Below are 70,768 nucleotides of genomic sequence, written 5' to 3'. Positions count from 1 at the left end.
GCTGATGTCCCAAAATGACTGTTATTTTATAATCCAAAGGAAACTATAAAGCCTTTAAATAAATTCGTGTGACCATGAACTTTGACCTTGAAACATTACATAGTAAAATGGTTTATTTTATCATCTTTACCTATATAATCAGAGCAAAACTGGCTAAAATCTTTGGCTTCTATAAGCTGCAAAAAGTTTAAGATAAATTTAAAGATATATTCATGCACACGTGTAATTTTACAAAACTTCATGGGGTCATTGTGACATTATAGGGCGTCGTATTGAAAAAACAAAAAGTGTTGTACAGCTCACTCTATACCCTTTCATATGATATATCACTTGATAACTTAAATTTTTTTCAACATTGACTTTGCTAACAATGAAGGTCAAGGCCAAATGCATAGCAAACCTAGGTAGTCAAGGCCTAGTATATTTTTGGGAAGTTTGAAGACGATCCATAAAAAGTCGTTACTGATTTTCAGTTTGGTGTGACCTTGACTTGGACGCAGTTTTCACACAAATGAAATAAGCTTGAGCTGTTTCTAGTATCTACCGTCACACAAAGGTTGAACATGATATCTTAAAAACTGTGGACGCTAGACTGCTAACAAACAGACAAAAATTACAAAAGAAACAAAACCAACTTAAAAGCAACTTGAATCTTTCAATCTGTCCCCCCCCTAGTGGCGGCATAAAAAAAACAACAAAAAACAAACAAACACCCAAATCACAAGACGATCACTGATGGCTTCACGAAGGATCTGAATTTACCATCAGATGTGAGGGGAAGCGTTTCCTTGGTCTGCCAGCTGTCCAGCATGTCCCACAGCCGAACGGTTCGGTCCCACGAGCAGCTGGCCAGGACGGACTGAACCGGACTGAAACAGAGGCAGCTCACCGGACCCTCGTGACCCGCCAGGACCTGTCCGGTCGCAGGAAGGAAATGTTAATCTGAGGGATCCTGGCAGCTTCAATCAAGTTAGTCTGTCTCATAAGGAAGGATGAAAAAGCGTAATTAAAAAGAAGCATGATGCCTACCTCTAGCAGCCTGCCTGTCTGCATGGACCAGAGGAAGATCTCAAAGGAATCCTGAGCTCCTGCGCTCACCAGCTCCCCACTGGCATCTACTGCGAGGGAGGAGAACTGCGCAGGCCGAGGCGACGTAAAAGTCCTGAAGTTTCGGTATCTGCCAAAAAAAAAAAACGCCCAAAACAACATTACAGGAATACATTCTCAACCATCTTTTAAAAGAATACACCCCCGTCCTTGCCGCCAGCGCCCACCTGTGCAGGTCGAAGGCTCGGACCGTCCCGTCCAGAGAAGCGCTGACGATGACGAAGCCGCTGGAGGTGAAGGTGACGTTAGTGACGCTGCTGGTGTGTTCGGTAAATGTGACAAAGCAGAGGCCGGTGTTGGTGTTCCACACTTTCACCTGCAGGAATTTATTAACACAGTGTGGAGTCAGAGACGAGACCTTGAGTCTTCATTTATCTGGTATTGAACTAATGATTGGATTCAGGTGTGTTGATTCAGGGTGATCTATAAAACCTGCAGGACACCGGCCCTTGAGGCCTGGAGTTTCCCACCCCTGTTCTCCTGTCTCAGCATGGACACATGAAGTTAAAGGCTTCACTCTGAGACTCACTTTGCTGTCGTCCCCTCCCGTCACGATGTACTGTCCGTCTGGAGAGTAAGCCAGCGACGCCATGTTGTTGAAGTGTCCCTGCTGCTTGAACACGTACGACTCACTCTGCCACTCCCACACCAGCAGCTGGCCCATCCCTGAAATAGTCGATGTGTTTACCTTTTGAGTTTTACTCTGCAACACCAGTAAGCTAACGCACGCGCGCGCACACACACACACACACACACACACACACACACACACACACACACACACACGTAAAAAGAAACAACTTCTTACGCGAGCATCCAAAGCCGATCCAGTCTCCGGAGCTGTTTATAGCCACCGAGGCAATCCTCTGGTCTGAAATACTGCAGGGAGACACATCCACACGGTTAGATGAGAAAACACATCTGTCCTGTAACTTTTTAAACCAAACCACAGCTTTTCTCTCACCTCAGGGAGTGAATGAGGTTAAACTCTGGAAGTTCGTGCAGGTGGAATATCCCAGAGGCGAAGCCTGTGACCAGGATGTGGTTCGGTTTGTGGTACGCAGCAGCAGTCAAGTTGTTAAAATCCCCTTCTTTGTTGAAAAAGTGTCTGAACGTGGAAACAAAAGGCTGTTTTTAGATCTCACTAAAATCCTAATGCCAGCATTGTCTTCTATTAATGTTACAGAGCTGGATATTCATAATAAATAAAGCCAGAGCTTAAAATAGTGAGGTAAGCATGAAAAAATAACCCCTCTGAGCAAAAAGCTCAAGAATCAGCAAGTTCTTACAAACCAAACAAAGCTAGAATGTGTTTCCCAGCCCTGAAAATTTAACATGGATTCTTCCTGTAACTATGTAGTTATGAAAGCTTATAAATGTTTCAAACAAATCAGACAAAAACAGAAAACTCTGATCCATCCCTGTGAAAATGAAGGGCCGGTAACAGAAAATATTCACAATATGAAGGTAAAAGTTTATATGACATCATTAAATATACTGAAGTTGTTAGCACCCAAAAAAAAAAAAAATCATTTGATTTAACTGATTAAACTAATAAATAAAAATAAATATGTAAACTTTAGCAGTTAAAAAATCAGAATTGCAATTAGAGAAAAATCAGGAAAAGAATCGGGAAATTGGAGGCGTCTTACTTGCTCATCATCTTGTATCGAACATTCTTCTTCTTCTCTCTCTCTTTGGCGGTTTCAACTTTCCCTCTGATCACCTCTCCCTCCTCTCCCTCCACCTTGTCCCTCTCCTCGCTCTCCTCTTCTTCCTCTTCCTCCCCTTGTCTCGGGAGCTTGGGTTTGTCCTGGCTCTTCTTCAGAATGAGGCCGTCCAGCTCGGTGTCGCTCTCCCACACACACAGCGTCCCGTCCTGGCTCACTGTGTACAGCTGAGTAAACATGCACACGAGGGATGAACACACAGAACCACACCTACAAACACACATATGTATATATGTAGATTAGCAGAAGTAAACCTACATCTAAGCTGTCCTTTTCGAAGAAACAGCCTACGATGATGTCCTTGTGTCCACCCAGGGAGTAGTAGATCAGGTTGGCCCAGCGCTCTGCACCGAACACCCACGTTGACATGTCTTTGCTGCCCACCACAAAACACCTGGAAAAAAAACGCCACAATCACAATGTATTCCTGTCCAATTACAGGCTTCTTCCGCACTCTCATGTTTGACAAACTCACTTGGAGTCGTCTGTCCAGTCGATGCAGGTGGTTTCATCGTAGGGACCGTAGTAGCTCTTGTCTAAGACGAAGGCATTAAACTCTCGCTTCTTCCCAGGAGCGTGGTACATCAGAGCCACGTTTTCCTTTGTTACAATGAACTTCCTACAAATTAAAAATGCAGCAAACAGTCGTCAGAATAATTTTTGTTCTCTCCAGATAATGATTACCTGTCTTACCATAAAAAGTTTTGACTTGTCCATGTGAGCATCTGCAAATTTCAGTCGCGCTTAAATGTGTCAATTTTGGAGTATAGGCTTCTCTCTTGGCCGGCACCGTCTCAGTCAATGGTGATGTAAATCTGACTTCACCTTGGAAAGACTTGAGCCTTGGTGGTTCCTGAACATCCTAACCAATTTCCTCTCATCTGAGGGTCACAGTTTGGGTCTGCTTCCTATTAAAAGGCCTTGTCAAGTTAAAAGATATTGCTGAACCTTCAGCACCACTTATTAAAAGATTCAAGTGGGTGAATGTATATATTACAGCCTGTATCTATATGCTTGAACCTGTGGGAATTACATCCATCTCTTCCGCTTATCCTTTTGAGGCAGGGTGCACCCTGGACAGGTCGCCAGTCTGTTGCAGGGCTAACACATAGAGACAGACAACCACTCACACTTGCATTCACACCTATTGGCAATTTAGACCTACCAATTAACCTAACCACACTAACTGCATGTCTTTGGACTGTGGGAAGAAGCTGGAGTACCCAGAAAGAACCCACGCAAACATGGGGAGAACATACAAACTCCACACAGAAACACCCCGGCCTGATGGTGGAATTGAACTCAGGATTTCTTGCTGTGAGGCAACAGTGCTAACCACCGTGCATGTGAATTACAGAAAATCCAAAATAAATTTAAACTTGTGCACCCAGTTCTTGCTTTTTTTGAAGTCATTAAAGACGTGTGCTGTACAATCATTCCACTCTGGACGAAGATCAGTTTAAAGAAATCATTAAAATCCTGAAATTACCATCACATTCACGCCTATGATGAGTGGATGTAAACGTCCGACTACAACTGCCATATAAACTCTGCTGAGCTGTGTCTTACTAACACCAAGAAGAAGTAGTGCAAAATGCGTCGCACAGTTTGAACGTCCTTACCTTCCATCAGGTGAGAAGCGGATGCTGCTCACAGGTTTGTGAAAGTGGAAATGATGAAGGATGGCTCTGGTGATGAGACTGACCAGCACCGCTGCACCATCTGTTTGACACAAACATGATCAGACACGCTTGGATTTTGTTCTCGTCCGAGTCCTGAAGAAGACCTTAACTGTAAATATTTTGTACCTTCATCCACAACGATCGCCAGGCTCCCATCAGGAGAGAGACCCACACAGGTTATATTCTTTGTCGTGGAGAACGGCAACGTCTCAGACGTGTTGCTGCAGGGCAGAGATTAAAAACACATCAGTCTTATTTTCATTATTTTTAAGATAAGGTGACTTTAAAGGTTACTTACTATGCTTTTTCTTACTTTATGACATATATGAAATGTTTATGTGTGCAAATGTAGACAAAGTTTTAAATAAGAAGGCAAATGTGAAAATAATCCTACCAATAGCACAAACTTTACCTGGAGCCCCTCTGCAGGCTTCCAGAAGTTGGCAAATTAGAGGAAAAATGTGCTTTTAGGCAGGAAGGGATAAAGATGTCAAGAGACAGAACCCAGAAGGGCAAAGGGTTCAGAAGAGAATCATGCAAAGCTACTTCAGTGTAGATTTATCACGACAAATACAACTTTTAGATGAAACTGAATGGAAAATATAATTTATTTTTCATTATCCTACCCCACCTGCACACTGAAACCTATACTGCAGCACAATCAGTTGTATTTTAATGTGGACACCATGAAAAAAATGTCCGAATACTTTTAAGTGACCACAAAAACAGTGCATGCAACTCTTCTCTTTGCAGATCCAATAACATCTAGACGCTGGACACTGCATCCAGATGTTGTAGGACAGGACTTTACAGATAACCCTTTCCTGTATGTGTCCTATACCACTGTTTGTCTTACTTCTTCAGATCGAAGACAGAGATTCTGTTCCCAACTGGACTGATAACAACGTTGCCATCTCTGGAGAAGTTCAAATTTCCCTGGCGATAGACTGCGCCGAGCAAATTGGAAAACTACAAAATAAAAGAAAAGTGATTTTACTTTTGATCATCAGCCAAGTGTATGCAGTTCCTGTCAAAACGTGGGAATTCAACACATTCAGAGGCAGATTCATTAAACTGTATTAAAACACAGACACACACGCACAACTAAAACGACATTTTGTTATTATATACACAAGCCGAAATAATTATGAATTATATACCATTGAAAGCAAAAACACTTGAATGTTTACAGCACTTCCAACATCGAAAAACCTATTAAATCTAACACTTTTTAAATGGAGTTTGGTCTGACACGCATTCCCGCTACCAAAGCAGCGCGACTATAGCAAAGTCGCTAGCAGCAGCGCACTTACCCTATAAGCAAACTTCATTTTACTAAATATTCATTAACTTCAGCACATTAATCTTCTCTTTTTAACTCTTTATAAATCCCAGGACTATGAACGCGAGACCAACATGCTTCTTCTTCCTCCACACGTGTGATGCGTTTTGTTGACAGTCGACACATCCGGTTTGAGTTGACTTGGAAAACTGCACGGCGCCCTCTGGTGACAAGGAGGGTAAAGTACAAGGTTGTAACATAAAAAAGGGGTTTGACTACATGCATAGCTCCCCCCTTCATAACATGTGTATCCACCTGTATAGGCCAGACCTTTTTTTAGAACTCATAAATCTGGATGGTGACAAATAATGTAGGACTGTTGATGTAGATGTTGGAGATGACTGTGTTATCTGTATTATTTTAATAATATTAATGTTTTTTAATCAGTCATGTTTATGCAACTAAAGATCATTTTGGAAGTAGAGCAAGATAGTATATGTGCTAGATGTCATTATAGAACATATATAGTGTTAATTAGTCTTTATCCTTCAGATGGCAATCACTCCACAGTGTTGTTAGAGGAGGCGAGAGTAATTATTATCTTCTCTGACACTGGTAATAAACTGCTTTTATTACCAGTTTATTTCTCAGTTGGGGACTCACACCCTCAATTTATCTAAGTTAAAGTCAGACACATGGCCATTACCCGCATGGTTGCACACCGACGTGTTATTCTCAAGATGGGATTTCTGAAGGGAGACTTATGTAAGTATTGGTCACTGGCAGAGACAGTATTTGACCAAGTATCCCAGAGGACGATGTTCAGCTTAAAATAAATATGCAATACTTCTTAAGAATAAAGTAAACAAATTCTAAAGCTATCTTAAAGGTACTTTTTATGATTAACACTGGCAGAATTTGACTACATCTTTTACCACCGGGGGCAGTGTTTCACCAGTGGTTTTCATTACCTGTGCTGATGCGTAACTTATGACAACCTGTTTCTTTTTTGCTCTCCCCATTTCCCCAAGGTGGCTTTATCTTTCCCCAGGTCTTTGTGGTTAATCTGCTTTTTAAATAACACCGGGTACAATATTGGTAATATGTGTGTTGTTTTCTTTATCTTTTTTTTTTCACTGGAAAGCACTTTCGTCAACCATGTTGCTTTTAAAGTGCTCTATAAATAAAGTTGGATTGGATTTTAAAATAAAAGTTGAGCTGATTTTAATGTATTACAAGGAGTGTTTTTCATTATTATTTTTTAAATAAACATACAGTGTTTATATTAAATGCTGTACTAGAAATAAGCTCAAGGATGATAAAAGGTCATGTGATTTTGTTGCATTCAATTTGTATGCAGCAAAATGAAAAACAAGTTACCACATGTTGTTTTTTAATTTGGTAAATAATTGATAAAATGTTAAAGTGGATCTGACAGCGGTGGACGGCGAGCCATGCACACCGGCGCCATCTTGACTCACAAACCACAGCTGACATGAGTTGGATATAAACAAAGTATATCATGTAAATAAAGTATATCAGCCAACATACTGGACACTGTTCTGCTGAACAAACACATATTATCCAATATTGTAGCTGGTGTTATTTAACCCTCTGAGGTCCAGGGTATAATTGGCCGTTTTTGACTACTTTTGATTTTACCTCAACATTTCACCTTTAAAAACTGTTTATCTTGCCTTGTCATCATTATTTGTTTATCATTATTTTCAGCACAACCTCAAATATCTGAAATTTGAGTTATTTTTTCATTTTGGCATACCATATTAGCACAATTGATCTAATTTCAGACAGAAAATTCAAAATCAGAGTAGAAAAAAGTTATATTTCTTACTGTAAAACCCACAAACATGTTTAACAAATAATTTTCATAAGTTGAAATGCAAATAGAAATCGTACATTTCTAAAAAATTATGCACAAGTTTTGTAAACAACAAAGTTATATGGTACTATTTACCTAAAAATGCAGCCAAGGCCTCAGTCGTTTTTTATATAACCATTTAAATCTATTTACAGAACAATCAGGTGTGCTGCATCAAATAAGATTATTTGTGCCAGTCCAAAAAAAAAAAAAAAAGTTTGTGTCCAGTATAAGACAGAGGAGAACAGCTCAGGCCTAAACCCTGCAGGTCTGACAGCAGGAGGTGCATCAGTCCTGTTTTCCGTGTGGGAACAGCGTTTACACTGGAATCTGCCTTTGGTGGCTTTTTTGGAACAAATGTGACATTCACTAGTATATCTGACACACAATACCAAACAATAACTACACAACACACTAACTACAGCCTCCAAACACGCTAAACGTCACTAATGTCGCTCTGAAAACTCTCTCTCTCTTTCTTTCGCTTGCCCGCTTTCCGTCGCGGGTGTCACTCCTAAAACGTCCCCCTTTCCCGAAACAACCAAGTGTCACATGTTGCCATATAATTTTTTTGATTGGCTGACATGGTAAATTTTAACACCAATAGGGAAGGGGTGTTTTTTTTCTTTTTTCACTCGCAAGCGGAGAGTGTTTGCTGTCCATAGAAAACGCAGTTTTTTCCGTTCTTCCCGCTGTAAACACCCCGGTTTTGTTCAGAAAAAAACATGGCGTGAATTTTTTTTTATCATAACTGGTTTTACGTGGGCCATCGATACAATTCAAAAACTGTCGACCCAAGTTGAAATGGAGACTGAGTTGCTGCATCTTGTAGCTGTGTCGTCTTAAATTGGTCATGTGATTTTGACACGCTGGTGCATCAGTCAACCCCAGAGGGTTAAAGGTGCAGTGTGCACAATCTCACCACTAGATGTCAGTAGATGTGCCACAATTCAATTTTGAGGCAGTGATTCTGCTCACAACTTTGCCACTCACTCTCACTTTGGGTTGTGTCTAACCCTCATCTCCTTGCCTTTTTTGAAGAATAATTTTCTTCTTTTTTTTGTACAATTTTTTTTCAATAACACGAGAGTCATCAATATGCTGATCAGGTGTGTTCAAGCCTTAACAAAATGAATCTACTTTTCATTGGCATATGGAGAGAAAAATAAGATAAAGATCAAGCTTTCTGCAATACCTGAAACACCAGCGGAGCTACTGAAAATCAGTATCTCCGGTCAATATTAAACTATATACTATTGTGTGTATTTTGTGAGTGTAAAAAAAGAGAAATTACACTTTATTAATTTTCTTCTTGTCTGCAGGCCATTAATAATACATTTTAAGGTAGAAACGACGGGCCACCTACAGCCATGATTGGCCACAGGGGCCAGACTTTGGACATGCCTGGGTTACACTGACTCATTGCACCATCTTGTGGTACAAATTGTTATTACACAAAAAGTGCAGCATGGCTCTCTTTAAATGTACATACATAGACTTTAAGCCATACAAAATATTTGAAAGTAGAACTTACTTTTTTACATATTTTTCATTCTTACATCTTTCAGATCATCAGACAGATTTTAATATCAGACAAAGGTAACCTGAGTAAATTAAAAATTCAGTTTTTAAACAACGATTTCATTTATTAAAGCAAATTAACTCTATTAAGGGAAAAATTCTATCCAAACCTACCTGGCACAGCATTTTACATTTTCAAGTACCTTTAATGATGTGTTCAACCAGGTGTTCACTTAAATAATCAGTTAAAATAAGAACAGAAAGATAGAAATATGTTACCCCTAAAACATCATTTTTTCCTAGTAAGAAGACATACAGCCTTGATAATAGTAGATTAGGACATAACTATTGCTGACTTTATGGCTCTTGTGTAGTTGTGTTTCTTAGCATGTTAGAAGTGCATGTCTTTAAATAAAACAATCCCAAAGGAACAAAAAAAAAAATTTTAAACAGAAACTCAACATCAGTGACACACTTGGAACTTGTTCCTCACTGGCCTTCACACGATCCCTCCTCCTATCTATTTTTAATACCCTCAGTTAATAATAAATCAGCTGGCAGCTACAGTACACACACAGCACACGTGTAGAAATGCGCCGGTGCCAGTGGGAAACTGAAAATGATACACCACAAAGGTACGGGTAGCACCAGGTTTATGTTTACATCTTTTACTGGATCACTTGGCTGCAGCTGAAGACATGGTGTGTTGAGGCTGTCGGCAGGAGTGATAAACAGTCACACTTGTATCACTTGTGAGAAAAAAAGGCCTTTTTCACCTCAAGGTTTTATGCCAGAGATCAAAACAGGGTACCACATGCAGCCGGACATATTTCTGGCCCCCAGTCGAGCACTCCAGGCAGCCGTACACGGTTTCCCGCCGTTGGTTGCCCATCCCGCAGAGTGCGCAGGGGCCCTTGGGGATGTTGTGTTTGAGGAGGTTGACCCTTGTATGTGAGCTTTCCCTCAAGTAAGCGGTGGAAATGTCCGTCATGCTGGCAGCCTTCTCGTAGTAGTCGGTCACCATGTCGTCCATGTAGGTGTCAGAGTGGGTGAGCTCTTCGAATGTTCGGTCATCTACACAGGGGTTGGATTAAAGTGGACTCAGTGTATCAGAAGGATGGGTCAGTTTATTTAATGAAAAATACTGTAATCATACCTGCTCTAAAGGGGTTTCCGTAGATGATCCCAGAGAGGAAGCGGCGTAGTCGCCCCATGGAGAAGCGACCAATGAAACCACCAAGCTGCTCCCTGATCTGCTCACGCTCAAAGCCTCCCTGTGACTCCGGAGCCACACAAATATCTGAAACACAGGAAGAAGAAAACCAGGCGATGTGTGTTGTTTATTATTATTTTTGTAACAAATCAAACATTTCATTATTGACTTTGTAAATCTGTAATAACAACTTAGTCTATGGAATGCTGGAGTAAGATTTGTTATGGTTTTGCTATGTTGAAAGTTTATTCTTGCTGCAGTATCAAACACTTCAAGAACTTTAGTAGTTGTAGTAAGGGGTGGCCAGTGTGGAGACTGAACCTGGTCTAAAGGTTCCTTCAATGCCTGGACATTAGCTTGGATGTTGTGTTCAATCACTCAAAAACATTAAATTCTTGTTTAAAACACTTTATGACTTCATTCCAAGACTTCAAATGTGTGTTCACTAGCTGGTACTGAAGTGTCCCTCTGTGATTTTCACTACAGGAACTCAAGGAGTCACGCGGCCTAACAGGTAAAGTATCTGCCATCCGACACTTTATCCATTACATAAAGTCCCAGAAATCCAGATGAGGTTACAGGCGTTGCCCAGCTGAAATTCAGAATAATTTGTTTCTAGATGATTTCAGGAAAAGTGTTATCAAACCAATTCAGTAATTAACTGCTGGTAGGATGTTTTTACAACCACCATCGTCCCAAATTGATGACAAGCTTCAAACACTCAAATAAATGTCACGCAGGCTCACGATTATGGTTTCAAATCATTTTGAGTATTTCATTTTTGACCGTTTCTGACCATTTAGACTTATTTCATCACTTACACTTCACATAGTTCTTCATACAGATTTTGTCACCTTACCTGTTGACTATAAGTTCACCTGCTTTCATAGTGACAGTTAGCCTGCAAGGCTTTAAAGACTAAAGCTAAAACTTCAAAGGGTCAGACACTTCAAAGCCATTTGAAGTGCTTCATCTCATAAACATGAATTAATTGGCTAATTAAAGATTGGCATGGTTTGCCCACCTACCAAGTCGTCCATCCAGTCGAACAAAGAGCTCACAGATGCTGAAGGCAATGGTGGTGTGAGCTGGGATGACAATGGCCTTGTCTCGACCTTTGGGGTTTCTGCCGTCGTCAATCTGAAACTGGAGCAAAGCAGGAAGCTGATAGTTACACATGGAAAAGGCGGTTAAACAGAGAATTTGGGATTAGGTGAGGGGAAAATGATTGAGTTAGGACTCGTTATTTTGAGTAAATGATTGGGAGATGGATTGTTCACTGCCCTTGACACATTTGTTTTAAATATAAGTGTTAAGAATTTAAGCATGGCCACATTACATACATAGAGACTTAAAGTTTATTTCTATAGCAGATTTTCAGAACAACCTCAGATGATCAAAGTGCTGTACACATTATGCCAAATACACATTAACGATTTACAATCACTAATTAAACTATAAATACACATACATAAACAATAAAAGTCAATAAAACTTATTTAAATAAACAATAATTCTAGTAAATAAGACTATTTGTGCAGTAAAAGCCAGGATACTGAGCTCAACAAGAACTGGCAGTGAGTGAAAGTAAGGAGTTTTTTTTAAGAATATTTAAAAATATCTGTGAAGGTTCTCAGTCATCCAGGTCATCGTAGTCTAAGGAGCTTGGAAAGAAAAGCATCTGGACTTCTCTAAGTTTCCTTAAAGATGTTTCAACTCTCATCTGAGAAGCTTTTTCAGTTCTAAGCAACTGGTGGAGAGTCCCAGATTTTCAGCCATATGGGAATGTCCCCAAGAGGGTCATGGACCCCCTAATGATCCTCTATCTAATCACATGAGCCGAGGTGGGTCACAATCAGCCAAGGTTTCGGGTGAACCCATTGTGAAGCCTAGCCCCACCCTATTATGTGACTTACTGAGGTCAAATGGCCCAGGATGTCAGTGGGCGTTAAGACACATTAAAAATGGTTGAGTAATTGGGCAGCTCTTGTGTGAAAGAGTAAATTGTTCCACAGAATGGAGACAGCCACTGAAAAATCTAGTTTTTGAGGCTGGATCTAGGAACATTCAAGAGCAGTTGGTTTCCAAACATCAAGAGTGTAGGGCTTTAAAGGTTAAGTAGAGTAGGGTGGCACCAAATCACTGAGGCTCTTAAAGACAAGTTTAGGTATCCCAGTAAAGGTGTAAAAGCATGAACTACTCTTTCTTCATCTTCATCAAGGAAGCTTAATTTAAAAAACTCATCAAACAGCTAAAAAAACGTATGAAAAGCCAGTAAACATTAATCTAATTCTAACCCTGGATGGGTCTTGGTCCTGGAGGGTGTTAAGATGAAAAAACTACAGGTATTTTTACCCTCATGGTGGTCCCTCTCATGCCAGCATGCACGGTCAGAGAGCATTGACGCGTGGTGCGAATACTCTCCACGACAACACAGAGGACACTGCGTCCGCTCTCCTTTGACTGACGAATCAGGCAGTGATCCAGGTCCACCTTCCTGGAAGATCAAAAAATGAGAGCTTGAATTAAACATGAACTCATTAGCACCTGTTAAAGTCAAGCAAGGCAACATCTCTGGCTTGTATTGTCCAATTGCATGTAGCCCCTGTATGTATGTATGAAGGTGTAGAATAACATGATTGTTTATTCATCTTTACAGGGAAACCCTCTTCTTGCATTCTCCGTGTAACAAAGAGGTCGAAGGTCAGACAACTTATTGTGGACATAAGGAGAATACTTCAATGCAGATATCTGAAATATCCGATTTACAAAGTGCCATAATTTAAGAACTTTTCCTACGGTATTTTATGCTTACTTTTCAAATTGATAAATAATTGATTAAAGAAATATATCCTTCTACTTGATTATTAATAAAGCACTACCTCAAAGTAACTTCATCTAATCTGTATTGAGAAACTATCATGATATTGATGCTTTAACATCCAACACATGTAGATAAAAGCCCCTGCTGAGCTGCTGTTATACCCTGTCTGTCAATGCATATACCTGGAGTTGAGTTCACGCAATAACGTCGGCACCTCCAGCTCGTGTTTGGTCACAATGCCAAATGAGGCTTTTACAGCCACTGAGTCTGACCCGCTGATGTTGAACCCCACATCATTGATGATGTGGTTCCCTAACCGACCATTGAGAGCTACATCAGATTTATCTTCGTAGTTGAGGAGTTGGTAAGAGGAAACCCCTGCAAAAGAAAACAATAGTTAACATTATGGTTAACTTATGCTTTTGTAAGCATTAACTGTAAGTAGGTCCGACTCCAGTCCCAACAGTAAAATGGTATCTGTTCATGCATAGGTTAAATAATACTTATTTAACATATAACATATACTTTAACAATTAAAGTACATTTTAGAATATTTGTGGCAGCAGTGAAACATTTTTTATAGTGTTAAAATGTTTATTTAAGAAATTAACTGGGGTTTTTTTCTTAGAATGAAGAAAATTAATCATGTCTCAAAAACTTGAAAACTATAAAAATGTTTTATGTCTCACTCTAAGAAACTACACGAAGCCAAAGAACTCAAAGAACTATTTGTTATGACAAAAAATTTCAGAAGAGCGTCTCTGAATATACAACATTCAACCTTGAAGCAGATGGGCAGCACCACATCGGTGGAGGAATTGCTTTATCAGTCAGATTAAGCTGGTGAAGATATGCAGCTTTGATGTCCTGTTCACCACTGAAATAATCAAAGTTATGATTCTCTGCACATTACTTTAAAATTATTGTCTAACTACAGTGAAAGTATTAACAACATGGCTGCTACGTGCTGAAAAATGCTTTCAGAATGACTGGCAATAGGCTTAGATTAGCTTGTTAGCTTTTTTTTTTTGTCTGTTTTATTATTGCGTTAGATTGATAATACTCTGAAGAACTGTATAGTGATAAATAATAACAAGAAAACAGCTGGTTATCTATGTATGGATTAAAAACTAGGAGCAAGGGGAGACAACTAGCCTAGCTAATAGTAAAGCTCCCAAATGAGCCATATTAGATGTTTTTCTGCTTGCTAACTAGCTAGCTTGTTAAGCTCCTGGGGTCCGTTCTTCGTACCTCGCTTACTACATCCAAGGCTCAAAATGTGGTCATAAATATTTTGTACTTGTAAATCAGTTTTGTACTTGTAAATCAGGATTTGTATGTGTAAAAAGAATTTGTGTGTGTAAAAAAGATTTGTGCGTGCGTAAAAAAGATTTGTGTGTGTGTAAAAAAGATTTGTGCGTGCGTAAAAAAGATTTGTGTGTGTGTAAAAAAGATTTGTATGTGTAAAAAAGATTTGTGTGTGGACTTAGCCAAAAAAACCCTGCAAGTTACAACTACGAATTTTGACCCTATTTTTCTTCCTTTCATCTGATTGGTGAATGTCATGTCAATCACAAATGTAACAATCCAATCAGAGAACAGATGGGTTTGGCTGTCGGAGGGGCGCTTTTTTTGAACTGCAGGTCTTTGAAGGGAATAAATGCCCTTTTACATGCCAACCCAGCGTTTTCCTTCATCACCACGAAGGAAAACAGTCTGTGGTCGTCCGAGTTTGGTGATTTTTGTGTCACAGGACTACGTGTTTAATACAGGGACTTCCACAGCCTTTTCAACAGCGCTGCGGACGCAGGGGGGGCAGTGTTTTGGAAATGACAGTCTTCATTACAAAGCTTTCTTCGTTATGAATTAGCATACATGTTTTTATTGAACATTTGAAGAACTAGCAAAAAAACCAGAAACTCTTGTAGTTCACATAAAGTCAGAGATAAAAACGACAAGGAGCAGGTGCATCTAGTACAGGTAGAACTGCTGCAAAAACCCACAGAGCTCAGCAGCCAGCAACAAATTCTGGATCCTTTGTTTTTAGTTAGCAATTAGCATTAGCAGCACATCCTGCGTCCGATGTGAAAGGACTTTTATGCTGCGCACTGTGACTCACAGCAATGGTCCCGGGTCAGCCCTGACGTTGTGTTAAACTAATCCTAAAGTAATAATGGTATTTCTAACCACTGACATACCACAACTTTATCCTTTCAACAGCTGCTGAAAGTAAGGGGACCTAACTGCTATCGGATATTTATATAGAGATAACCATTTATAGCCGTGGTCTCTCATCTTGATTACATGAAGTAATTTACTATTACTACTCTGAACTGTGAATTACATCTGAAATAATCAAATACATGAAATAGAATGATTAATAGTATATTTCCCTTTTTTTAGGAAATGACCTGTATGTATCTGTATGAAATCAATGAAAGGATCAAGTACTGCATTATCTTTAGTTACATTGATAATATTTATTTATGGTAAAACAGTGGTAAAATATCGCTGTTGCTTTCGTATAAATGAAGCGGACATACCTGAGTGGCCGCGATCTAATCTTGTTTACATAAAGTAAGCCTGCTCCTGAGCAGGTTTACGCTTATGGATCTGTTACTATGACAGCAAGTCCCGGATGAGCTTCGGAGAACCGAACAATCCAAGATCACGCGAAATCGTCAACAATCAAATCCAGCTAACTTACTTAGCGAGGTACGAAGAACGGGCCCCTGGGCTCCTACTCCACAAACATAAACAGTGGTCACCTCAGAAACATAACAAGCTACCAGATTTGCTCATGTGGGTTGTAAATGATTAGAGAAAACAAAGTTTGCCTAAGTTAAGATTTGTTGTGAAACCTAAAGATGACCATATTCCAAACATTACTTAGTATAATTAAATAATATTAAGGCTAAAGATTATTAGAACCTACAGAAGTTCATTTGAAACTTTAGTGGAGACAACAACGTTTTCAGATAGTAAATCAGATATGTTGGGTTTTATATTTATTTTTGTCCATGTATCCATATAACATTTTAATTGAGGATTTACTGACATATAACCACTACAGACTACAGACATACTATGATCATTTTGCATTGCACTTTTTCACTTGCAGCCAATTGCAGACAAGCATGAGAAAACTACCGGTGACCATGGCAATCTGCTAGCAACAAAGCAATGACTGCAAAGTTTTTGGTGGGTTGCGTGACTATAAAGGCTTTATGCTTGTTTTATGGTTGCGTGGTTACATCTGTTTGCGGTGTTTGCCTACACAAAGCTTATAGATAAGCGTTTTCAGATTAGATTAGATAAAACGTTATTAATCCCTCGGGTGGGTTCCTCTGGGAAATTCGGTCTATGCAAATGTGTTCCTGTTCAGTCCTTAAGGCGTGTAGCTCATTGGTGCATAGGTTGCTTGGAATCAGCGAAAAAACATCAAAGATTAAAAAAATACTGTATGTAAATTAGAGACAGTGGCTGCAGTGGACAGCAGTCTTTATATATTCAACAAAATGCAGGAGCATGATACAATACTTAGAGTGGAATAAACTTATTTTTCCCCAATCTTAAACCTTTTAAAGGGAAAAGGCTCATGTTTCAACATAAAATTTAGCTATATTTACTCAGATATGAATTTTCTGACATTAATGTACCTGCTGTGATCTCTTTCTCGCCCACCAGGATGTCTTTCAGTGAGAAAGGTGTTGAGGCATACTTGTCCTTCTTCCAAAAATGCTTCTTCCTCTTTCTGGTAACCAGGCTGAGGGGCTGGTAGCGGTCAGCCTCACTCAGGCTCGGGACAGGGATCAACCTCCCTGTGTCTCCCACCTGCTTCACAAAGTTTTTGGTGGCTGCAGCAAACATTTCTAAAGATGCATAAATATCGAACCAGGTAAAAAAAAAAACAGCTTGTACTCGACTGCTGGGCACCCTTTGCTTGTATTGGTTATGGTGAGGAGTGCTCTCTCTCAATGGGGAAGCTGATTCGGGAGTGTTCTTACAAACTCGTGAAATGTTAAATAATGCAGGGAATTTGTAAGGGAATATGGGACAGTGAGGTGTGTGTTAACCTGATAGGTTGCTGTAGGCCTGCACCTTCCTGTCACCTGACAAATAAGGTGGAAGAAGTAATTATAAGTGCCTGTTTTGTACTTTTTGCCATCTGTATTTGGAAAATTTGATTTTCAAGGCATACTTAAAGTATGGAAGTCTATTGCTATTAAGTATTAAAGGAATTACACAGATGATATTGTTGCTACATGTTCCTCTTTGAGTCTAATACACAAAACATCTGCTATGGCCATTAGTCTATCTTTATTCAGCCTGAAAACGGTCTGGACTTTTTCTCTTTGTCAGGGATGCCTCTGTGGTTTTTGTAGGATTAAATGTTTTTGCATCTGAGCTTTTTTTAGTTTGGATAATGTCAACCTTTCTGACTGGTGGCTTCCACACACAGTGTGTCCTGCATGCATGATGGTGGGTTGATCTCTCCTGTGGTTGCACTGCTTTCTAGTCTATACAACCAGAAATAGTATGTTTGAAGGTTTAAAGCTTTCTTGCCACGGAAGCTAAAGAAGGCGTTAGCGTTCTATGCATTACACTCCCTTTAATTTTTTAACTTTTAGGTCAAAAAAAGTCATGGATTTGCTTGTAAGTATTATTTTTGTGTTTAAAAAAAATCTTGCTGTAATTCACAGTTATATTGTTCTGAGTTGTAAACTCACCTTCTGTCACCAGTTTAGGCCATTTCATCAAGAAAACAAGACTCATTTTTGTACATAAAAATGTAGGTTTATGAGGTTAGGGTCGTATACCAGCTTTAACCATTGTGACAAATCACATTAATGAGAGTAAAACATGTACTGTTGACATGCTCAGTCTTCCCAGAGAAAATCAACAGGCAACAAGGTTGTTTGACACTCTAACCCCCATGACCTGAAGTGAAAAGGATATCTTCTCTAACCATTAGTCCATCAAAGCAGGGAAAAAAGTGCATGGATATACAGAACCTGAGCTCTCATTTGACAGAGGAACTGACTTCCCATCTGCCTGAGTTTTTGTCCCTGGTGGCTTCATGATGAGAAATCAGCGTGTTCTTCAAGCACCTGAAACACTTCCTGTCTTGTTCAGCAAAGGAAACAAGTGAAATCCACCTCACCCACTGAGAGAAATGTTACTTTAGGAAGACCCTGACAACTCAGCTGAAGCTAATATTACTCATGAAAACAAACATATTCTAGTGGAGACAATGACAGAGGAGTCATGGTGTTTGTTTTGCCATCCACCTCTAGGACATCACCTTGGGGACTGAGGATCAGTTTGACACAGTGACTTGGCAGACAGCTTTTATCTGGAAAACAGATTGAATGGATGTAACATGCGCACCGTATACCGCTCCAGCTGGAGTGCACAGATGTTGGACAGATATATCAGGTTGATAGCAAAGTGTCCAACAAATTCCTTCTGGTACTAAACAAAGAGATAAAGATTTGTATAAACCGCTGTAAATGTAGTTTCATTTGGACACTAAATGTTCCCAAATTACACTGAAATCATCAGAAATCATCAGCTAGAGCAGCAGTCCCCAACCTTTTTTGCGCCACGGACCAATTTAATATCAGGCTTTATTTTCAGGGACCAGTCTTTAAGGTGTCGCAGATAAATACAACAAAATAAAATGATACAAGCGAGACAAAAACTATGGTATTTTGTAAATATAACAATAAACACAAATTCACTGTGTAGTTGTGTTTAACTTTAACTTTATTAGCCTCCTGAAATGCGCCAACAACATTGAGAGCAACTTCTTCCTCTCTGCCCCTTAATGCTCTCTGGTCGCTATGGTAACACATAAATATTTCTTTCAAAATAAGACACACAAGTACAACTCGGGAAAAGACCCAGGAAACCGAGTTAACGATAAAACCCCTGAAAACCATAAATTTCACACCCGAGCCTCAACTCTCGTGGCCCGGTACCAAATGACTCGTTGGGGACTGCTGAGCCGGATTATCCCTAATGGCGGATTATTATAATCTAGAAAAAATGCCAAAGATAACATAGTTTGACAGACATAAAATAGATTTTTTTTCACCAATACATTGATTCTCAAAGCGCTATTAGCTGAAAACTTAGCGTAGCACGGTGGAGGCTGTGTCATGGTTTGCGTCTGCAATTCAGCCAGTGGTGTTCTGTTCAGTGGAGATCTGTTAAAACTGATAATTTATAAACTCAGAAAAGTACATTGAGATTTTGATACAGCATCTGGAAAGTATCTAACTGGTAACAGCTTCATTTTTTAGCATGACAATGATCCCAAACCTATGGAAGCCCGTTTCCGCCACTAAAAAAAAAAAAAAAAGGATCCATAACTCAAAATTTCGAGTTATTTTCTCGAAATTTCGAGTTATTATCTCGAAATTTCGAGTTATTTTCTCGAAATTTCGAGTTATTTTCTCGAAATTTCGACATATTAACTCAAAATTTTGAGAAAAGCAACTCGAAATTTCGAGTTAGCGCTGCCAATCAGTAATCTACGTGAATGACGTCATTTCCATGTTACCCGGAAGCTGAAGCCCTCAGCTACAAATGCTACAGCTAAGCTACCGGTATTACATCCAGTCGTGAATGCACAGATTGCTGAGTGTTTTCAGCCTGGCTTCACAAATGATGAAATCCCTGTGTTATTAGCTGAATCACATGGTGTTACTATCAGCAAACATACTTTAATTTGTTGGGATCCGTTTTTGAGTGCGCGGTCCTGCGCCATATGCTTCCGGGTAACAAGAAAGCGACCTCATTCACGTATATTTTTGATTGGCAGAGCTAACTCGAAATTTTGAGAAAAGTAACTCGAAATTTCGAGTTATATTTCTCGAAATTTCGAGATAATAACTCGAAATTTCGAGAAAATAACTCGAAATTTCGAGTTATGGATACTAGCTTTTTTTTTTTTTTTTTAGTGGCGGAAACGGGCTTCCATACAAACCCACTGTCAATGCAGTAAAATCATACCTGAATAGAAAAACACAGTAGAACACTATCGGTCATGGATTGGCCTCCCCAGAGCCCAGACCTCAAGATTATTGAAGCAAAAGGCAGTTAACTAGACTAGTTCACTAAATGTAATTCAATTCAATTCAATTCAATTTTATTTATATAGCGCCAAATCACAATAAAAGTCACCTCAAGGCGCTTTATATTGTACAGTAGATACAGAGAAAAGCCCAACAATCATATGACCCCCTATGAGCAAGCACTTTGGCGACAGTGGGAAGGAAAAACTTCCTTTTAACAGGAAGAAACCTCCGGCAGAACCAGGCTCAGGGAGGGGCGACCATCTGCTGCAACCGGTTGGGGTGAGAGAAGGAAGACAGGATAAAGACATGTTGTGGAAGAGAGACAGAGATTAATAGCAGATATGGTTCAATGCAGAGAGGTCTATTAACACATAGTGAGTGAGAAAGGTGACTGGAAAGGAAAAACTCAATGCGTCATGGGAATCCCCCCGGCAGCCTATGTCTATTGCAGCATAACTAAGGGAGGATTCAGGGTCACCTGGTCCAGCCCTAACTATATGCTTTAGGAAAAAGGAAAGTTTTAAGCCTAATCTTGAAAGTAGAGATAGTGTCTGTCTCCCGAATCCAAACTGGAAGCTGGTTCCACAGAAGAGGGGCCTGAAAACTGAAGGCTCTGCCTCCCATTCTACTTTTAAATACTCTAGGAACAACAAGTAAGCCTGCAGTGCGAGAGCGAAGTGCTCTGATAGGGTGATATGGTACTACAAGGTCATTAAGATAAGATGGGGCCTGATTATTTAAGACCTTGTATGTGAGGAGCAGGATTTTGAATTCAATTCTGGATTTAACAGGAAGCCAATGAAGGGAAGCCAAAACAGGAGAAATATGCTCTCTCTTTCTACTCCCTGTCAGTACTCTTGCTGCAGCATTTTGGATTAACTGAAGGCTTTTCAGAGAGTTTTTTGGACATCCTGATAATAACGAATTGCAGTAGTCCAGCCTGGAAGTAATAAATGCATGAACTAGTTTTTTTAGCGTCACTAAGAGACAGGATATTTCTAACTTTAGAGATGTTGCGCAAATGGAAGAAAGCAGTCTTACATATTTGTTTAATATGTGCGTTGAAGGACATGTCCTGGTCAAAAATGACTCCAAGGTTCCTCACAGCGTTACTGGAGGCCAAGGTAATGCCTTATCTGAATTAAGAAGCAGAAAGTTAGCGGCCATCCAGGTCTTTATGTCTTTAAGACATTCCTGCAGTTTAACTAATTGGTGTGTGTTATCTGGCTTCATGGACAGATAGAGCTGGGTGTCATCTGCATAGCGGTGAAAATGTATGGTATGTCTTCTAATGATGCTGCCTAGGGGAAGCATGTATAATGTAAACAGAATTGGTCCTAGCACTGAACCCTGTGGAACTCCATAATTAACCTCAGTGTGTGAAGAGGACTCTCCATTCACATGTACAAATTGGAGTCTATTAGACAGATATGATACAAACCACTGCAGTGCAGTACCTGTAATACCTACAGCATGTTCTAATCGCTCTAATAGGATATTATGGTCGACAGTATCGAACACTGCACTAAGGTCTAGCAGGACAAGCACAGAGATGAGTCCACTGTCAGAGGCCATAAGAAGATCATTTGTAACCTTCACTAAAGCTGTTTCTGTGCTGTGATGAGCTCTGAAACCTGACTGAAACTCTTCAAATAAGCCATTCCTCTGCAGATGATCTGTTAGCTGTTTGACAACTACTCTTTCAAGGATTTTTGATATGAAAGGAAGGTTGGAGATTGGCCTATAATTAGCTACGACTGCTGGGTCTAGAGATGGCTTTTTGAGTAAAGGTTTAACTACAGCCATCTTGAAGGCCTGTGGTACATAGCCGATTATTAGAGATAGGTTGATCATATTTAAGATCGAAGAATTAATTAATGGCAGGACTTCTTTGAGCAGTTTTGTAGGAATGGGGTCTAAAAGACACGTTGATGGTTTGGAGGAAGTAATTATTGAAGTTAACTCAGAAAGATCAATTGGAGAAAAAGAGTCTAACTTAACATCAATGGTACTAAGAGTAGCTGTAGATAATATTACATCTGTGGGACTATTATTGGTAATTTTTTCTCTAATGATTAAAGTTTTATTTGTGAAGAAGTTCATGAAGTCATTCCTAGTTAACGTTAAAGGGATGGTTGGCTCAAAAGAGCTCTGACTTTTTGTCAGGCTGGCTACAGTGCTGAAGACAAACCTGGGGTTGTTCTTATTTTCTTCAATCAGTGACGAATAGTAAGATGTTCTGGCTTTGCGGAGGGCTTTCTTATAAAGCAACAAACTATTTCTCCAGGCTAAATGATGATCCTCTAAATTTGTGACACGCCATTTCCTCTCCAGATTACGAGTCATCTGCTTTAGGCTACGTGTTTGAGAATTATACCACGGAGTCAGGTACTTCTGATTTGAGACCTTAGTTTTCACAGGAGCTACAGTATCCAGAGTCGTACGTAGTGAGGAGGTAAAATTATTAATAAGATAATTGACCTCTGATGGGGCAGTGTTAGATAGCTGCTCTGCTCTATGAGCATTGAAGATGATAACAGTGGGTGGATTATATTCTTAAACTTAGTTACAGTTTCAGAAAGACATCTACTGTGATAGAGTCTGCTCTCCACTGCTGTGTAATCAATTATTGTAAAAGTAAATGTTATCAGGAAATGATCAGACAGGAGAGGGTTTTCAGGAAACACTATTTCAGATTAAATGCCATGTTGAGGCTGTCATTTTTAGCATCTACATGGATGTTAAAATCACCCACAATAATTATTTTATCTGAGCTGAGCACTAAATCAGATAAAAAGTCTAAGAAATCAGACGGAAACTCTGTGTAAGGCTCAGGTGGACGATAGATGATAACAAGTAAGACTGGTTTCTGAGTTTCACAGCTGGGGTGGACAGTGTCAAGCATCAGGCTTTCAAATGACTTAAAAGTCTGTCTTGGTCTTCCGTAATTAATAGGCTGGTGTGAAAAATTGCTGCCACACCGCCCCCTCGGCCTGTGCTTCGAGATTTCTGGTAGTTAGAATGACTCGGGGGTGTAGATTCATTTAAACTAACATAATCATCCTGCTGCAACCAGGTTTCTGTAAGGCAGAATAAATCGATTTGTTGATCAATTATTAAGTCATGTACTAACAGAGACTTGGAGGAGAGAGACCTAATATTTAATAATCCACATTTCACAGTTTTACTCTTTGGTTCAGATGTGGATACTGTATTGTTCTTTCTTTGTGATTTTTTAAGTTTAAGTTGTTTGTTGCTGGTTTTTAGTTTGTTTTTTGTCTGTTTGGGAGCTGGCACAGTCTCAGTGGAGATGGGTTTTTGGGGGGGTAGCAGGAGGAGAGAAGCTGCAGAGAGGCGTGTAAGACTGTAACTCTGCTTCCTAGACCCAACTCTGGATAGTCATATTTTGGGGGTTTTAATAAATTTGTCCATATTTCTAGAAATGAGAGCTGCTCCATCCAAAGTGGGATGGATGCCGTCTCTCCTAACAAGACCTCCAGAAGGTTTGCCAATTATCTATGAAGCCCACGTCTCAGACAGCCAGCAATTTAAGGAGAACATGCGGCTAAACATGTCACTCCTGGTCTGATTGGGGAGGGGACCAGGCGTAACCGGGTGTCATTACTGCCGACGTGAATTATGATTTTACTGAATTTACGTTTATCCTTAGCCAGCAGTTTTAAATTTCCTTCAATGTCGCCTGCTCTGGCCCCTGGAAGACAATTGACTATAGTTACCGGTGTCTCTAGCTTCACATGTCTCAGAACAGAATCACCAATTACCAGAGTTTGACCCTCGGCGGGTGTGTCGCCGAGTGGGGAAAAACGGTTAGACACATGAACAGGTTGGTGGTGTACCTGGGGCTTCTGTTTATTACTACGCTTCCTCCTCACCGTCACCCAGCCACCCTCTTTCCCCAGCTGCTTGGGGTCTGCCGGGGAACAGCTAGCGGGGCCTACGCTATCTTTGGCTGCACCAGCTACAGGGGCCTAGGGTGAATGAAGGGTGCGAAGCCGAGTCTCCAATTCAGTAATCCTGGCCTCCAGAGCTACAAATATGCTACATTTGTTACAAGTATCATTACTGCTAAAAGAGGCCGAGGAGTAACTAAACATCTGACACAATGAGCAGGAAAGTGCAGGAGGGACAGGTGAAGTAGCCATAGTGCTAGGGAGTCGGCTACAAGCTAAGCTAACGAAACAGCACAGACACAGTGAGTGAATACTTTGGCTATAAATTAGGTAGTGAGTACACAGAAAGTGTGCTTCGGATGAAGCACGTGAAGATTATACTATGAGAAAATAATGTATTTTAAAGTTGTTAATTAAATTGCTAAGCAGATAAGCTACTCAGAAACACCACTGTGTTTGAGCAGGAACAGGAAGTGATACTCTACCGCAGAGCGAGCGAGGGAACAAAAAGAGCGAACTCTCCTGCAGATCTTGTTCTTAAGCCTCAGATTATTCAAGGAAAATGTTCATGCAACAAACTGCAAATTATGCGCAGCGCTCAACTGTAGCTTTCAAAAGAAATTTCTTCAGATTCACCGTCCAACCCATCTTCTTTCATCAGCCTTTCAAATGGACTAATTTCATGCAGCCTTTAATTATGCCATCTTTCAAGGCAAATGCAGTAGGAGGAGGAGGGTGGCCCTGAAATAGAGCAAAAAGAAATGATGATGATAGAGGAGACTAAAGAGAGGGAGGGAGTTTGAGAGAGAGAGAGTAAAAGAAGGAGGTGTTGGGGGGGGGTTGAAGAGGGAGCTCCTTTCAGTTTGCAGTAATCGCTCATCCAGGAGCCGTGTTGCACTCAGGGATATTTGGGATTTTTCAGTCTGGATTCTGTAGTTCGGGGTCGTGCTCTCGCTGACTTCCTCTCTTGCACAGCGATTTGTGTGTGAGGACGCTGCATGTCTGGCATGCAGACATGGGCCCCTCGTTGCACTCTAGGATTATCGTCTGCCTGGCCCTCACCTTGGCTCAGGTGATCGCCGTGACCTGCCAAGAAGATACTAAGAATGGTGAGCGATATCCACCAAGTTATGACTTCTTTTGCTGTTCTCTGATTGGCTTTCCGTGTTGATACCTGATAGGAATCCTTCCTGTTCTTCTGTGGGCTTTTGTTCTGATAACAGGTTTATAAAATCACCAGTTCATGTGCTTAATTGATCAAGGTTTTCATGTTTTTCTTATATAATAACAATGTTTTCCTTTGATTTGTTGCCTTCTGATTTTTCATGATTCAACAAGGCTTCTGAAAACACTTTAATCCGTATTTTTATAAAACTTATATGTTCATATTCTGTGTTATCCCCCCCCCCCCCCATTATATCCACGTTTTATTTATTTATTTATTTCCAGAATTTCAGAATGTGGTTGTCCTGTAAAGTTAAACTGGGATGTTCTGCCTCCTAAAGCTCAGACCGCACTGGCCTTGTGGTTTAGGGATGAAAGGTTAAATTCACACCCACAACCAACACCAGAAAGGCTTATCTTGCCTTAATGAGACACCATTCAGGGAAAGCTGCTACAAGCCACTGACCAGGTGACGATTAGTAAAGAAGCTAAACTGAAACTGTTTGAAAGTCTTGAAGTTGATAAAAAGCTTTGACAGTGAAATGACAAAATTTGTGAGGATTTCTCAAAGATGGAGATGTGGCTCATTTCTAAAATTAAATGTCTGAGTAAATGTGATCCTGGGTCAAAAATACTTCCCCCCAACAGGCTGCAGTGCACACTTAAAGAGCACACAGGGCTATTTCAGTGCGAGGTCGAGGCTGAATGAAGGGGTTCGGAGTGCCACGGCTATAATGATGTGGCCTTGTGGATGGAATGGACAAAAGAAGGCCACTAATTTTGGTCAGACTTCAGGCCAGTTGCAGACAAGACACACCCAGACTAAGACTATGCTGAATATGAAATATGCATCTCTTACTTTCATCCAACTATACCTCCACTGAAGCATTCATGCTGCAAAGGGATAAACAACAACCTCAAAATATCTGCACCAGCTGTTTTTCGGTCTGAATCTGCCTTTTTTTTTTTTTTAAACAGTAATGTTTATGTATGACATTTTCTCCAGCTATGGCCTGATACGTATCACTTCAGACCAGAAATTATATTTAGGGTAATTTTTGAATAATTAAAAAGTGAATAAGTCATAACCGTGTTTAGAGCCAAGAGGCAAAGGTTTACATGGATATGTAACCTGAAATTCTTTGAAGACTGCTAATTATTAAACTATAAAGACAGGGGCATTCAAATGTTAATTGTAAAATTGAATAGTTTTGACAATTTTCGCATGTCAATTTTTTTGCTTGAGACAACATAATTTATAACAAATACCAAAATATGAAGCTAATTCTGGCAGCTGCTTAGCTTTGTTTTCAGTCAACAAACAGGCTAGATGACTTACTAACTTACAAGTTTCATCTAATTTTTTTTTTAAATCTCTGCAAAACTTTTTTTTTGCAGTTTCTTGACTTTTGTGCTAATTAAACTAATTTTATTTTAATATAAAACATTAATTAGCCTCAGAGGGGCTAATACTTATATTTTACTAACTTTAAACACTATCTTGCTAATGAACAGCTAGCTGTAGCATCATCAGTAGTAAACAGTTCATTCTTAACGAGACATCTAACATCTAAGCGTACCTTACATGTCCTCTAGTTGCTAGCTTAGACCAAAATTAGGCTTTTATCACATTTCACTTTTTCCAGTCTGTGTGCTAAGCTAAACTAAGTCTATATGTTCAGTTTAACATACAGACAATAAGATTTCTCCTTAATCTCAGCAACATATTTAAAAAGTTGGTGTAGCATTGCAGTGTATTCTCTGGTTTCCTGCTTACTTTGCACTGAGTAGGTTATTGTTAGTTTCCAGACTGTCGAATTGCTGCTTAAACATGGCTGACCCCAGCGTCAAGTGTAGCATACAAATTAAAAAGTGTAATTAACATTTTTCATTTCAGATTCAACAAAATATATAAAAAAATAAATCTATAACAAGTGAATGTAACTTTGTCTAATCTTTATTGGTGGACTGCTTATGTTACAGTCCTACCGTTTCCAGAGTATATGTAAAGTATATGTAAAGCTAAGCTATTTGGTGTCATTAGCTTATTTAGCATGAGAGCTATTCTAACTTTTAAAGAGGTTCACGAGTTATTTGGAAGCTCTCGGTGCATATGACCTTGAAACGAGGTAGGTGTTATGCATAAATATCTGACAAAAAGTAAAGATTAAAGTAAATCTGTGAATAAGTTTAATTTTGTGCAGCTACAAACTGTAAATTTGTTGTGGGTTTATCCTCCATTTTTAACTGAAATTTCTGTTGTTTCCTTACAGCAGAGAAGTTCACAAGTCATTTCAAGTCATTTCTAGCTGAAATGCATATACATTTACTGTCACAATACATATGTGACAGTATATGAGTTGTTATGAATGAACTGTGTGATTTATGATGCTGGCCACACGCTTGTTCAGAATTAGAATCAGAATCAGAATTCTTTACTGCTATCCCAAATGAAATTATATTTTGTTGGTATCCTATGTGAGATCTCTAGGTCAAATTTTGGGTTAGATTCTGGAAACTTTCAGGAAACTTACTCATAAGTAAATTGATCTGACTTTTTTTTTCTAGTGGCAGAAACAAACTTCCATACTATCAATATCAACAAGTCCTAGTTTACTTATGTGTGCAAGTTTCTGCACATGTCTGCTTTTCACTGGTTCTTATAGATTTTTTTAAGCAGTGTGTGGATTGGGATTCTTTATTGTGACCCTTTAAATCTAAGGTATAGCCTTCAGGACTGTTCCTGGTTACTCTTGAAACCAAGTTTGTAATGTTGGATTTCTCCATTTCAATCATTTTCATTGTTTTTGAACCTTTAAAAGAGAAAGTATTCAGATGAAAAAAGTAAAATAAAAAGTCATCAAAATATTGACTGTTGGTGTAAAATAAGTATGAGAAATTAGCACAGACTGATTTTATATCACCTTCCCATCCTATTTATTGAAATAAGTTTTAATAAATGGTAAATAACAATATTACAGTTCCTTTTTCATATCATAAATAATCTTAACATGACTCATCCTTCACTTTGTGAATCTCTAGTCTGAAGTCCTGTTTTTGCAAACTGAATATGGTTTAAAAACTAAGCCTGTAGTCAGAAAGCATGGGTGGAAAGCTGAAAAGAAAACCACAGCTAGTCATGATAATTGACCTCATGCTGTACTGTATATATAAGCTATAATCACATAAAAATAGCTGAGGCACTGCCCAAGAGTATAAAGTCTGCAATATAAAGTTTAAGTGAAAAAAACTACATTTTATCTGCAGAAGTGATGAAGAAAAATGAGCTTTTGCAGATTAAATACCAGCGTTAATTACTAGTATTAAGAGCTCTGCTTGGTAAAGACGCTGCAGCTACAGGGTGAAGCAGGTTTCATGGCAGGAGGTTTCTCCGGGTGTGGCACCTCCCAAATAAAGTGAAACCACAGCCTCTGAGCCCAACGTATAATAATACAGCTGCTGTGGTTTCCACTGAAATAACTGCTGCATTTAAGAAGCAGCCTCTCTGGTGGGGAGCGGCTCTACCACATAATTAGTGCTTAGGGACGTCACTAAACTGCCAGGATTAAAATGCACTCAGAAAGCCTGCAGCAGGTGGCCATTTGTACCGCCCCCCGCTTTTTTTTTTATTTTTTATGTTTTTACTGTTTCTTGATGGTTTTGGGATGATTTCATGGCAGGGACACAGCTTCATCCAAGGCCAGCAGGATGAAAGTGCCTAAATCTGCCCTCTTACACTGCATAAATATGTTAATACGTGCTGGCATGTACATTTAATTCAAGAAAATTTTATTTGGGTCATTGAAAACTGAATGTAGGTATAAAAAACTTAAATAAGAGGGTTCTGAAAATAAGTGCATTTTTGTTTATTTTACCCCCAGGACCCTGCTGCTGAACGAGGCAGCTCTGTTTTCTGTCATTTTTCTAAATTACAATATTTAAACAGGCTCCTTTCACCTTATATTTTAGCCCCTGATTAACTGACATGCTGATAGATTTTTGACATGAAAACTACACGTCTGGCTTTGCTTTATGTATATAATTGAGTGACAAGAGACGTCGCTGTTGCAGAGATGATTGCATACTTGCATACAGACACTTTTATCGTCGCATTCGCAGCCAGGAGCTGTCAAATTCAACCACAGTCTAGTCACTGACTGCTCAGAAGCAATTTACCTGAAAGTGTCTGTCATGAGGGAGAAGGATGTTCGTGGAGATTCTTAGTAATAAGATCAAGTGTCTCAGTTTGAAATCAATTTTTTTTCCGTTTATGTTTAGCTGACTTTAAAGGTAAAAGACATCTTTGTAGTTTGCACTGTCCATAGACTGTATGTAAAAGATGGATGAAGGCACCATGACATCACATAAAACCTCAAGCTGAGCATTTGAAACCGGTCACAACAAACAGGCTCTAACCACAAAATTAATAGTCACTGGCTCATTGGCTACTGAGGTGTGGTTAAAGTTCTGTTAGCCAATGAGCATATACTGGCTTGTCCTCTTTCGGACTCAATTAAAGACCATAATGAGTTTCATGCTTTATTCGGTTTGACCTGAGTAGCTGAATACCTGAGCCCCGAAACTCATCAGGAAACAGTTTACTAAGGAAGCTGAGACTTCTATACAACCACAGTCGCCCCCTGTAGGCTGTTTTAAAATATGCACAACATTTAAATCGATTTTTCCTTCACAGAGTTTTATTGCCAAACGATCTACTTTTACTAACCTGAGGGGAAAAAAAACATATATACTGATGGGTAGTTTTTATATCCTCTGATAAGCCACTTTATTAGGTACACCTTGATAGTGCCCAGTTGAGACCTCTTTTGCCTTCAGAACTGCTTTTTCATGGCACAGAGTCAACAAAGTGCTGGAAATATTTTTCAGAGATTTGAGAGATCTCCTGTTCCATCACACCCCAGTGGGGCTCTACTGGTTTGAGATCTGGTGACTGTAGAGGCCATTACAGTTCAGAAACCAGTTTGAGATGATTTGAGGTTTGTGATATTTCATTACATAGTTTTTATTCCAATGCAAGTTATTTCCTTTGGAGGGCATCGCATCATGGATGTGCGGCAACTGCGTGATATGGTCATACCAGCGTGGACCAAAATCTCTGAAGAATGTTTTTATGGCACAAGGAATTAAGGCCGCTCTGAAGGAAAAAGGCGCTCCAACCATGTAATTAGTAATGTGTACCTAATAAAGTGGCCGGTACTAACTGACGTTGGGTGGGTGCACTTTCAAAGATCACTGTTGCTCAGGATGAAACTTGCTGAAAAGCTGCTTTGATAAAGGACTTAAACAGCTTTGACAGGATTTAATCATGATTACGGTAACAAGCATTTTGCTCTGTGCGAGTCACGGTGCGCTAGGTTCACTGCTGCTTTTTGTTGAGAAAATTGGAGTCTGCTGGGCGCCACATGCTCCTAAAGAAGTTTTAAAATCCATATATTTTTAGTAAGAAATGTGAGTGAATCATTCGTCCTGTTGGTGTGGTCTTCCTACTGTATTTCCCACACCAGTGAGGAGAGACTCTTCCTGTAACCTCATAGCAAAAACACTGAACATTTCTTGTTCAGGCTGTGAGGTTTTACAGTACATGGTAGGGTCACTGAACTCATGTCAATTTGATTATTTTAGATATTATACTGCCTTAAATTGGAAAAAAAAAAAAAAGTAAAGACACTGCAGTACAGTAGTACCTCTCCTTGTAGATAAGGTGCTGTTCTCCACAACCCTACATGGGACTGAGTCCCATGTACGGTGATTTTTAATTAACCTTCACACAGCAGTTTAGAGAAAGTGGTGCAGAGTGCACTTATTCTATATCCCAAACAGCACTGCTTCCATTTTACATATCTATTGAATAAATTAACTCTTACTTAAAGGGCAGCTGGTGCATCCTGATGGATTAATATACATCACATTAAAGACGGGGTTTGTGTTGCTGTAGATCTACTGCTCCAGAAGAAATACCCTCTCTCTGTGGTTGATTTAAAGAATATTAATACACACATACCTCTCCAGATGTTGATTGCTGCTCTGCTTGACTCAGACAGCTGTACAGAAAATGGAAAAGTCTACCGCAACTATGAGACATGGAGCCCAGAGCTGTGTCGGGTCTGTGTGTGCGACTCGGGGGCTGTAGTGTGTGAGGACGAGGTGTGTGAGGAGCTGAGTGGCTGCCAGATGGCGGTGACTCCAAAGGGCGAGTGTTGCCCCGTGTGCTCAACTCACACGACAGAACCTAAAGCAGGTAAACCACTGCAGCTCTACCTTCAGTATGGGGATATAATCCACCTGCAGCTCCCTTTCAGCTGGTCATTGTGAGGTTTTCAGTACAATGTGTTTTTGTATACAGCTGGTGATATGATAACAAAGCTGCTGGCAGGAAAACAGATTCAGTTGTTTCTGGTCAATTTGTGGTTTGAGCCAAATCTGCTGAAGCTGCTTTTAGCTGCTATGCTGCTCACATCTGGAAAAAACTTTCAAATCTAAATTGTGGAAACATCTACTTGCATTTTGTAGTGATGTACTGTTACAGTGCTTAGCACCCAAGAAGGCCTCTGTTAGCCAGCTGAGGACTTCCTGAGTTGAGTTGTCTGTGTGGTTCTCTCCAGTACCTCCAGTTCATCCCACAGCCTAAAAACATGCAAGCTATGTTAGGCCCAGGCCACAGAATGACTCCAGTTGTGACCCCTAAAAATTTATATTCCCATGTCAGTCAGTCAGTCAGTCTCCACACCAGGATTGGGATGAGTTACCACCACCCCAAGTACTCAAGTAAGTAAGCATCTGTTGTGGAGAAGAGAGCCGAGCATAAAAGCAAAGCTTTTGATTTACCATCAATCTAAGTCTTTACCCTCAGCAGTAGTCATGACCTCTGGGTAGTGAATGAAAGAATGAGGTCAGGGATACAAGTGGCTGGCCTCTCCCTTAGAGATAGGTTTAGGAGCTCCATCATTTGGGAGGGGCTCGGAGTAGAAGCACTGCTTCTCTACATTGATGGGATCCAGTTGAGGTGGTTCGGGCAGGAACCAGGATGCCTCCAACATCCTGCGTCGTCTCCTAGTTGACATATTCCAGGTATATCCTACCAGGAGGAGGCCCAGAGGCAGACCTAGGACATGCTGGAGAGATTATATCACTTGATTGGGCTGGGATCTATTCTGTCTTTCCCTTCAGATGAGTTAACTGGATAAGCGATATTTAATAGATGAATGGATGAATGGCTGTAGTTGTCGAGTGGATGGTGAAGGCTGCTGGCAATTGCCATGAAATCGGTCACAAAGAGGCTGCTGCACCAGAAAACTCCTTATGATTGCCTTGGTTGGTAGCAGTTTTCATGGGAAGCAGCAACTCATCTGAAATCACTGGCCAACTTGGGAATGAGTGGCAATAAAACTGAAGAGCATTCACCTTCAAAGTAAAAGTTGACCTTTTGAAACAACCTTTACTTTGAAGGTGATTGTTCACCATTTACACTTTTAAAATGTAACTGTAATTTAGCCAGTAGTTAGCAAGTGCAGACAAGTCATTGTCTTGCTTGCAAACTACGGGAAACTGCGGAAATCTGCTAGCAACCATTACATTGGATTCCTAACTTACTAGAGAGGGCAAAAACTGTGTCTCATTGATGAAACCCTCACAATGACGTACGGGCTGTAAGGGACTCACCCACGATACTCATGCGGCTGCTGTTCTGTCTCATGAAGATACCTGCACAGAAAATGGCACGACCTACTCCAACAATCAGATATGGAGCCCAGAGCCGTGTCGAGTCTGTGTGTGTGACACAGGGACTGTGGTGTGTGAGGAGGTGGTGTGTGAAGAGCTAGGCGACTGTGAGACCACTGTGGCGCCTCAGGGCGAGTGCTGCCCTGTGTGCTCAGCAGCCACGCAACAGCCTCCGAACACGGACAATAAAACTGGTAATAAATATTTTGAGCTTCATGTTGGACAGATTCAAACACTGGGATGTCTGTTCCATAAATATCCACACTGCTTTCCCACTTTTTACTACCTGTGGTATTCTTATAACAAGTGTGATTTGTCCTGTGTGCTGCGAATCACGACCTTATGGCCCTTTTTATTTACTACAGCACATCTTCACAGCACTACAGAGACAATAATTGAACATTTTGTCAGTGGAAATCAAAAAAACCAAAGGAAAGACACAAATTCTCAAGTCATAGAGGTCCTCTAAGTATTGCTTGAGTTTTCCTCTGTATTGGTTATGATCAAAACCAGTATAAAAGATGGACGTTGCCTCTGTGACGTCACTCGCTGGTTGTTGACGTCCTGTTTCCACCATTGCTATCTTGGTTGCGAATAACCAAATGTGTCAAAACTTGTCATTAGCAAGTTGTTAACCAATGAGTGAGCAGTAAAGCACTGCAGTCAATCTATTTTTTCCCCCAATCAGAGTTATCGCCATCTTGTGGCCTTCAGGTAGAATGCAAGAATAAGGCACCCACATTTGCTTCTGTTGTTTTGTTTTTTTAACTACACTTAACTTATTTTACTATTGATGGACAGGGTACTGCCACTAGAAAAATGTGTATTTCCTCACCTGCTGGCGGCTGGTTGCTGGATGGCAGTCATTAATTGAAATCAGCAACACCAAAAACCTAGTTACAATTGCATTTGATGTTATCAGCCTCAAGTTTGCATGGAAGATCCAAAGTTGACTACAACCAATTGTTGACTACTTGCTGAAAAGCAGAGAAACTAAAAAAAGGCACAACTTTTACTTTGATGGTGAATTGTCTCCATTTGTGTGCAACTTTTCACAATTTTACATCTACTCCAGGATTAGCTAGTCTCTGGAGACAAATCCCAAACTGCCAACAACCAAACTGGTCACAATGAGTTTTTCATCAGCCAGTCGGGGAATACATTCTTCCCCATCATAACCAGTAGATGACCAATGGTCATTGACCAGTCTGTAGGGCTGTGTGACTGGGACCTTATTCACTTAATGCTACAGGGTCACATGCCCGAAAGAAGATAGAGGTCATATGATTGAAAGAACTTAATAACTGAAAAAGAACAAAGAAATACATGTAAAACGTCTTAAGACATCACCTCACCTGAACTGCATAAATGCGTATCAAGAAGTCAAAGGAAGTCCAGAAGTGCTTCATCAATTTATTAAGTAATTTTGTAAAAATTGTTTTATTGCTAACAGGTAGCTTGAGGTTTTTCTAGAAGGAGAGTTCATCAGTAGTGAGATAAAGTCTGGGCTAAATGAGATTAAAACAAAGAACGTTTTAAAAGGGATTTTATTTAAAAAAAAATGTCTGTTTGCTAACTTTCAGTAAGTGTAACGAGTGTTAGCATGCTGACCTGTGAGAATTAGCCCCAAACACAGAGCAGAGATAGTGCTTATGGGAATGCAGTGATATTGAGTGGAAGACAGAGACTGTGAATCAAGTAATTATGATGGGGGCAAAGGTGGAACTGAGTTAACAAAGTTACAGTGACTATGCACATAGAAGGAGGTGGTTGGGGTCGATGGAGGGTCAGTAAAACACAGTTAAGTTCCCATTTCAAACTGTTTGAATTAAGCATAATTATTCCATACACTTAAGGAGAATTTTTTGTGCTTTTTCTCAAAATACTGCGGCATATATTCATATTAAAAATTATCAAGACTTCAAATAATATGTGATTACTTTGTTAGAGTAATCACTCAGTTTTCTTGCTCTGACTAGTTAGTTCCCAAAAGTATTCTACTTTACCAATGAGCAGACTTGTCTTGACAAAGTACAGGAAGTAGTAGGAAGTTGCTCATAATCATTGGGTGCTGCCCCTTGGCTGTTTTCCCAGAAGTTGTCCAATCAGAAGAAAGTGGCCATTTAAGGTGGGATCAGTAAAAGGCAGTAAAATGAAATGAGGGGCTACATAACGGGCCAGTATGAGATAAATAAAACTCTTTATGAACTGTGACACAGAAAGTTAGTCTGATGGTGTCACAGAGTGAAAGTAGAAAGCTGGGAATGAGTTTAACTGGTCCTCTGTAATGGCATTTTAAGTTGCCTCATGGCTCCATCTGTGTTGCAACCCAGTAACAGGGCAAAATAGACACACCAGTCCACTGTGTACATTTCATGCTTTGCCTCTCCAAAAACTGAAATGGACACACAGGCAGAAGTTGCTTTACCAGCAGGGGGAGATCATATTGCTTTCTTCAGTAAAACTGGCAGAGCAAAAGTGCAAACCCATAAACTACTAATCCACAATGATGCTTTAATGATCTTTTAGCTACTATATTATATACAGCTGACACAGAAAATGATACTGAAGTCAGCTGCTGTTCTTTGTCATAAAGATTCCTGTACAGCGGATGGCAAACTCTACTCCAACAATCAGATATGGAGCCCAGAGCCGTGTCGAGTCTGTTTGTGTGAAATGGGGACGGTGGTTTGTGAGGACATGGTGTGTGAGGATATAGGTGACTGCCAGACCGCAGAGATCCCAGAGGGCGAGTGCTGTCCTGTGTGCTCAGTCACTCAAACTGGTAAAACTGGAATGAAACCTGCACATTTGTCCCGGCGTCAGTGGTACTCTGCTCTCTCTTACAGCCCGATGCCCTCCTTTTCAAGCTCCGTCCTCTGCACACCACTGTGAAATGTTGTTCTTGAACCTGTACCGAGTTTCCCTTTCAGTTTGCAAAAGGAATACATGAAGTTTTTGCCAGATAAGTTCACTTCTCTCAACTAAATGTGTGCAATAAAAACTTTGGAGGTAGCTTCATTCTTTTGTGTTTCTTAGAAGAAATAATGGAGCTGCGACCAGTTTTACTGCCACACACCCAAAAAAAAAAAAAAAACAAGCTGAGAAAGTAACTTATTCAACAAATAAGGTGTATTCCTCTGGGAAATCAACATCTTCTTTGTCATGTTTAATGCTTTTTTGTAATTTCTTTACATGCACCTGTGATGATGTATTTCTGCTGCTCTAAGCACAAAGTTCAGCTTAATGATGCACCAGAAGGATGATTGTGGGCATGGTCGTGAGATTCATGCATGTTAGAGTAAGATGCTGGTATTTTAAGGACTAGAAAACACACATACTTTACATTTTTTGACTGTATTTTTGAAGGAACCCAACAGTATGGATTCATAAATGAGTATGTTTTATTTTTAAAATGTGTGTTTTCCAGTAAATTTGCAAAGTTGTGGGAATTTCCATTAAAATGTAGATCCTTTTTTTAAAATCCAGTGACAGCCCGTTGCAGCACATACTAACTGAGTTTCTCTTTCATGAAGACACCTGCACAGAAAATGGAAAAGTCTATGCTGACAATGACATGTGGAGCCCGGAGCCGTGTCGGGTGTGTGTGTGCAATAAGGGGACCGCCATGTGTGAGGACGTGGTTTGCGAGGACCTCGGTGACTGCCAAAAAACGGTGACCCCAGAGGGCGAGTGTTGCCCTGTGTGCTTGACTGCAGCTTCAACATTGATTCCCAGTACAGACCCTGCAACAGGTAAAAAGTCCATTTTATGTGATTGAAAATATAATTTACTATATGGTTGATCCAGGGCTGGACGAGCCTTTAATGAGGCCCCAGGGCAGAAATTTTTTGCTGGTCCCCCCGCAACAAGTTTTTGATCAAATATGTGTTGATTAGCTGAAATTAGCCTGAAAAAACAAAACAAAACAACAAAAACTCGTTAAAAAACTTTTTAAAATGTGATGAGTGAAACTACAAGGGTGCTCTGTGAACAGAGGTGCCTCCAGAATTTGTACATAGCGGCGGCCATATGAGGGCCAGTAAAAAATATTGGGTTGGCACATCTGTTGTCAAATATAGGTTACTTGAAAAAAAAGTAACCTAACCTATAAATAAAATAAGTAACCTATAGAACAGAGAGACAGAAAATAATTATATGTCTAGTTAATTTCCTGATATTAAAGTTGACATCACTGAAAAATAGGTACATATGAAAACCAAATAACATTTTTAAATCCATAATTATCTGTTTTAATTTATTGACTGACTGATTGATTGGCAGTCCCAACCAGCACTTTAATGATTCTTCCTCTCTATTGTGTTCACATTTATTGAAATTATTACCAATATTTCGCAGTCTTGCCGGGGGTGGCCAGTGCCCCCCCAGACCCCCCCTTGGTGACGCCCCTGTCTGTAAATGGAACTTCAGTCCATACCACAACAATGAGTATGTTATAAAATGAAAAATCGAATTTTTAAAATTTTCTAATTCATAATGTAAAAAAGGAAATGCTGTTATGATGATGTATTGTTTATGAGTTTATGTGTACAGGGGAAGGAAAGGAGATCACGGTTATTTGTTGCTCCCAAGAATGTGTAAATGAATTTCCTGGTTGTCTGTCCATCTGTTTGAGCCATTTTGGGGGTTTTTTCTTGCAGCTGCAGATGAGAAGAAGGAGGAAAACTGCAAAGTCAATGGGGAGGTCTACCATCACAATGACATCTGGAAACCCGAACCTTGTCGCGTGTGCGTCTGTGACAACGGCGTCACTGTCTGTGATGAGATACAGTGCGAGGTCCTGTCAAACTGTGAGAAGGCTGTCACGCCCGCGGGAGAGTGCTGCCCTGTGTGCGACAACTTCGCAAGTGCCAGCAGGATGATAGGTGAGACAGATTTACCTGCATCCAGAAGAGAGATGCTCACTTTGTGTTAGATTTACACCCCTTATAAAACTTAGATACTTTATTTTATGTCTTATCTTTATTTAAAGGGTTCTTTAAAGGGTAAGATTTACTACATAAATTGTGAAAAATAAAATAAATAAAAATATTTTTTTCTCTTTTTTTCCGCAAGAAATTATGGGCCTCAAGGTAAGTCATACAGTCAGTTAAGAAAAATATCTTAAATTAGGAACATTGTCACTAAAAAGTGTTGCTTGGCTTTATTTTTAGGGGCAAAAGGGTGAACCAGGAGACATCCCATATGTAAGTAAAAGGAAAAAGTTAGGCGTTAGTGCACTTTGCATATAAATTTAACTTTTTTAATTAATTATGACTAGATAAAAGTCTTAATAATTCATTTAATGAACTTAATTTTTCTTGTGTTGTGAAGGTGGTGGGGATTCCTGGACCTTCAGGACCCTCGGTGAGCTTTTTTCTTTCTTTCATCCCCCTCTCTGTCCTTGTTATCTTTCTGTTTGCTGTCACAGTATTACACATGATAACTGGAGTCACAGTAGAGGGCAGCAAAATGCAATACTAGCATGTGTTATTACAATTACCAGGACAAATACTTTCATGTACACCGTAAAAAAAAAAAATCCTAAAAAAAAAGTAATATTCTGGCAGCTGGGGCGCCAAAATAATACCAGAAAATACCAGAAAATAACTTTCTCATGAAAATACGGTTATTTCCAGTAATGACAATACAGTTTGTTGCCCTAATTTTACATGCGATTTTGCCTTTTTCAAGTGCTTTTAAACATTAAATTAGGAACATTTTAATGTGATTAAACAATGAACTTACCTATAAACAAGGTCAATGAATGCGGCAATACGAATAATAATACTTCAATGTACAGAAATATACAGTTAACAGTTGGTTTAAATAATAATGGATTGCATTCATATAGCGCTTTTTGAGACCCTAATAGCGCTTTACAATTCCACTTCATAATTCCCCTCTGGCCATCACCAGCAGGTGGTAGGTGAAGTGTCTTGCCCAAGGACAAAACGACTGAGAGCATCTGAGCCAGGGCTCGAACCGGCAACCTTCTGATTATAAGGCGAACTGCCAACTCTTGAGCCACGATCACCCTAAATAACAATAATAATAATAATTATTTGATGTAAAAAAAGTTCATAAGAATCATTTTATATATTTTCCATAGCATTACATTTGAATTTAACAGTTCAGTCTTTCAAATAACGGACAAATATTTGTGAAATTATGATACATTTGTGAATGTATTTTAACAATCTAAATATGCATCTGTACAGACAGATACATTTAAAAAACAAGAAAATTGTGTTTTATGACACTTACAGTGATTTTACGTTAATTTACATTTGAAGTCTATTATGTGAATAGACTAGAAGAACAGTACAGAACTGTAAAATACACAGTAAAATACTTTTATATTATAATTTTTTTTATAGTGTATTTTCACTGCATGATTATTCCAGTAATTAGACAGTGACGAATGTTTCAATGCTCTTATGGCTTGTTCTCTTTGCTCAGGGTCCTCCAGGGGCTCAGGGAAGCCCTGGACCAAGAGGCTTTAAAGGCAGACGGGTAAGTTGAAACCAATACACAGGGAACTAGTGGACCTATGAGTTAATAGGTGATGTTCACGATAAAAGAAAATAGCTCCTGCAACTGTTATACTACCACAGTTAATGTTTAATTGCTGGATAGTTTAATTTAAACACAACATCATAACTAAAAATCTGTTTGTTTGTTTTGGTGAGAATGCTACATAGCAATGCTACAATGCAACTTCAACTGCAGCCCCGCAGTTCATCAACATGTTAAACAAGATGTTTTTTAGGTGCTGCCTCTTTAATGCTGGGCTTACACTGTGCGATTTTTTGCCCCATTTTGAGCCGATTTTTGAGTCGTGCGACCGTTTTGGTGATCGGCCTGATTTTGGCCTTCATCGTCTGTGTCTTGTGCATCGTGTAGTATACGTGGGGTAACGAGAAGCGATTAACACCTCACTAGTCATTTGTCGGTTGCGAACTAAACGGCTCTTAGACCCGGATCTTTGACGTGAACGACGCGAGCCGCCTCCTTATTACGGAGCCCCGCAGGGGACATGGGAGAAAAAAAAATTAAGACGGACTTTTGCGAGATCTCGCAAAAGTTTTGCGAGATCCCGAGTTTGTTTTGCGAGATCCCGAGTTTGTTTTGCGAGATCTCGCAAAACTTTTGCGAGATCTCGCAAAAGTCCGTCTTAATTTTTTTTTCTCCCATGTCCCCTGCGGGGCTCCGTACCTTATCGCAAGCCGTGGGTTTTTTTTTTTCTTTCTCTCACCCTCTCTCTCTCGCACTTTTTTTCCGCTTCACTCCGCATGCGAGCCTTGTCTTGTGCTTTTGCGCTGGGAAGAGGGGGAGGGGTGGTAGTTACACTCACAGTAGCACAGGAACAGAGCGGGAGGGAGAGAAAGAGAGCCAGAGGCAACAGCGTCACATTAGAAAGGTATAGTAATCATCCACAACTAATTTCAGTTGCAGATGATAAAGGATTCAGAAAGTTTATTCATGCAGGTCCATATGACAGAGAATATGCATCTTCTTTTTGTTTTCATATTATAATTTATATTTAATTGTGTTGTGGTTTGTAGTGTTTTGTGTTGTTTCACTTTAAATTTGTTTAAAAGGAAAAAGCTGAAAATTTAAATAGTTAAAAGTTGAAATGTGAATAGTTGGTTTTTGTATTATATGATTTATTTATTACATTTTATGTGGAGTGAATAAATAAAAGTATATTTACGGTGGCCCCTACAGACAAAGCACGTACAAACTCAGAAGCACATAAAAACTCAGAAGCACGTTAAAAACTCCAAAACACGTACAAAACACAACAGAAGTGCTCCAGGATGCTAGGCGCAGTGTTGAGCTTTTGTTACTTAGTGGCTACACAAGCCAGCAAGTACCAACGACCGGATTTGGTGTGTGGTAGTAACAGGTAAATGAGCATATTTTTTTTTTATTTGAATATATATGAATGCTTGTGTATAAATACACAAACAATACACACATGCTTTCAATTGTGTAATTTAAGTGATCTAGTAGCTCTGTTTTGGAAATTCAGTTAACGCTAGAAATGTGTTTTGGAGTTTGTACGTTTTTTGTCTCTAGGGGCCACCGCATATATTTATATATAAACATATATAAATAAAACAATTTTTTTTTACATTAGTAATTCCTTTTGTGCATAATTTTATATTATTGTTAATAATAAATTAATTAAAGCAACATAACAACCTGAAGAGCCGGTTTGGAGCCGAAGGAGCCGGATCTTTTTAGTGAGCCGAGCCGAAAGAGCCGGTTCTCTGAAAAGAGCCGGAAATCCCATCACTACACCTCACGACCAGCTCCTGATCATCAATCGCTTGGTCGTGACCATCGTGAGGCTGTCACCGCAGCTTCTCACACTGCGCACGCGCAAACACAAATGTCAGCGAAAAAGACGGCGCAGCACGGCAGTGCAGCGTGTGATCTGGACACAAGCCATGGAGGCACAACTTGTAGAACTATGGCAAGCTTATCCGAGCCTTTTCAATGTGGCCTCACAAAATTGTCAAGACCACAACAACCGTGAAAATAGTTGGATGTACACTGCTGCTCAATCACAGCTGCCTGATCAATGTTTTTCATTTGCAATTTAGCAAAGTTGATGGTGGTGGTGTGCGTGTCTGTGTGAGTGAAAGACAGAGAGGGAGAGTGAGCGACAGAATTTCTGTTATAACCTTCATTTTACGGTGAGCACTCAGGTCACATCAGAGCTTCGGTGTGTGAGACCCTGCATCGTGACCTATGAACTTCTAACCCCTGCGAGTCAATCGTGCAGTTTGAGCAGAAGCTGAAACGCAACTGAAAAAATTGCACAGTGTATGACCAGCTTTAGGTCCACCTCCTTTTAGTCAGTTTCTTCTGATTGGCTGACTTCTGGACAGCTGTAGAGGGGCAGCACAGTGTGCTTGTGAGCTGTAGTGAGTCTTTAGCAGTTTAACATACAAATAAGTTGATGACAGGCTGATGCCAGATATTGATAAAGATATAAACAACATTGGCAATCATGTATTACTTTAAACACGTTTTAAAGTTTATCCCATATTTAATATGAACATTCAATAGTGTAGCATAAAATAGCCAGTCATGGTAAAGATTGTAGTGTTTTGCTTATCAGGATGTAATAAAAGTCATCAGATCCTTAGCAGGTTCAAAAATGAGGCAACAACCCAAGAGCTACATGTCAGACTCTGTAGGCCTCTGTTATAGGTTGTTTGGAGAGGTTTCCAGGAAAACGCCTCTTCTCTCTAAGAAAAAACATGCCAGCACAGTTAAGGTTTGCAAAGCTGCATCTGAGCAAGCTACAAAAGACAGATAAAGCTTGACCTTAACAGCACAGCAGCAAATCTACAACAGAATGAGTGAAAAAGAAAAGAATCAAAGTGCTGCAGTGGTCCAGTCCATGTCCAGACCTCAATCCAGTTAAAATACTGTGATGGGACCTTAAGAGAGCTGTGCATAAATGAACAACCAAAAATCTCAATGAAAATCTCAAGCGTGGACCGATACTCCTCCACCACAGTGTGAGAGACTGATAAAGCCCCACAGGAAATAATTTTGTCAAGTTGTTGCTGCTAACAGTGTTCAGTAGCTGCCAGCTACTGAATGCTGGGGGGTTCTTAGTTTTTCAAGTATAAAGGTGCATTAAGCACCTCAAGGCCCTCAAAGTCCTTAAGTAGATGCAGCGAATCTGATACCACACCCTCTCGTTGACATTTACACATTATTCACATGTGGATAACTGTAGTAAAATCATAAACTGCAAACAAAATGTCAGAATTAAGCTTCTGGTCATGTAACCAGTCAGTACCTTCTGGGTGCCACTCATTAACCTATGCAAATTGCAGGGTTTCCCAGGGCCTCCAGGATTTGATGGTGAGCCCGGTATACCAGGAAATCCAGGAGAACCGGGATCACCTGGGCATCCCTCGCACCCTGGGGTGAGCTGCTCTCCAACTTCTTTTAATTAGTTAATGCAAATTTCATAAGAAAAAAACCAAACAAATCAAATTTTCTCCATGAATGATTAATTTTGGATCAACCTCTTCCTGGTAGGGTAACCTGGTGACACAGATGGCTTCGGGTTTTAGCGAGAAGTCGGGTCCATCTGCAATGCTAACAGGATCCAGGGTGAGCACTTTTAAACTGCATATTTTACATATGCAAAGTCCGGAAGCTTGAAGAGTTTAAACTGCAGTGCATAATCGTTTGCCATTTCAGGGTGAAGCAGGACCACGAGGACTTCCAGGACCGTCTGGACCACCAGTGAGTCTTTATCTCTAATGAAGTTTTAGAGCCAAATATTAGTTTTACTTTGTAGGAAGTGTGCCTAAAAATGTGACCTTTAATTTTCCTGCTCAGGGTCCTGCTGGTGGTCAAGGAATTCCTGGAGAAGCTGGAGATCCAGGACTGATGGTACAGTCGTTTCTTCATCTTGGATTAACTCTAATGCTTCTTTACATGTTAAAGAGTTAAATTTAAATGTGACTGTACGTGTGTGTCTGCAGGGGGAGCCGGGTCATCGAGGACCTGATGGACCACCAGGAAAACCTGGACTTGATGTGAGTCATGTAACAGATACTGGTGAGGATTCTTCTTTTATCTGTAATTATTCCATAACCACCTGATGGTCTTTTCCAGGGACAACCCGGACCTGCAGGAGCAACCGGAGAACCAGGATACCCAGGATCAGCGGTAACCAGTTGTCATGCCAAAAAATATTTAATCCTACTATTGTCATGATAATAGTGATACAATAACCTACTCTAATCTGAGAGACAGTGAGCGAAAACGCGATCAGGAATGATGTGATTACTTTTGAATACAGGGTGCAAGAGGATTCCCAGGACTTCCAGGTAATCCAGGACTGAGAGGGCACAAAGTAAGTCCTTTTTCCTCATTATTACTCATTAGTTTTCATGTATGAAATATCAAGAACTAACCAGTCTGTGAATTTAAACCTCTACAACAGGGACACAGTGGACTTGTTGGACCAAGAGGCAAGGCTGGAGCAGCTGGAGTGAAGGTAGCTAACTCTCACTTTTGAGAGAATAGTTGGAATTATAGTTTAAGTCTTAAAGGAACAATATTCAGTGCAGTTGCTTTAAAGTATCTAAAAAAAATTATTTAATGGTTCGACGGTGTCCAAATACAAGCTTGTGAAGTTAGCTGGTGATTCCAGTGACTGTAAATGTCTATGTGCTTTAGCTTTAAACAGAGACACTTTTAGTTAGACAGCTACATCTCAATCACCTGAGAGATGAAACAGAGAGGCTAAATTGGCCCTAATGTATGTAAATATATCAAATTCACTGAATCACACGGCACTCATTTGGCACTGGATTAGTGTTAAATGCCCAGATGTACACTTGTATGCATCTTCGTGCTATCAAGGTGGTAAAAAGATGTTGACCTGTTTAGATGAAATTACCATTGACCCATTGAAGCAAAGAGCATGTATGACCAATGTTCTGTTCTGTGAGGGAGGTTAAACTTTATGGAAGTCAGTTTTTCCAGTTAGGAAGCAGAAACCATCCTGAGCCATTGTGCAGCCTGATTGACGTTTGTCTCAGAACAGCAGAATTGTCAGGCCCGCTGCTGGTTGTGGTACTTAAAAATGAAGTATAACATTTGCCAACGATTCTGATACGTCTGACACACCTGCTCATATCAGTGAAGAGAACAGGGCACCAGTGATGGCCCTGCCAGTTCTGTTGTTTCTGCACAGCGTTGGGCTGTGATTGCAGGTCCCAACAGCCTTTAGTGGGACCTAAGCATGCGGCATGAGGGTTACGTAACATCAATGGACTCTTTGACCTCATGCCAACCTCTTGAAGTCTGTTCCTGACACATTTTGTCAGAAACATCCACGAATAGCCCGATGTGGGTCATTTTGTGGGGCACATGTGATGCTCCTCCTGTTCCTCGGGAGTAGATATCTTTCCTCCTGCTCGATGCTCTGTCCTTCTACACCAAATTCTCCTCACTTGTGTAACGGCCCGTCTCTGGTACACACAGCAGTGTCAAGAACACACACAAAAAAGGCTAAACTAGAGAAAAAACAGTCAGTATGGATAAGGAGAACGCTAATCTATTTAATTTGTGTGAATTGTTGTTGCCTCTACTACAAGCAGCTGAACTGGACACACTATTTTACATAACATTTTCATAACAAAAACTTCATTGCATTTATCTCATGTTTTAGTTTCAGAATGAAACAGGATTTTTAAATTAACTCCAAAATCAAACTCCAAACAGAAATTTGATCACTTGTTTCCACGTTTGAAAGGTTGTTTCGGTCACATGTGCTGCACAATCTGTGCATAACTGCTCGGTGTCTATGATTTGCAGGGTGCTTCTGGTACTCCTGGTGCAATGGGAGCTCCTGGTCCAGTGGTAAGTTAAAAAACACAGTTAAAAAGAGAGGATATTAGTCTGCTGCAGAGATACTGACTCCATCTTTGGTTTCAGGGACCACCTGGGATGCAGGGAGAAAGAGGCCGAGCCGGAACGACCGGCTCTGTGGTATGAGACAAATAATTGAGCCACATGACAAGAAAAGGAAAAAAAAATGCAAAGATATGTTTCCACATTAAGTTATTTATCTTAATCTGTGTTTTTCTCTTAGGGTAAACGTGGCACACCCGGCCATGTTGGTAAACCAGGTCCTCTGGTAAGATCTACTAAATCTACTTTTTCCAACACTTCTGACCACACCGAGGGACACACCTCCTTTCAGACCCTGAGATTATTTCAAAACATAAAAATATAATTTTAATCCTCTAACATGCTTCTTGTTTTAGTGTCTAGCACATCAGAAAATAGAGAAAAATCTCCCTTGTGATTTGAAAGCAGAAGTTAATATCTTTAATTTGCATGTTTTGACTGAACAAAAACCACATAGGACAAAATACTGGATATATGATATTACTCATTATTAAAAAAAAACTTTAGATTAGTTAATTTAATTTGTTTAGTAGAAAAATACTGTTGCTGTTTCCAATCGCAGGATGAAAGAGCAAAATCTGATGGCCGATGTAAGTAAAAAAAACAAAGAAACTGAAGTCCTAAAAGGAAAAAAGAAACAAAAACACAAGGAAACAGAAGAAAAGTAACTCAGGTAGCAGATAAAAGCAAAGGGGGACAAGACAAGAGTACCGATACACTCAACAAGAGAAAACCAAACCAAACTCCGTAAAAACAGACCAGAACAGTGAAGTTTTCCAAAAAACCTCCAAAACTCAACCAATACAGGAAGAAGGAAACTCTGAGCCAAAGCGTCTTTATAATCAGTCCGTCATCAACGAAAGGACAGAAACTCAATCAATGGACAATGTGGGTTTATTATTAATTTATCTGTTCGATAAGGGGCTCCTGTTTTAAACTGCACATTTTTTATTACCACATTTACAGCCATATGTGGTGTTAATGTTAAATATAAATCCTCAAATCAAATCCACAAAGTTAAAATAAGATGTTGTATTTAAATCCAAATGTTTGTTGTTAAAAGTGAAGACATCGGGTTGGTGGTTCGATCCCTGGCTGCTCTGATATGGATGCCAAATATCCTTGGACAAGATACTAACCTCAAAGATAGAGAGCACTTGTGTAGAAAAAGTGCTTGTGTGAATGGGTGAATGAGGCAAGTTGTATAAAGTGCTTTGAGTGCTCAGGTAGAGTAGAACAGCACTATATAAGAACCAGTCCATTTATAATAAAACACTAACCAGTGGCTAATATTTGTCGTGTTGTAATTTTGTTCACGTTAACCTGAATATTTAAATGAAAATTGAGAAAATTAAACAAAATTAAATTTAAATGATCAAGAGTCTGAATGTGTTCTGACAGCATTTCAGCATTTGCCGATGTTTTTATCTTCAGTCATTTTGTCCCCGTCAGCTTAAAGTTGAGGCCATGTTTGGAAAAAATATCCAAATTAAAAATTGTCCAGCCCTGTCAAGAGCATGGCAAACCAACAGGTGGCGCTATAGCCCAAGAAATGTTAACCTATCAGGAGCCAACAAACAATAACACGGTGCAAACTTTGTTGTGAGACAAAATCTATTTTGTTGGTCCACACATAAACACATAGTTCTTTTTTTAAGAAGCTCAGTTTTCAGTGACCTAAATCCCATTTACCAATGGAAAAAACATCAAGATGAGTGGGAAAAACACCGGTGTACATGTGGACAGTCTGAATAATTAGTAATTCAAAGAAAAATTGTATTGACATCCAGCTGTATCCGTTTAGGAAGAATTAACTTGGGGATGTGTTTTTTTTTCTTATTTCTTGCTCCACTGGATTAAAATGGAGGTCCCGCTAGTTTTTTACCTGTTGCCATGGTAAATGTTGGATAGTTGGAGTTGATTGAGCTTAATCGAATCAGCCTATCTGTAACAGGAAACTCAGAGTTACTTACCTGGGCTCTCACAGACCCAGTCCCTGTCTCTGATCCAGCAAAAAAATCACAGCTTCGTTGCACTTGATCATAATAATTTTGGTTGTTCTGCGGTCTCCAACCACTGTTATCCTCAGTGTGACTGCAGTACAGCAAAAAATAAAACTTTAGCTGCTAGAACAACAGTGAAAACCAAACAGAAACCAACACACAACACAAAAACATCCACCACAACTACATTTTATCCTCTAGTTGTTCTTAGTAGCCCATTTGTTTATATTTGGAGCACCATTTACCCAGATTGTCAACAAAATATCAGATTAGATTTTTCTTAAGTATTAAACATACTTTCCTTTAACCACAGGGGCCAATAGGAATCCCTGGTATACCAGGATTTCCCGGTAACCCTGGAATGAAGGTGAGATTATTTGACGCTTGAATTGTAAGGAGTCTGTTTTCATTCTCAGACACACTTCGATTAGTATCTAAGTGACAGATGTTTCTGAGTCACTGAAGTCACCCGAGAAGTACTTTAATATTTCCTGAATGTACCTGCTGGTGTAGGGTGAAGCGGGACCGACAGGGGTCAGAGGAACTCCGGGACAGCAGGGGCCAAGGGGCGACGTTGGGCGTGTCGGGCCACCTGGACCCATCGGACAGCAGGTGTTGTACTTTATCATTCTTGTTGCTAAAATAGCTGTAGACCCATTCTGGCCTCACATTACCACCATTCCTAGTTAATATTTTCGTTTTTGAACAGGGCGCGTCAGGACAGGATGGAGCTCTGGGTCCCCGCGGCTCAGCGGTAAGTGATTGCAGCAAAGCTCTTTAACCAGCTGATCTTTGTCTACAAATGTCTTACAATAAAGGTCTTTATTTAATCTATTGCTGCTCTGTCACCTGACCAGGGTATAGCCGGTCTCCAGGGTCCACCTGGTATGGTTGGTCCCCCTGGCCCCCCCGGCCCCCAGGGTTCAACAGGAGCTCTTGGAGCAAAAGGCCAACTGGTATGAGCTCTCATTTTTTTAAATTTTCTCTCTCCCTGTCATGTGAGTCTTCATTTCTCTATCCTAAAATGTCTGTTTTAAACTCTTCTTCAGGGTGATGTTGGAGCTCCTGGATTCAAGGGAGAGGCTGGATTCAAGGGAGAGCGGGTAAGACCAAAGCTACCCCAAATAAAGACCCTAAAAGTTCATCTTAGATGTTATTTTGGTGGTTAGGTTAAGGATTTGTCAACTGATTCAGTGGGTATGAATTTATGTTAGGGTGACCATGGTGCACCAGGTCCCTTAGGGCCCATGGGAGAAGATGGAAAGCGTGGACCCCGAGGCGATGCTGGATCCATCGGGCCTCCAGGATCCCCAGGAGAGACAGTGAGTCCATCAAGAATATTCACAGTCCAGTCATGTATAATATATTTAATGTATTCCTTTTTTAACTCGAAACTACACGCTGGAAACAAGACAGACTAAAGCTTTCTTTTTCTTTGTTATAGGGACCACCAGGAAATAGGGGTTTCCCTGGTGCTGACGGTTTACCAGGCCCAAAGGTGAGTATTTATGACTCTAATTCGCCATCAGGTTCGTCACATTCATTTCTGTGATTTTTGAATATTTCACACTTTCTCTGAACAGGGAGCCCAGGGCGAGAGAGGGCTGCCAGGATCTTCAGGCGCCAAAGGTTTATCTGGAGATCCAGGACGCAACGGAGAGTCAGGCTTGACAGGAGCTCGGGTAAAGTCGCATGTTGTAATTCATTGCCTAGAGCAGAAGGTTTATTTCATCCTTTTGCTCATGTTTGCAGGATTTTGTATATAAAAGTGAGCGTCTGACAACCTCTGCTCACGAGGGAAATGATTCTCTTCTGAGTGGTTGGCAAGTGGTTGCTGCAGGTTGATGACATTTGCTGTGAAGCTGAAAAGCCAAAGTCATGGCAGCATAGAAACCAGTCAGTGAGTACCTGAAAATCTCCAGTCACAGGAAAAAATGTGTATTCCAGAATTATATTGGTAATAATAATTGATGATATTGGCTGCAAAGAGGTATTTGGTGCTGGTTGGTTGTTAGCAGGTTGCCTGTTATTTACATGGAAGATATCGATTTGTCTGCAAACATGTGATAACTATTCTTTGAGTCATAGTGAAACTTGAAAAAGTTGCAACACAACCTGGAGAAGTAGAAACTTGACTTTCAAAGTAAAAACTGAGCTTTCGGAAATGTGTTGGCTGCAGCAATAAGGCACAACGTTTACTTTGAAGGTCAATGTCGAGGAGCAGTTGGCAAGTGTTTGCCTCCTGCTCCTCGACATCAGGGCAGCAGGAAAGAATTGTCAAATCATTTTACCTATAACAGGCCCACTGTACACTTAGACCTTAATGACCCCGCCCTACCAGATACCTACCTCGGTACTTTTTACTCTTTGAGGCAACCAACCACAGGAGGGTGCACAGGCTAGAAAGCTGCTGGACCAGACAAGGTACCAGTGTTGAACAACTGTGCAATACAATAAAAGGATGGTTAAACGGTCATATTTAACTTCAGAGTAAAGACTTCTGACCTCAGCATCCATGAAATCCTTCAAATCCTTCAAAAGCAGAGGTCCCAGCATCATAACTGATCCTTCTCAACCTTCTCACAGCATCTTCTTTATCACAGAATGCTAAACCAGAACCTGTGATTTCAGAGTGTAAACTGCTTTTAAGTTTTTATTAGGCACAAGATTTTATTCTGCTCTAATAGTCGCATTTTATTCTATACTGCCTCTTGATTCTGTTTTATATGACCCAAAATCTCACGTATGATCCATATTTATTCTGTTTATTAATGTTTATTATGGCACTTTATTGTGATTTAGGGCAGGGATAGCTCAGTAAGGGCAGGGATGGCTCAGTAAGGGCAGGGATGGTTGCCCCATGATCGGAAGGTTGGGGGTTCGAATCCACTGAATGGCTACCCTGAGGTACCCCTGAGCAAGGTACTGTCCCTACACACTGCTCCCCGGGCGCCTGCTTAGTGGCTGCCCACTGCTTCACTGAGTGAATGGGTCAAATGCAGAGAAAAACAAGTAATTTCCCCACGGGGATCATTATATAGTATACATTATTATTATTTATTATGGTTCAAAGTTCAAAACTCCAGCAACTGCTTGCCAACTGGTCAGGGAATGCACAGATTCATCTATTCAGATTGCTGCACTGCATGCTGCTTCAACAGCAAACTGACTTAAAGTTAATCTGAATTTAGTTGGTCTTTAGGTGTTGCATCTTCATTAAATTATCCTTGAGAAACTTGCATGTGCCTGAATTTTATAGCCATACTCTGTTTTAAACTGCAATCTTCAAGAGCGATTCTAAGTTGGTATTTAAATAAACATGCATAGCAGAATTAGCTAGTGACAAGAAGTGCTAGCTTTGCTTGGAGTCTTTATAATGCATATAAAAAACTGCATATAAAATATGTGGCCTTGCAGCCTTAAACCAGCATTCCTACTTATGACCACTGGAGAGCGACCTTTCTACTTAAAAAATAAGTCAAGTTATGTAAACATGTATGAAAGAAATTATTCTACTATGACTTCAGTAACCTTTTTCTGATGAGCTTATGCTATCAAACACAAATCTGAAGTCTGATTTATTAAAATATAGTACTTAGTTTGCAAATTATGGTCCCCAATAGAGTCAGAAAGGATGATGAAAAAAAACCTCAAACGCACCTGAACTTAACCAGAAACTTGTTTCATTCAGCATTTAAAAGACTTGTTTGTGTTACTTCACAGGGTCTCACAGGTCTCATAGGTGCCCAGGGAGCAGAGGGGAAGCAAGGACCGGTGGTATGTAATCAAATACATTAACTTTCACCACTTGTAGATTTGCACACACCTGCTCAGCAGTAAATGTGTTTCTGTCTTCTCAGGGATCCGCTGGAGATGACGGCAAACAAGGCCCAGCTGGTTCAACTGGAAACAGAGGCCCAGCTGGGCCGATGGGCCTGCCGGGACCAAAGGGCTTCCTAGTCAGTACGAATGAGTGTGGCTAGATAAGCCTAATGAGAGAAGCCAGATGAATATATTTGTGAAAATAAATGCAAAAGAAGCTCCATAATAACACAAAATATGCTGATTGATGGTCCCTGTTGTTTTTTAGGGTGATGCTGGGAAGGCTGGAGAAGCTGGAAGTCCAGGAGCTCCAGGTCAAAGGGCAAGTTAAATCCACAGCTGATGCAAATACAGCTCATACTTCCTGCTGAGGCTTCACGCTCTTTATCTCAAGCACAAACATGCTGATAAATGCTGCTCTTTACTGTCCTCTAGGGACCAAATGGAAAAGATGGAGAGAGAGGCGCCGCCGGTCCACCTGGCCCAGCTGTAAGCATCCGTCTCAGCTGAGAGTTTCTCATTATTAATAATGTAAACAGTTATGTTTTTAATATAATGTGTTTGTTTGTCCTGCAGGGTCCTGCAGGGAAGAGAGGAGAGCAGGGATCTCAGGGAGTGTTTGGCTTCCAGGTACTCTTCATCACATAACGCAAAGAATTTAGTTCCTATCACTGGAGCTCAATCTCACTTTTAATTCTTTATTTTATTTATTTAACCAGGTAACAAAGGAGATTGGCCACGATTAAAGTTCTTCTCTATTGTTTTTATGATTATCAAATAAAATAAAAACTGTTTGGGGTGTTTTTAGGGTTTGCCCGGAACACCAGGCCCACCTGGAGAGTCAGGAAAGCCAGGTGACAAGGTACGACTCGGGTATTTTAAAATATTTTTCAAGTTAACCCACATAATATAAATTGTGCAGGGACTTCTATACAGCATGTAAAATCTGCTTAATGTTTTTTTTTTTTTGTAGGGTCTTGCAGGAGAGATTGGGGAAGTTGGCGCTACAGGACCAAGAGTAAGTCCGTTAGTCCAATTTCCACTTTTCTATTGCTCAGTTCTGAAACTTCAGATCATCACAGTCCAGCTTGAAACATGAACATTTTCTGTAACCCACCCATAGCTCTAATCATCGTATGAATAAGAATTTCGGTGCATCCCTTTGTGTTTTCATTGATTGATTTTGATCGTCTGATGATTGTTAAATTTTACTTTTCTTTTCGGTTGAACTTGTTTCCAGCTAATGATGATGAGCTGTAAGAGTTAAGGATCTAAAATAGAAAACAAATATTAGTTTCATAACTTATTGATGATTTAGTAGTTGAGTTTCTTCTTGAAATGTCAAAAGTTTTAAAAAGGTTTGATTTGGTAACCAGTCTGAAAGGATTTTTAGAACATAAATGGAAATATATCCTAAAATTGTATAAAATGGGATTAACTTAATTAAAAGATGCATCTACTATTATTATATGTGAAAAAACAGCTAATACAAATTTTTTTTTTTTTTTTACTTGTTCGTATTTTATAAAATGTCAAAACCTGTAGATTAACATGCAGCAAAACAGATTTATTTAAGATAACTTATAAAGATAACTCTTTATTGTCATTGCACAGTCATGCTTAGTACGATAGTACAATGAAATTGGAAAACTGTTGCACGTTAGCACTAAGCACATCCAGTGTTGGGAAGGCTACATTTAAAATGCTACAGATTACAGAATACATGGCCGTTAAGTTACTTAATGTGAGTAACGTATTCTGAATACTTTGGATTACTTGATATATTAACATGCTTTTTACAACTACATGAATGTACTATTGCTGTGTGATTTCTATTACTGAAGTCTACTCGCCACCGAGCTAACTTTGTTAGCTGGCGTTAGCTGAGGTTAGTTCATGGACTGCAGACTGTTAGACTTGATGGATAGAATTAAAAACCTGCTAGCTGCAAATAATCATGTGCAGTTCTGAAAGCAATACCAACTAGATTTTTAAATCTTAATATAAAATGAGTAACAGTAGGGTCGACATTAGGTAAGGCTGCACTTTTTGCAGTGATCTCGTATAGAAAACTATTTCTGTATCAGTAATATATTTTCTTTCTGTCTGCTTTCAGAACTGCACATGATTATTTGCAGCTAGCAGGTTGTAATGCAGCCTTTAGTAATAGTAATAAATCACACAACAATGTTACATCAAAGATACTGAAGTGGCACATAACCCAGGTAGCTACCACAACTAAAACAAGGTAGTTGCAGTAGGCTAATGTTAGTTTTTTAAAAAGAACTTAGTTCCAGATGTTTCGTTAGGTTGGAGGTGGAGTTTTATTGGTCAATTTGTTCATATGTTTAAAGTTAAACCTTTTAACATGGAACTCTCTGGGTTTTGACTAAATTTGGAACAAGCCTCTAGTGGCCATTTGTGAAACTGCAACTTCCTTCTTGATTTTTTTGCCTCAGCGGTCATCGCTAACCTTACACATACTTTTTCTGTTCAATGCAATAGGACAGGGATGTCAAACTAATTTTACACATCTTGGGCCACATACAGCCCAGTCTGAGCTTAAGAGGGCTCATCCAGTGAAACTCCTTTCTGTCAGTACAAAGGAGTTTAACATGTGCAACAACATTGTACATTTAATCCCTGAGATCAGTCTCAGGAGTTGTTCCAGGGGCCATTTCTGGGCCCCATATGTGTGACACCCCTGCAATAAGAAATAAATGTATAAACTTATCTTTTGGTTGTTCTTGCAGGGAGAGAGAGGTTCTCCAGGAGAAAGAGGTGAAACTGGGCCCAATGGGCTGCAGGGACCCAAAGGTAGTCCAGGTGCACCCGGACCAGATGGGCTAAAGGTATGGTAACCATAAAACTACTGATGCTTAACCCTGAACAACAAAAAGACTCATTGCTTGCATTAAATTGTTTATAATAAGCCTTGCTGCTTACTTTGCACATTTTAGGGTAGCCCTGGACCCAAGGGTGCTGCTGGAGAGCCAGGAGGTCCAGGACTTCAGGGGATCCCAGGAGAAAGAGGCATACCCGGATCTTCAGGCCCGAAGGGAGATGCTGTAAGTTAAAGAATACATTCATTACACCATCTCCAAAGAAAAAGACAGCAGTTTTACCAATAGCATGACTGTAAGAGGAGCAAAATGTAAGGTACTGTGAGACCTCGAGATATTGGGGATAATCAGAACCAAAGGAGGGAAAACTAAGAAACCATTAAGTGAACCTGATTTGTTCTAACAGGGCGCTACTGGGGAAAAAGGACCAGAAGGAAAGGCGGGGGCTGATGGAGCGAGGGTGAGTCCCCATAACCGTGATCCTTACTGCAGATGAAAAAACTGTGTGTCAAAATATTTCACTTCACCTGAAGCAAGTTTGTGATTAAATCCAAACATAAATCCCTCGAAATTCTGCTGGTTTACTTGGTGATTTCTCTCCAAGTCCACTGTGCAAAGACAAAATCAAGATTGTTAATGTGAAAAACAACATATGAAATCATAGTCTACTAATAAAAATAAAAATAAAATTCACTACCTGCAGCCTGCAAAGACTAATATATGTCTAAATTATGTCTAATATATTTCCTCATGTCATTGCACCAGGGGCTTCCTGGTCCCATTGGACCTGCTGGTCCCAGTGGACCAAACGGAGTGAAGGTAAGCATAAAAGCTGTTTTTCAGCCCAGAAATGTGTTTGTTTCAGTTTAATGATTTATCACAAAGCACAGCTACAAGATGATTAACAGTGACCCTGCACTGTTTCTGTAAAACTGATTTAGAGCTCTTCAAGTCCCGTAAGGTGATTTTGTGATGATTTTATGATAACTTGTGAACATTAGATAAAAAATATATTGTTAGAGGGCTTTAAGGACTTTGTATTTATGTAAATAAACTCTTGTTAATAAATACTGGTTATGTATTTTTGTTTTTAAATATTTACAATATTTCATTTCAGGGTGAAACTGGCCCATCCGGACCAACAGGGCGCAGAGGAACAAGAGGAATCGCTGTAGGCACAATATTTTATTTTACATTTATTTGAGCTGATATTCACTTTTTTCAATGCTGTAATTTCTTCTTGATTGTGTGTATTGGTGTGTGTGACCATGTTCACAGGGATCTACTGGTGAGCCTGGTCCGACTGGTGCTGCTGGCTTCCCTGGACCTCCTGTAAGTGGCCTGTTACAGTGTGACGCACAAAACCACCGAAGGATTAACAGAATAATAAACTAGAAGGTAACTGAAGAGAGATTCATCTCTAGCTACTGTTTTTTTCTTTCCCAGGGTCCTGACGGTCAGCCTGGGGTCAAAGGTGAAACAGGTGAGACAGGTCTGAAGGGAGAAGCAGGATCACCTGGACCTCAGGGCGTGGCTGGAAAACCAGGAGAACAGGTACGCTGCCAAATGTTTTAATATCTAAAATCTGAAACAATCCTTATTAATGTGGGTTTACAGTTTCTGTGAAGCAGAATTAATCACAAAGTTTTAGTTTTACATGCACCAGTCTGAAAAGTACAAAAGCAGTGCACATATATTCAGTATCAGTGGCTCTAATAAAAATCTTAATTAATATGAAAAGGAAAAATGCCTCTTTTTCAACACTTTCAACACATTTTTACAACACTGTGAAGGAGCCACCCCTCTTTTTTGAAGGATTTATTCATTTATTTGAAAGTTTTCACTCATGCATTTGTTCTTAGGCAAGCGTCACTGGACCATGAGGGTGATTGGCATGCATTTCGTATGTCGCTTGGATGTAATTGGCATACATTCTGAGAGAAAAAAGTGTCTCTGGTTATGCTTTACTTATTTTGAGAGCTACATTTGACCTTCTTTTCTCTTAATGAGTAACTTGACAGGAAGTAGATGGGTCGCGTGAAAAATTGTCCTGTGTCTGTGTTTTTCAGGGACCTGTTGGTGTGACCGGGCTGAAAGGTGGCAGAGGAACAAAGGGTCCAACGGTGAGTATTTTGACCCGGACAAGGCTCTCCAAAACTCAGTGATGAACATATTTGAGGTAAAACTTGTCTCCTTCCCACAGGGCTCCCCCGGTTTTCCTGGATTGCCTGGAGGAGTTGGTCCACCTGGTCCTCTTGTGAGTTCCTTATAAAAACAAACCTTAAAGACCTGACATAGTGTAAATGAACTGGGATGCACAAAAACATCCAGTTTTCTTTTATTAAGTCACTTTTATGTTTGTATTTCAGGGTGCAGTTGGAGCAGACGGGCCTATAGGTGCTCCAGGAAAGCAGGGTCCTCCCGGGATTCGAGGAGAGAACGGAGGTCAGGGACGTCAAGGCGAGCATGGACCTCCAGGGCCACCCGGCGGATCTGGAGAGAAAGGAGAATCTGGAGAGGATGGTCCTCCTGTAAGATGAAGTTTTTTGTTGCTGTTCAAATTCAGAGATGTTTCAGTTGCTCATCAGCTCTGGTGCTTCTCCGTCAGGGTCCTGATGGGCCTCCAGGACCTGCTGGCGCCGCAGGGCAGCGAGGAATTGTCGGCCAACCTGGAGTCAGAGGAGAGAGAGGCTTGCTGGGACTGCCAGGTCCTGCTGTGAGTGCTCCCGCTAATGTTTCCTCTTTATTGTTATCGCTCACAAAGGCAACTTGCTCCTCAGCAGTGCCATTATTTATGTTAGAGTTAGATGAGGAAGTTTGTGTTTATTTGTGCCTCAGGGTCAACCGGGAAAAGCAGGAGCACCTGGACCTCAGGGAAGCACTGGTCCTCCTGGGGGTATCGGTTTACCAGGAGCCACTGGGCCAAGAGGAGATCCTGGACCCGAGGTTTGTCCTTGAGATGGAGCTGTATAAATCAAATCTGACTTTTATCTAAGCGGTTTAAGGCTTCAATCTAAAGTGACTCTCAGAAAGTGCTGTTTATGTCTAGAAAACATAACTAGAATGTTTCTGTAGCTCAAAAGCAGATTTCTTTGACTGTTCAGTATTCACCAACTTATTAAAAGTTTATTAAGACAGCAGTTTTGTCACATTTCTTTTAACCTGTCAGTTACAGGCTTGCAGGTTTGTGGCCTTTAGCAACGACAGCACATAAAATTTGTTTTCAGTATCAGCACATTCAGCTAAACACCTGGAAATCATAGTGCCATGCGAGTCTTTGTAGATGACTCAGCCTTATATATCACAGATCTGGTTTTTCCTTCCTCTTATCAGAAGTGAACAATTTCTTGTTTTGTTTTTCTCAGATCTTAAGTTTCTAATATCATTTGTTTATTCAGGGTATTGTTGGAGCTGAGGGGCCTCCTGGTAAGGACGGCCTAGTCGGAGAAAGGGTAAGATAAAATGTATAAAATGTATCTGTGTGTTTGTTTTAGAGGCTTGGTGTGGTCTAATCTCTGGCCTGTTTGTAGGGTGACAGGGGCAATCCTGGCCCAGAGGGTCTGGCTGGTGGTCCAGGGTCTCCAGGTACTGAGGGTCCAGTGGGAATAACAGGCAGTCCAGGTCAAATGGGTGTAAATGTGAGTTTAACAAACAGATCAACCAGGACTACAAAAACTAGAAGGTCTCTAAAAAAAAATGACCACAACAAAGAGGGATAAATTTTTAACTTTTTTTTTTTTTAAATCATGGATGGTACCAGATGTAAAACACGAGGACACGGCCATGTGGTAATTAACATGTAATCCAGCAGCCTAGTAATACTGATAATGATGTCAGCCTCTCATGTTTACGCTGTAGGCTCCACAAAACGTCCCCTCAGAAGTCTAAATCAGGCCTTTCAACTTTAACAGCTGTGTAACTGACAAAGGTGTGAACAACTGACAGTTAATGAGCTATGGCTTATTTAAATGCCATTATCTGATTGGTCATCTCCTTCCTGTCTCTGATTGGTGGATACTTTTGATGTGTTTTCACTTGCATTTCAGATAAATGGCTGAATCTGATTGTAAGACTCCTTGAAATGGACGTACACAAATGTAATCCTGTTGAGAGTTAATTATTTATTTATCCATACAGTATTGGATAGATACGTAATTCCAGCTCAGTTTAAAGCCAAATCATCACAGCTGCAGTGTCTCAGCTGCCATTCATAGTTTAAAGCTACTCTCACTCTCATGTGGACACACATAGTAATGGGCAACAATCCCAGACACCAACATAGACACTTTGTTCATTTGCTGATTTTCAAAATAAAAGTATATTATTTATTTTACTGTGAGTACCCACTGTTATCTCCCATCAGATATTTTAGCCAATTTATTTTTTTAGTTCTCTTTTTTTTAACAGCAAGCAACAGATTAAAGTTCAGCATTAAACTCGAGCTACATCTTTAAATCCACAACTGTTACGTCTCTTTTGACTTTAGGGTGAAAGAGGCCCTCCTGGACCCCAAGGACAGCCAGGAATACGGGGAAAAGTTGGCCCTCAAGGACCACAGGGGGACAAAGGAGCTGCTGGAGAGCCTGGGGAGAGGGGTCAGAAAGGTCACAGAGGATTCACCGGGCTCCAAGGCCTGCAAGGAACAGAAGTAAGAAAGATGTGTGGACATTAAGGTTACATCATAGAAACAAGAAATTAGAAGTTTTAATGTACTCCTTTGTGTTTTAGGGTGCCACAGGAGACGCAGGAGCTATAGGAGTCGTTGGACCAAGCGGTCCGAGGGTAAGCAATAATCAAAATCACATTAAAAACTAAACATAATTTCTCTTCCTGTCGTCTTGTGAAAATGTTTTTCTGATATCCACACAGGGGCCTCCTGGAGTGGTCGGTCCTCCAGGTAAGGAAGGAAACATTGGCCACCCTGGAGCTATGGGTCCTCCTGGAAGCAGAGGGAGCAGCGGAGATGTCGGAGCACAGGTGAAAGAAGCGGGAAAGAAGCTGTGATTTTTCCTGCATAGATGAAACAAGCGTGTACAAAAATTTCCATTGTGACATATTCCAGGAACATTTCTGCACTCCGCAGTCAGACTTTGAGCACTTTACCACACTTATTTTATCAGTACAAAATACATTTATGTGCTTGTACAATGGTTTTCTCTCTGGTTCATGCATTACATTGGATACATCTGATAAAATTACAGTGAATGCTGTTTGTTCAGAACAAACGGGGAGGCCAGACAGACACGGGGGCACGACTGGGAAGATGGAAAGATGTGATTTGGAGCTATATAAATAAAACTGAATTAAATTGCATTGTAAACAAAGCATCATTCTGGACAGAGCTTAAACTTGTTGCTTTTAGCCTGTGATTTCTCAACAAAAGCATGAAAATATTAGCTGAAAACTCACGTTTGCCAATCGCCAAAGATTCGGTGGGACGGATTTTCATTGTCACAGCATAATGAAGCATATTTTAGGATGGCAATGTGATACTTTACACCTAAAGTTAAAGTTATAAGTCAAAGAGAGATACTCAATAAAATTTCAAGAGGTACAAAGTCATAGTAGATCATCCTCTTTGGATCAAAAATAGCTTTATATTTTAGTAACTAGAAAGCTCATTAATCATTTTCATTATTCAGGGCCCACCTGGTGAACCAGGCCCCCCTGGCCCTCCAGGATCCCCAGGACCTCCCACCTCCCTTTCTGAAGACCTTTTTGCTGGCCTGGTCGATTATGAAGCACAAGGAATTCCTGAAGCCATGGAATTCATTGAGGACGCTGTGGCCGCCGAACCTCCTCTGCTTCCCGAGTTCAACAAAGATGAAGCCCTTCCCAACAAGAACTCGGCCACACTGCGGGCAGACACCGGCATCCACGCCACACTGAAGAGCCTCAGTGGAAATCTGCAGAACTTCCGCAGTCCTGACGGCAGCAAGAGGAACCCTGCCAAAACCTGCCAGGACATCAAGAACTGCTACCCACAGAAAAGCAGCGGTCAGGATCTGCACTTCTTCAACCATTTACTGGTTATTAGATTTTGATTTTTCTACAGTTTCAGTGATGGCGCTTGTATTTCCCATACAGGTCAGTACTGGATTGATCCAAACCAAGGAAGCATAAAAGATGCCATCAGGGTCTTCTGCAATATGGAGACTGGTGAAACCTGCATCTCTGCCAACCCACCCAACATTCCCCGCAAAGCCTGGTGGACGAAATCAAGGCCCAATGACAACAAACCCATCTGGTTCGAGGCTGACATGAACGGTGGCGCCAGGGTAAGGAGTGGATGCTTTTCTAGAAGTGGCATGCATGGTGTAGTTGCTTAAAAAAAATCACTGAGCTGTTCACATGACGTGTGATTTCAGTTCCGCTACGGCAACAAGGAGGAACAACCAAACGCGGTGGCCGTGCAGCTGAAGTTGCTACAGCTTTTGTCCAAAGAGTCGCACCAGAACGTCACCTACCACTGCAGGAACAGCGTTGCTTACAACGACGAGAACAGTGGGGATCTGAAGAAAGCACTGGTCCTCAGAGCCTTCAATGGTCAAGAACTGAGAGCCCAAGGCTCCAACCGGCTACGATATACTGTCATTGAGGACGGCTGCTCGGTGAGTCTTCGATAAAATGCCTAAATTAGTTTTTCCTGGAAAATACACTGACTGATGTTTCTGTTGTTGTCCTTAGAAATCAAATGGCGCATGGGGTCGGACGGTGATTGAGTACAGGACTCAAACTTCAACCAGGCTGCCTATCATGGATTTGGCCCCCATGGACATCGGACAAGCTGATCAGGAGTTTGGCCTGGACATCGGCCCTGTGTGCTTCTCATAAAACAAGAATCCCCAGCACAGGGTTGACTGAAACTGAGTAACATCATCATCAGGGATTATAGGGAACAGGACAGGGAAGGGGGGACTTCTTTTTCTGGGAGAAAGACGAAGGCCAGATGTTTCACAGAAGTTGCTGAAGCACAGCGAACGAGAGCTTCGCAACCGCTAGGATATAATTTATTCACCTCGTCGATAAATTCACCGAACTCTAGACAAGTTTTCTGCGGTTTAGATGGAATGTAACCTTGCATGAACTGTGGAAAAGTCTTTACAGACGAGTTAACATAAGAAGTGAAGGTTTACAGTGAATAAAAGCATTCAAACCTTTTCATTTTTATGGCTTTTTTTTTTCAGTACATGCACATCCAAAGGCCAGGATAGAGAGACAGAGAGACAGAGAGTTAACAGTAGTTTTTAATTTTCATTGAAAAGTATGTTTGAACTAAATTATTAAGTTTTGTGCAGAAACTTATTTAGCGGAAACCATTTGTATCTCCTTTTTAACACGACTGTAAATGCGAGGAATGACTGTAAATGGCAAATTATTTGTTTTTTGTTGACTATGGATGTTTGAATAAAATGTCTTTCTTTGGACTGACTCTGCTCCTCCTCAAAACCAAAGCGAGAAAAGGTGAATAAACGTTCATTTTGATTGAAATTATGTAGGGTCACGAGTGCCAAAATGAAATGAATACATATATTAGATTATTAATCAATTTTAATTAATTAATTAGAACTAGAAATGATTAATTAAATATGTTAATACTTAATATCAATTTATTTCATTTACAACATTTGATACAGTTATTTAATTACAATTTTAATTAAATAATTACATTTAATGAATTGCTTGTATATTTAGTTAATTTATTTTGGCCCTCATGGCCCTCCATTCTACCCAACTCAAAAACCCACTATCTCACCACTAGAGGGAGCCAGTGCTTTAGATTTCAACATCTGAGCACAACAACCCAGGTGGCTTGGGTAAATAAATGCTGATGATTTTGTTTTATAGATCCTCCATTATATAAATATATATTTAAAAAAAATTACAAATCCAATATAAGTGTATACTTATTAATCTGACTAAATATTTTTCCAATGACAACACTTTTAAAAAAAAGGACAGCCGGAGAGAGAGGGAGCGGGAAGGCGTCCTTACAGGAAGAAAAAGCCAAAGGTCAGGCAGCATATGTTTCTGGGTCGACCTCTTCTCTCCTCGCTTGCTGAAAGACGTGACACTCTCGCCATTTCCTGCTGCCCGAGCTCGCTGCACATCTGTCGAGGTGGTCATTTTTAGTCGGGCCCTGCTATTTTCATTTGAAGTGTGGAAAGTTGTACAGAGCCAGATTGACAAGTGTGGCTATGCACACGTTTCCATCAGTTTGCTGCAAAGAACCTTTGCTGTAAATGCAGCTCGAGTTTATCCACTTTGCACCTTAGATGTACGTTATTTCTGCAAGTAAAATTCAGCAGGAGTCATTTAACAAATGAATCCCTCACTGCTTCACAAATCAAAGACATGAACAACTCTTATTCATTTATTGTACCGTTTTTAAGACCACGTTGAGCATATTACCTCATTGCAATGAGCTTATATCTTATATGTTTATACATATTCTTAAAATATGTAAATAAAGATAATTTTTATTTGCATTTAATTGATTTTCTTAAAATATCAAGAATGGCTATGCTGTGTATCTGTCACTGGTGGGTTTTATCCTGCCTGTCATGCTAATGCAGGAGCTAAAACTTAAGGACTGAGTATGCACGTAAGAGCATGTGGTCTGCATGTAGTCTGTGCATTTCTGACAATCTGACAAACCAAAATTTATGTTTCTCCATTTGCATACCTTTATTCATCTCTGATTTACTCCCTTGGTTGCAATTCAATTTGTTTCAATTCATTTTTACTTATAGCACCAAATCACAACAGCAGTCACCACATGGCGCTTTGTATTGTAAAGACGCTACAAAAATATAGAGGAAACCCCACCAATAAAAAACCCAGCAATGAGAAAGCACTTGGTGACAGTGGGAAGGAAAAACTCCTTTTTAACAGGAAGAAACATCCAGCAGAAAAGGCTCAGGGAGGGACGGCCTTCTTTGGTTGGAGTGGGGAGTTACTGGTTGTTAGCACATTACCGGGGTTGCCTGTAGAGAATAGCGTCTTAAAAAATTATATTTTGTGTCATGAAACAGTTTCTATGAGCATGCAGATGTGAACATAGAGACACTGTCAGCATGCAGGGTTTGGAAATTTAAGCTTTGGACTTAACATTGGCTGATGGCACTAAATAAAAAGTGAAGCTAGGAGGGTGTGATAGATGTTTGAATATTATAACTAAGGCAAATCAGTATAACATGAAAACAATTCATGTCTATCACCCTGATGGAGCGCTAAATGAGCACTGTATGAATGCATATCAATAGTGTTATTATTATAAACGGGCATGTGGAAGTGCTTGTCCCCAGAAACTGTGCAGTCTTCTGATAATCTCAGAGAGGAAGTCATTCCTCATCTCCTGAGGAAACACTGCACATGAGCACCAAGGCTCCTTCTCCTCTTTCCACGCCCTCCCGCTCACATGCATGTTTACATTTTGGGGTTTTCTCTGCAAGGCTTTCTGTGCCTGCTTCACCGAAACGACGGCCGCTGCAGTCTGCGACCCTGAGATGACTTGGCAGCGGTGCCCAGATCCTGACTGGGGTGTCCTCTTGTTCACTGAGGAGCCTCGATCAGATTTCCCAGCTACACCTTTTCCTTCCTGTGCACCCTCCAACCCCACCTCACTGACGCCCCTCTAAAAAACACTTAAAGCACACTGGGAAAGGAGCATGAGAAAGGATCCAGCCTCTGGCGTGAGTTATTCTCACTGGCGTGAATACTCTGGGCTGACAACAAAATTCTCACCATTGAAGGACGGCGTTCAGTTTTCTCTGTCAACAACAATTTGTTGGATATCCAGGGAATATGTTTTCTTGGTATTTCTTCTATAGTCTTAGCTTAATCTCATCTTGATTTCTTTTACAACTTCCCTCTGGTTTTTAAACACCTCCCACTGCTAATATCACTTTAACTGACACATTGTTGCCTACAAGGGAAATATTGTATTGAAAAAGTGATGTTAAAAAAATCCTCTGAACAATGGTTTTATAGCCAGAAATTGGATGTTAATCATATTACAGACAAAAACAGCAGAACTGATTTAAAACCAAAGTATTTTGAATTCAGCCTCATTTTCCAGACCCTACGGTTTGGTGGTAGTGGACAAAGTTTCCCTTCAGGGCTCCAGGAAGTCCCCTGTGAAACAATAGTGAGTGTTGACTTGTGATTTTTTTAGTGGCAGTTTGGTGAAGCAGCCAAAGCACCCCAATGGACACATTGGAGAGTATGTGTGAGTATGTGTGATCAAGAACTGGAAAAACTAGAGACTGAAGCACCAACCGTCATGGCTGCTGACTCTTTTCTGGGTTATGAGTCCTACACATACTGCAAAACTCTATTGGAGGTCTCCCCAGATGGGACTCAAACCCATACCCCCTGGTTTATGAGGCCAGGGGTGAGTTGTGCCAGTTTTTACTTAAAGTGACTTTAAAGAGAGGCCATGATAGTAATGCTTCCACCTTTCAGGATGTTGTGCATCCCTGGGAATAATCACTTTGGATGTGAAATATAGCATTTAAGAAATATAGCTTTCTGAAAAAAAGGTGGTCTTGCAGCACAACTTGCCCCCATTGCGGGGTAAGTTGTGCCTTTGAAGAGAATGACTTGAATTGTGCCACTGATTATTAAAGTAAAACATTATATTTTGATCTCAGAAATTGTAATGCTCTATAAAAGCTAGACAAATTCAACACAAAATTACTTATCTAAGGTTTATTTAAAGTTATTTCACAACATCAGAGGCCAGTTTTATACAAGTCAATTGTGCCATATGAGCACATCAAAAGTCAGTTTTATTAAACAAGGCCTAGTGTCACATGAACACATGTTCAGAACAAAATGAAACTCAAATGAAGACGAACTTAACTGAAATTCCCTTCACAGATCTGGTCTATTTCATAACATCCCACATGTTGATGCTACCCACTGCTCCCCTCTGGCTGTGGGTAGTTTTTTATGCACATCTTCTCTAGGGAAGACTCCGTCATCATTTTCTTTCAAAGTGAAAATGAGCACCAGTGTTGGCACCATCAACCGTCTCAACCAAAGACTTGATTGGCAGGTCCAGATCTTTTATATCGTTTTATAGCCTTGTTTCTTTTCCATCTACCTTGTCCTTTACATGTATCGTTTTAACGTCATCCTGAATACGTTCATCTTCCTCGCCACCTGACGAATGGACTTCCCTTTCTCCACTTCATTCACTCTAAAGGAGTGGAAGCCCTGCCTGTCCTCCTTATTATAAGTCTGTTGCATTATGGTCTATTTCTATTTTTGGCCTGAAATTAAGAATGTCACTGTGAAAAACTGTAAAAATACAATCTACAATTTCAATAAAAGAATATGTTTAAAATATTTATAATTTGGGGGAGTTGTGCCACTGGCCAAACTTAACCCAGGCCCCTTAGCACAAATCATGCCAACCCCAACATTTTGGAAAAAAAAAAAAAAAAAAGCATAGCGTATAGACTCATAGTGTAGCTTACCAAAGGACTAGAAAATTTGGGAAGTGTTTTCAAACTTGTCTATAACTGTTCAGACAAAAAAATCAAAGAACCTTGATTGTAGAAATTTTACAGTTTTTAAACTTAAGTGAGCCTATTTCTCATGCAGTGAGGCTCTCTTCTTTGCAGGATGAGTAAAATGGCTGACTCTTCACAAATGTACTGCCACTTGATCAGTTTCTTCTATGGCTTCCTAGAAAAAAAGGAGTGGCACAAATCACCCCGCTTTCCCCTACTGAGCAGAGGTCTCGAGTCACATCTTATTTCTTCAAGAAGTCAGACTTTCTTTCATTTTTAAAAGTGCTGTTGAGCAATATTTCTCCAGGCTTTTTGAACGTCTTTCAATGTGTTTCTTTGTACATTTGCTGCTTTTCCACTCTGACCATTTAGGGAGAAATGTTTTTGTTTGTTAAGCCCATTTAACACAATATATGACTCATTCAATCATAAAACAAAGTTCCTAACTCAAGAGATGAACCAGTGTTGTGTCTGCACATAAGAGCTAAGACTCAGTGTGTCCTTAAAAAAGATTTGAGGAAACTGGACAACACAAGTTCAAGGCCTAAAAAACAGAAATGGTCTCACTGGAAAGGCGGCTGTAAAGAAGCCGTTCTTAAGAAGGGAAACAGGGAGAAAAGGCCCAAGTATAAAAATTACACAAGAACAGGACTGAAAATCAATGACAACAGGTCTGATAGAGTGATGAATTGGAAAGGTCTGGTTAAAATCCGCGCCAATATGTTTTTGTATGCTATATTTAAAAGATGATGGAGGCTGTGTCATAGTTTTGAGGCTGAATTTTCAACCAATGGTGTTGGAGATCGTGTCAAAAATAATGGAATACGACCTGGAAAGCCCGGAGAACTATTCCTAAAGAAATGAGGGTTGAGTCAACATTTTTGCACAGTACTGTATGTTACAGTAACGACTCCAACTGTCAGCTGTACTTCTCTTTGTTCTCATTTTGGCTAAAGTGCGCTTTTTTTTAGTTGTTGTTGTGGGTTTCATGACAGCTTAAAAAAAGCCATCTGTGTTGTAAAACTCTTTAGGGAAAGCAAACCTTTTTTTTGTTTTGTTTTTTTTTTTTGCATCAACACTTTCAGTCACATGACTAAAAACGTCTTTTCTTTTTAAGCAGTTAATGCTGTGACGGCCTTTAACTTCCAGCTGAAGGTCAACAGTGGTGTTTTTCAACACCCCTGTGCCGTAAATCCACAAATCCGCCTTTTAATTGATTTAACTGATTAGATATTTTCCAGGAGAAACTCACTCATATGGTGTGACAGGAAACATTAAGAATAGATTGTAAACCTAAACCGTGGGAACTCACTGACATCACAAAACTTCAATCAGATCTGAATCTAAATGGTACTCTTAAATCTGTATACAGTACTTTCTAAAAGTATGATTTTATCTGGGTTATTGTTTAAGATCATGTATTGTACATGCCAGAGCTCCAGGCTGGTGTTTTTTCTGTTTTGTTTTGTTTTTAATCTCTTTTTGAGGTGGTATTTAAAGTCAAACGTCTCACATACACACAAAAGGCCAGTCACTTTTATGGATTCTGCCCCTAACACACCCCTCCTCCACCAGCTGTGATGGTAGCTGATCAAAGGGGAAATGGGCCGCTATAGAATCCCACCTTTTCCCAGATCCTGGGAGGAGCCTGCGCCTGGTGGCAAAGAGAAGAACAATGGCAGGAAACTAGGAGAGGAGCTAGGGAGTTCCTGTTGGCAAGATGATCCCGAAGACGAGAGTGATGGCACGCCTCGTACAAGTGGACACTGGCCCGCTGCCCTGAGCAGGAGGAACTGTGCTCTTTAAAACTAGAATAAGGTTATTGTTTGAGATGTTTTCAAGAGTTTGATTCAAAATAACTGATGTTTGCAAGGAGGGATGTCTTAGATGTCCTGCTGCAAAATGTAAAACAACAAAAAACAAACTGAATATCAGAACACAATTGTTTGCAAGGTAAACAAATGGTAGATGTTATAGTACCTATGGTTCATTTAGACTAGCATCAAGCAGGGCTCCACCTAACCCAAGGGGTACTGCTGCAGTGGGTGGAGGTAGATGGAAAGATTAGCTCAACTATTACAGTTAGAGAATTACGTGGATCTTAAGTTAAATCTAAAGTTAAGGAGTTCAATTGAACAGATAAGGAATAATTAGGTGACTTTTTTCATGTTTTCAACGTTTTGATACTAGTGTCCGAACAGATTGCAACATAAAAAACTGTTGCGTGATTTGCCTCCAGTAATCTAAAGACTGATTTCCATCTGAAGTATTGTCTAAAGGATTAATGAAACACGTGCAAAAACAGAGTCTGTAAAATTCTAATAAACTTGAAAGGCAACATTTGGTGTGACCACCTTTATTCTTCAGCAGTCTGAACTCTCTTAGGCAGCCTTCTTTTCATGTCTTTAAGTCGTCTTCAGGAATAGTTCTCCAGGCTTCTTGAAGGACATTCAAAGCTCTTCTTTGGATGTTTCTGCCTTTTGTTCTGTTCTCTGTCAACATGATCCCACACTGCTTCAATGATGTTGACGTCCGGGCTCTGGGGAGGCCGATCCATGACTGATAGTGCTCCACTGTATGTTTTTATATAAAAGTATGAATTTACTGCATTGGCAGTGAGTTTGGGATCATTGTCATGCTGAAAATGAAGCTGCTGCCAATTAGATGCTTTCCAGATGGTATTACACGGTGGATCAAAATCTGAAATTTGACAAGATCTCCAACACCACTGACTGAAATGCATTGATTTGAACAAAGAATCCTGTTTTCAGATTTTTTGTCCTCTACTTGTTCACTTACCTCAATTTTTAAGGACACATTGCACACCACACTGATATGCAAAGCTTTCAGCTATTATCTCTCTGGGAATCACCTTGTTGGTGGAAAAATACTATTTTATGTCAAACTGACTAATCTTTGGCATTTTTCACAGATTCAACTAAAGAAATGGAAATAAATGTGTTTTTGTGACAGGCTGCTCGTAACAAATTTCCTTAAGTCACAATTTAAAATAGTTTTGCTAGGTTGTCTGTTATATGTCTTTTTATGCTTGAATGATTCATAAGTCAGTGTTACGTGGCTTAACAAACAAAAACATTCTTTTGAAAATGGTCAGGTACAAGGCCTGGACTGAAAAATGAGTAAAAAAGCATTTATGTCCAAAGAAAACCTTGACAGGCCTTCAGAAAGCTTGGAGAAACATTTCTTAAGATTACTTTTTAAAAAGTGACAAGAAAGTCTGTCTTTCTCCAAAATAGAAAGAAATGAGGGTTGGCTCGAGAGTTTGGCACAGCACCTGTGATTTATTTTAGCTGAGCTCACTTTTGGATTTTACTTTGAAATAAAATTATTAAGCTGACTAGTTTGACACCTGTCTGGTTATATGTGCCCTACTGCAAACATGATAAAAATGCCTCACCCTACAGCAACAGAGTATTAAAGAATATTTTTCCTCCAAGATAATGGCTCGAACGTCATACAGCTGCAGAGGACAAAAAGAAAAACAAAAAATGAAACAGCTCAGGATTAATTAATACTGCCTTAAGAAATGCAGTATTCTGTCATGGGTCCTAGCTACACCCCTGGCTGGCTAGAACTCGGGAAATGAACTCTCCACATGATATATTCACACATTTGATCGTGACATTCCTTTTGGAGCTTCTAAAGTCGACAACGAAGTGTTGACATCACGCTGTGATGAGTCGCTTAGATAATTCATGACCTTGCAGCGGTCTGAGAGGGCGGTGCAGCAAGCGGCAGACTTCCTGTGGTCCCACCCAGGCCCGGGTCACATCCACACAGCCGGGGCCACATCGCTCACCCCAACCCTTGTGCTGTACACCCTCCACGCCCTCAAGCACAGCCAAGAACTCATTCCATTGTTCTCAGGAGTGAAACATCCCCATGCACAAGTGGCCAGAACAGCACGCCATGGGCCAGATGTGCGTATGGTATGTGTATGAACAGGGCAAAGCATTGTTTTCAACAAATACAAAAAAAACCTAAGAGAAGTTTCTAAGTGCAGTTACTGGAAATTGTTTCAGCTTATTGTTTCAAGCTTGAGTCATTCTTCCATGAAAAAAATTAACTGATTCTCGCTATTTTAACCTACTGCAAAATGTGCATGGCATGATGCACAGTATGTTGCCTATCCAGGGTTTAGAGCTATATGCTCACCGGTGGTTGGTATCATCACATTTTCTGCACCAGTCAAACCACGCCAGAAGTGACAGAACACCTTCTTCCCGCATTTCTGAGCTCATTCAGACCTCTTCAGCATTCCTAACATACCGCCCACGATGCTAGTAAGGTAGATCTCACCGTGTCTTTTTTATCAGAGGGATTTTCCAATCATACACCACACTCATGACAAATGGGAAGTGGGGAGTTTCCTCTTTCAGAAGAGAAAAAATCCATTTGACTGACCCAGACACTCAGATGATAAACTATTAACTTACTTCAACTGCATGACGGGCTTATTGGCATTTCTATTCACTTGTTTTAGTGTTTGTTAATTGTTTTTAGTGCAGTATATGATCACTTATATCATACAGAGCGTAATGCAGTATTATGAACTGAGCCATCAACCATTTAATGCAGTGGTTCTGAACCCTTTGGCACATGGCACATCCCATTTCAGAAGCTCAGAAATGGTTTCTTAAAGTCATGTTTTTAATCAAAAGAAAAGAAATCCAGCACAGAAGAGGTTGGGTGGCCATTCTTAAGGAAGGAAAACAATGAGAAAATGCTGAGGTATGAAAATTACACAAACTGGACTGAAAATCAGTGACAACGGATCTGATGGACTGAAGAATCCACATTTGATTGAATTCTCATTCTAATAATTAACAATAATTACTGAGGAGGTCAGGAGAGAGTTACAACAGTAAAACATAGTGTGCTTTAAATACACTTTAAAACACAGTGGCCGCTGTGGCATGGTTTGAGGCTGCATTTCAGTCAGTGATGTTGGGGA

At 40.2% G+C, this 70,768-nt stretch overlaps 3 protein-coding genes across 7 annotated transcripts in view; 1 reads left to right on the top strand and 2 right to left on the bottom strand.

Moving 5' to 3' along the window:
* pwp2h (PWP2 small subunit processome component) overlaps positions 1–5,996 on the bottom strand; it is an 8,857-nt gene extending 2,861 nt beyond the window's left edge. Inside the window, exons 1-13 of the mRNA XM_040051403.1 lie at positions 5,833–5,996; positions 5,376–5,488; positions 4,646–4,740; positions 4,460–4,559; positions 3,313–3,456; positions 3,096–3,231; positions 2,760–3,004; positions 2,072–2,215; positions 1,916–1,986; positions 1,637–1,773; positions 1,275–1,423; positions 1,030–1,177; positions 763–913 (exon numbers count right to left, since the gene is read on the bottom strand). Coding sequence (XP_039907337.1) covers positions 763–913; positions 1,030–1,177; positions 1,275–1,423; positions 1,637–1,773; positions 1,916–1,986; positions 2,072–2,215; positions 2,760–3,004; positions 3,096–3,231; positions 3,313–3,456; positions 4,460–4,559; positions 4,646–4,740; positions 5,376–5,488; positions 5,833–5,850 — 1,651 coding nt within the window. The 5' untranslated portion in view covers positions 5,851–5,996. The remainder of the gene's footprint in view (positions 1–762; positions 914–1,029; positions 1,178–1,274; positions 1,424–1,636; positions 1,774–1,915; positions 1,987–2,071; positions 2,216–2,759; positions 3,005–3,095; positions 3,232–3,312; positions 3,457–4,459; positions 4,560–4,645; positions 4,741–5,375; positions 5,489–5,832) is intronic.
* Positions 5,997–9,808: 3,812 nt separating this feature from the next.
* Positions 9,809–17,108, bottom strand: pjvk (pejvakin). The gene is made up of 6 exons (XM_040051405.1): positions 16,898–17,108; positions 13,421–13,616; positions 12,770–12,911; positions 11,443–11,560; positions 10,358–10,501; positions 9,809–10,275 (listed from the first exon to the last, which is right to left on the bottom strand). The coding sequence occupies exons 1-6, from the start codon at positions 17,106–17,108 to the stop codon at positions 9,974–9,976; spliced, it is 1,113 nt and encodes a 370-aa protein (XP_039907339.1). The 3' UTR covers positions 9,809–9,973.
* Positions 17,109–25,089: 7,981 nt separating this feature from the next.
* Positions 25,090–61,698, top strand: LOC120746202 (collagen alpha-2(V) chain-like). 5 transcript variants are annotated; one of them, XM_040051540.1, is made up of 56 exons: positions 31,366–31,657; positions 33,117–33,332; positions 35,735–35,923; positions 36,675–36,893; positions 37,806–38,024; positions 38,215–38,231; positions 38,313–38,345; positions 38,473–38,505; positions 39,601–39,654; positions 43,005–43,097; positions 43,213–43,287; positions 43,378–43,422; positions 43,519–43,572; positions 43,665–43,718; positions 43,798–43,851; positions 43,985–44,038; positions 44,129–44,182; positions 45,508–45,552; positions 45,628–45,681; positions 45,785–45,829; positions 47,920–47,973; positions 48,120–48,218; positions 48,316–48,360; positions 48,464–48,562; positions 48,656–48,709; positions 48,821–48,928; positions 49,051–49,104; positions 49,190–49,288; positions 51,330–51,383; positions 51,467–51,565; positions 51,697–51,750; positions 51,864–51,917; positions 52,005–52,058; positions 52,237–52,290; positions 52,402–52,446; positions 54,182–54,280; positions 54,389–54,496; positions 54,678–54,731; positions 55,037–55,090; positions 55,389–55,442; positions 55,550–55,603; positions 55,718–55,825; positions 56,341–56,394; positions 56,475–56,528; positions 56,641–56,802; positions 56,880–56,987; positions 57,110–57,217; positions 57,670–57,723; positions 57,802–57,909; positions 58,758–58,919; positions 59,000–59,053; positions 59,141–59,248; positions 59,914–60,268; positions 60,359–60,549; positions 60,640–60,882; positions 60,959–61,698. In XM_040051540.1, the coding sequence occupies exons 1-56, from the start codon at positions 31,429–31,431 to the stop codon at positions 61,103–61,105; spliced, it is 5,301 nt and encodes a 1,766-aa protein (XP_039907474.1). In that variant the 5' UTR covers positions 31,366–31,428; the 3' UTR covers positions 61,106–61,698. The 5 variants fall into 5 exon arrangements, with proteins under 5 accessions (XP_039907475.1, XP_039907476.1, XP_039907474.1 ...); XM_040051539.1 differs by having other exon boundaries at positions 31,367–31,657; positions 37,800–38,024; XM_040051541.1 differs by lacking the exons at positions 31,366–31,657; positions 33,117–33,332 and adding an exon at positions 25,090–25,343 and having other exon boundaries at positions 37,800–38,024.
* Positions 61,699–70,768: the final 9,070 nt, after the last annotated feature.

The sequence above is a fragment of the Simochromis diagramma genome, unplaced genomic scaffold (genome assembly GCF_900408965.1).
Source record: "Simochromis diagramma unplaced genomic scaffold, fSimDia1.1 OVJJ01000107.1, whole genome shotgun sequence".
Taxonomy (NCBI): domain Eukaryota; kingdom Metazoa; phylum Chordata; class Actinopteri; order Cichliformes; family Cichlidae; genus Simochromis; species Simochromis diagramma.
This window is presented reverse-complemented; position numbering and strand designations above follow the sequence as displayed.

What these genes read in the sequence shown, in the direction of transcription:
- pjvk (XM_040051405.1), bottom strand. Translation starts at nt 17,108, where the DNA reads ATGTTTGCTGCAGCCACCAAAAACTTTGTGAAGCAGGTGGGAGACACA. An exon ending in CGAGAAAGAGATCACAGCAG is followed by an intron (nt 13,617 to 16,897) that starts GTACATTAATGT and finishes TTTCTTTTGCAG; the next exon opens with GGGTTTCCTCTTACCAACTC. An exon ending in TTGCGTGAACTCAACTCCAG is followed by an intron (nt 12,912 to 13,420) that starts GTATATGCATTG and finishes TTGATCTTCCAG; the next exon opens with GAAGGTGGACCTGGATCACT.
- LOC120746202 (XM_040051539.1), top strand. Translation starts at nt 31,429, where the DNA reads ATGTTGATTGCTGCTCTGCTTGACTCAGACAGCTGTACAGAAAATGGA. An exon ending in CAATGCTAACAGGATCCAGG is followed by an intron (nt 43,288 to 43,377) that starts GTGAGCACTTTT and finishes TTGCCATTTCAG; the next exon opens with GGTGAAGCAGGACCACGAGG. An exon ending in TGGGTCCCCGCGGCTCAGCG is followed by an intron (nt 48,361 to 48,463) that starts GTAAGTGATTGC and finishes TCACCTGACCAG; the next exon opens with GGTATAGCCGGTCTCCAGGG.